Source organism: Sphaeramia orbicularis, chromosome 19 (assembly GCF_902148855.1).
Source record: "Sphaeramia orbicularis chromosome 19, fSphaOr1.1, whole genome shotgun sequence".
NCBI classification, from domain to species: Eukaryota; Metazoa; Chordata; class Actinopteri; order Kurtiformes; family Apogonidae; genus Sphaeramia; species Sphaeramia orbicularis.
In genome coordinates this window covers 2,866,344-2,938,432 of record NC_043975.1, presented here as the reverse complement: position 1 = coordinate 2,938,432, position 72,089 = coordinate 2,866,344, and the positions used below count along the sequence as shown (strand labels likewise).

General features: G+C 38.5%; 1 long non-coding RNA gene and 1 pseudogene across 1 annotated transcript; both read left to right on the top strand.

Moving 5' to 3' along the window:
- Positions 1–6,795: 6,795 nt before the first annotated feature.
- Positions 6,796–22,806, top strand: LOC115439294 (uncharacterized). The gene is made up of 3 exons (XR_003938241.1): positions 6,796–6,807; positions 7,743–7,747; positions 22,701–22,806. It is a non-coding gene; the product is annotated as an uncharacterized LOC115439294 (long non-coding RNA).
- A 7,665-nt stretch (positions 22,807–30,471) lies between these two features.
- LOC115439267 (rho GTPase-activating protein 23-like) lies at positions 30,472–70,686 on the top strand (annotated as a pseudogene).
- The last annotated feature ends 1,403 nt before the right edge of the window (positions 70,687–72,089 follow it).

Here is a 72,089-nt window from a genome sequence, read left to right as displayed (position 1 = left end):
GCAAATCTAAAATAAATAAACAGAGAGTTCAGTCAATATTAAAGAATTATTTATAAATAGCCAGAGTGTTAGAGCTTTTTTTATTATAGATAAATTCTAAAGATTTAATATATTGTTCAAATTCCAATAGGAAGATTTTAAAATTGGGGTGTGTTTTGGTGAATTTATTTGTATGAATATGAAAACTAACACATTTAGTGTCCGAAACCAGTCGACGCTCGTGACGCTTTTATTTTTGTCGGCCCATTTCCGCTTCCGGTCGCTCGTTGCTAACTCCGCTAGCTTTAGCCGGGCTCGGGTCCGCCTCCCGCCGCCTGTAACGGGACTGTTTACGCCGTGTATCCCGGAGGCGGACCGTCCAGCCTCAGATGAAACCCTCCGTCGTCCGGACCTCCACACCGGAGCCCCACCATGCGGACCGCGGACCGGCTCTGAAGCGTTTCTCGTTCGGGTTGGTGGCCCCAGACTCAGAAGCCAATGAATGGAGTTACTTTTTACCTTGTTGGAATTCCACCTCATTCAGACACTGAAGTAAGTCCGAGCCGACGCACTGAAGCAATGTTTATGTAGTTTTTATTGGATTTAAACTTCAGACAGTGTCTCCTGCAGCTTCTGGAATCATATGTAACTGTAATTAATGCGTCACATGTTGAACAAAAGGTGTAAAAAGACCCTGGTCTGTCCACATGTACAGTCCTGGTAGTGGCTTTTGTTGTGTGAGTTCTGCATGTTTGGGCTTTTTGTTTTCATCTGACATGTTTTCTGTGCTTTACATCTTCATACTAACTGTAACAGAGCAGTGGTGTCAAACATAAGGCCCCTGGACCAAAACTGGACATCAAACTGTCCAATCTGAGTTCATGAAAAGCAAAAATTACACAAAAGATTTTAACAATAAATGGTGTTAAAATCATTTTAGTTCAGCTCCACATTCAAACAAATATGATCTGAAGTGGGTCAGACCAGCAAAATATTATCATAATAACCTAGAAATAATGAAAACTCTCAAATTTTCTCTGTGTTTTAATGAAAAAAAAAGGAAAATGACACGAAAATGTTGACATTTGCAAACTATACTTTAACAAAAAATGTGAATCAGGTCCATTTACAGTAAATTTACAGTAGAAATACTTTGGATTTTCTTGTTCCTCTTGAGTTCAAAGAAAAAAGGAAAAAGAAGTCTCACACTTTATTTGTTAAAAAGAAACAGTTAAAATGCACATAAATAAAGGTAAAACGATAATAAATATACACACACAGGGGCCATCAGCCAAATATTATCATAATAACCTTGAAATAATGACAAATACCAAATTTCTCTTTGTTTTAATGTAAAAAAATAAATAAATAAAAAGGAAAATGTTCACCATTACAAACTATACTTTCACAAAAATTGTGAATCAGGTCCATTTACAGTAAATTTGCAGTAGAAGTTCATTGGATTTTTTTGTTCCTCTTGAGTTCAAAGAAAAAAAGAAAAAGAAGTCTCACACTTTACTGTTAAAAAGAAACAGTTAAAATGCACATAAATGAAGGTAAAAAGATAATAAATACACACACACAGGGGCCATAAAGAAATTTAAATTATGTTAAAGTCACAAAGTACAGAAATACCTCCCTTAAAATAAATAAATGAATAAATAAAACAAGTTGAACTAATATGAACAATCATATTTCCCCATAAATAATGTCAACTCCAACATTTTCTCTTTGTTTTAGTGTAAAACAAGTAAAATCATATGAAAATGTTCACGTTTATACATTACTCTTTCACAAAAATGTGAATATGAACAAATATGAACAACCTGAAATATCTTAAGAAAAATAAGTGTAATTTTAACAATATTCAGCCTGTTATTAAATATTTTGTACATTTGTTGATCTATGTGTAAATGAACTGAGGTATAGTCTTTTGTTTATTTAACCACATTCTAGATTAGTTTCACTGTATTTTATGCAGGTTTTTACCAACTTTTAATCTCTTTTAACCATCTTTTAGGAAACTCTGAAATTATTACTCTGATTCTTAAAAAAAAAAAATTGCAGTTTGAACAATATTCTGCCTGTTTTTAACTGTTTTGTGCATTTGTAGATCCACTGTGATCTGTAACTTATAATGCACATGTGTAAATGATAAACTGAGGCAGACTGTTGTTAAAATTGCACTTAATTTTCTTAAGACATTTCAGGTTGTTGATGTTATTTTAAAGAATAGTGTGTAGATGTAACATTTTCACCATATAATTTGACTTTTTTTCATTCTAAAACACAGAAAAGTTTGGATTGGACATTATTTGTGGGTTATTATTTTATTATTTTACTGGACCCATTTGAGATTATATTGGACTAAAATAAATTTAAAAATTAAAAATAATAAAAAATAAATAAATGAATGAAATGAATGTTTAAAGTATGTAAGAAAGTAAAACACATTATGCTAATATGATAGATGAGTTCATTTGTTTGATGAAAGCAGTGTTTTCTGTAACCGCTTTCTCCACATCGATGTGAAATGTTAAAGTGTATGTTTTAGGGATGTAACTAGGGATGGGAATCAAGAACCGGTTCTTTTTTGAGAACCGGTTCCCAGTAGCTCGATTCCTTGGAATCTTTTGCCTGCCTGCTTAACGATTCTGCTTATCGATTCCGCCTTTGTTGTGCATGTGCGATGACGTCACACGTACGCTGCATTGTTTTGGTCAGAACGTGGTCAACATGGTGTCAAGGCAGAAACGGTCCAAACAAACCACACCAGGTCCAAACAGACCACACCAGGACCAAACAGACCACACCAGGTCCAAACAGACCACACCAGGACCAAACAGACCACACCAGGACCAAACAGACCACACCAGGTCCAAACAGACCACACCAGGTCCAAACAGACCACACCAGGACCAAACAGACCACACCAGGTCCAAACAGACCACACCAGGACCAAACAGACCACACCAGGTCCAAACAGACCACACCAGGTCTAAACAGACCACACCAGGTCCAAACAGACCACACCAGGTCCAAACAGACCACACCAGGTCCACAGGAACACTGTTAAAGTTTCCATGTCTTCAAAAGGGTGGAATCCCTCCAATCTGCTCAAACATTTGTTCACAGCATGTGATTCATTTACAGGAATGTCATGTATTTGATTCACTACTTAGCGACACTTGTGAATGTAGCAGCAGAGTGAACGCCGGGTCGGTTCTGGTTCTGGTGTGGGCAACAAACGTCATAACTCCTCAAATACAAGTTTCCAAAGGTAAGAAGGGAAAGGAAATGAGGTGCACAACAACGGGAGACGAGACGAGTCGAACCGGTTCCACGTAGTGGAAATGCGGCAATAGAGGAATTAGTAAAGAGTCTGTAGTTTCACTTTCACTGCACGACCGCCCCCCCCCCCCCCCCCCCCCCGACTGGCCCGGCGTCATCTGTTATTATTATTTGTCCATACTGTATATGTTCTATTTTCTGTGCAGAGATGGAAATATAAAAGACAGTTAATGCAAACACACCCATTTGTACTCTTTTATTCCCTCACCCAATGAGAATCGATAAGGAATCAGATCAATAAGCAATATCGATAATGGAATCGGAATCGTTAAATTCTTAATGATTCCCATCCCTAGATGTAACGATCTGAAAATTTCATATCACGGTTATTGTGACCAAAATTATCATGGTTGTCATTATTATCGCGATATTGTTGAAATTGTGCTCAAAATGTTCAAGAAGTACTTATACACACACTGAAACAATTTAACCAAGTTGTATTTTGAAAATATTTTTATTTTATTTTATAATAGCCACAATGTACCTTCTGTTGGCAGAAACATTAAAATATTAACATGTAAACATTCAAATATACAAATGTGCATTAAAGACAGCACCTTATGGCCACTGTTTGACCATTTTCCAGATCAAGTTTGAGTTGTTTGAGTTTCTGTTTCATAGATAGATGGAGCCTGGAGTGCTGCTGCTTCTCCAGGAAATGAGCAGTACCATTAGTTTTCAAAGTGCGGTAATCAAACACAGTTATCATGATAATTAGAATTTAAACGATAATACTAACTGTTGGGAATTTTACCACAGTTTATCGTTTTACTGGTAATTGTTACATCCCTCGTGTATTTTATAAGTATTTTTTCCAGTTTTGTGCTTTTTTAGTTTGTTTTAATGTAGTGGTTTGGAGACGAGTTGCACAAGGAGGGGCTGTATTTGGCTTTATGAACCTTCAAAGAGTTAAACAGCCTCTGGTGACCAAAAACATCTACTGATCTGAAGTGTTTAATAAGTGCTGAACCACTAATCTTATCAAAACACTGAAATAATTCTGGTAATAATAAAAAAGAAAAGAGTTTAAAGTTCTTTCCACTCTGTCAGACTCCTCCTGGTAGAATAATGCGATCGTACTGTCCGTCTTAACGCCTGAATAAATATGACATCTCCGACTGAAAACTGCGCTGGTCCAATGTGTCCGACACTTCGCAGACGTCCCAGCCCACAGATGCATTTTTCTTCCTCACATTCTGCGAATAAGTGAATACATTTGTGTGTGATTTCATTGAATGTGTGGCATATTTGTGCTGTGACAGTTCCACTCCCTCCCTCCCTCCCTCCCTCCCTCCCTCCCTCCCCTCCAACCCCCCCCCCCCCCTCCTCATGGCAGAGATGAGGTACGGCTGGGTGGGCACGGAGACAATAAGAAATTGGGCTGGAATGCATGTATTTCCATACGGCGGCCCACGTCTGCAGCCGCTGACAGAACACACATTGTTGCCTTCTCCTCCGGGAGGGAAATCTAAAATTAAAACGGCAGATATTTCCAGATCTGAGGTGAATGTGAACGAAGCCCCGACGGGACGGCTTTGATGGCCCCGGTCCCGTTACGTTATTGTTCTCCTGAGTTATTTTCTCCGTTGTCGGTGCGTGTCGTCCACATTATCCACAGCAGCGTTACTGTGGGATCATGTCACGGCCCAGTTAGCATCAGGGTCAGAGGTCATACGCCACCGATAACGGCCGGCGTAAGTGGATTCACATCAGAACGTAGAAAACGGACATAAATGACGCCGTTTATGCCCGGATTCACCTCAGATCTGTGGTTTATGAAACTGGGCTTCAGCCAGAGACCTGAGACGGGCTCTGGTCGGTTGGGTCATTAGTTAGTCCATTTTGTTGGTTATGTTTGTTAATATTTTGGATTATTTGGTTCAGTTTTTTATTATTTTGTTCATTTTCTTGATTATTTTCATTCATTTTTTAAATTATTTTGTTGATTATTTTGTCCATTTTGTTGGTTAGTTTTGTTAATATTTTGGGTTATTTGTTTCAGTTTTTTATTATTTTGTTCATTTTCTTGATTATTTTCATTCATTTTTTGTTTATTTTGTTGATTATTTTGTCCTTTTTGTTGGTTATTTTGTTAATTTTCTTGATATTTCATTCCTTTCTTTGATTGTTTTGTTGATTTTGTTGATTATTTCTTTTTTTTTTTTTAATATTTTTGTTCATTATTTTGTCCCTTTTGTTGGTTATTTTTTAATTTTTGTGATGTTTCATTCTTTTCTTTGATTGTTTTGTTTTTGTTGATTATTTTATTTTTGAATGATTTTCTTACTGTTTTTTGATTGTTTTGCTGATTATTTTATTTCTTTTCTTTGATTGTTTTGCTCATTTTGTTGATTATTTCTTTTTATGTATATGTATTTTTTATTTTGTTCATTATTTTGTCCTTTTTGTTGGTTATTTTGTTAATTTTCTTGATAATTTTGTTTCTTTTCTTTGTTCTGTTCATTTTTTAAAAGTATTATTGTTCGTTTTCTTGATTATTTTGTCATTTTTGTCGACTATTCCGTTATTTTTTTTGTAATTGAGAATTCAAAAAAAAGTCCAGATTCTGTAATTACAGCCTCAAAAATGGGAATATTTTCTACTTTTCCTCCTCTGTGACAATAAACTGAATAATGTTTTGCAAGACATTTGACGTCATCTGGGCTTTGAGGAAAAACTTCAGCATTTTCTGACATTTAATTGAGAAAATAATCAGCACCGTCTGCAGTATATGTAGGCTAGTGTATGAATGTATATGTAGTAGAAATATGGATGTGTATCGTAGTATTGACAGTTTTAGATGCAGTTTGATCCATTTATTGATGAATTGCTTATTGATCGTCAACTCCTCAGATGATCTTATGCAGTTGAAGCCAGTTTGTGTTGGACCAGGCTCTGCTTTTCTGTGTTTTCTAGACCCAGTTGTTCTTATAAGAGTCCTGTTCTTCAGTCATCTGGTCCTGGTGGTCCTGGTTGCCCCTCCCCCCCTCTGTTAGATTCTGTGTGTTCACTGGACCAGGATCCTGTTTCCTTATAAGTCCAGAACCAGGACGCCGGCGCTGAAGCCTCATCGCACCGGGTCGTGGTCTTCAGAGCGTAGACCGGCGTTAAACTACAGACTCTGTAGATGCAGGATGATCCTCGTTGGTGGGTGCTCCTGGGTGTTGCTCATGGGCACTTCAGCAGGTTTAATCCAGGTCTTTCTAACCTCTAGTATCTGAACCAGGTGCTTTTTTTTTGTAGCTCATCTACTGATAGACCCAGAGCTGCTGTGAAGGCTTCCTCGGGATAACGTCTACAAAGTTTGTTCGCTGTTTAGAGAAATTTTATTTATTTATTTATTTATTATTTATTTCGAACATGCATTTTACTTCTAATCATCCATATTTTGGTGGTTTATAACATGTAGATGGTTGCAGATATCAGTATAGTTTCTATTGATCACTGATAGGAAGTCATATATGGACTTTCATTTGGGTTCATGACCTTTGACCTTGAGTGACCTTGAAGGGTTAAACTCAAGGTCACCAATGTCTAGATTTCAACAATTTTCTTCTCCAAAACCACTGGTCGAATTCATTTAAAATTTTATATGGAGCTTTTTTGGGACAGTAGTCGCTTTTCCATTGGACATCTGCACAAAACTTTACCGATATTTACTAAATGTTGAAAAAACAGAAGTGCGTAATGTCGGTTTTTCCATTAAATCACAAATGCCATGATTTGTTTATTTAGTATCATGAGATGACATGAGAAGTCATTCCGTACACATGGCAACGAATGTAAATATGATGTTGATTTACAGATAGATTCATTATTATTATATATTACCCCTCTATCTCGTACTAAATTAAAAAATGTTTGGGTTTCCTGGTGTGTCCACACATACTACACCATGTTTCTTCTTCTTCAGAGAAAATGCCTATGTAAAGATATGCTTTTATGTCAAATATTTGAGTATAGTTTTAATTTATTACAATTTAGATTTTCTATACCTAATATTTGGAACCAATATTCACTTTTAAAGTGTTTGAAAAGGTTCGTTAAGCATCTTTGTGTTATTTATGCAATAAATTATTTACATTTTTCAAATCGGATTTTATATTTTTTGTGTTTTTTGTCCTTTTGTGTTGATATAGTAGGTTAAAGTGAAAAAATAATAGGCAGATGAGATAGATGAAGTTGTGCTGAAGAAAAGAGATACCAAACATGGGTATAGTAAACATTTGTTCATATAGTATATAAAGGCAAAATCAAAAGTACTCAAAAACGGCCAAAATAGGCTCAGACCCCTTTTAAAGGGGCATTAAAAAGCATCAAATTAGATTGGCTGATGCCTCCAGAAACCCTGATACAGGAATATTGTTGTTATTTATTTATTACCTCCGCCAAGGAGGTTATGTTTTTGCCAGGGTTTGTTTGTCTGTTTGTCTGTCCGTTAGTGTGCAACATAACTCAAAAAGTTATGGACAGATTTGGATGAAATTTTCAGGGCTTGTTGGAAATGGGATAAGGAAGAAATGATTAACTTTTGGGGGTGATCGGGGGTGGGGGGGCCCACGGGGGGGCCCACTGATCAGCCTTGGCGGAGGTCTGCGCTCTCCGAGTGCTTCTAGTTTTACTTTTTTTAGGAAGCAAAATGTATATATTGTTCATATCTTCCTGTCACTAATTTCATTTCACATGGGTTTGGGTTTAAGTCTGTAAGGAAACCGTGTTTATAGTAAAAAATTCTTCTCAAAAGCTTAAAATCAGAACATATTCAGGTGCATTGGAACAAACTATATCCATTAGATCTGTTAAAAAAGTCGTGTGTGTTAGTTTTAATACTCCGTGCGTTGATTTGAGTTGACTTTGTGTTGTCGTGTGCTGCATAAACGTTGCAGAAAGCGCTCCGGTCGTCTCTTGCACTGACAGTTTGGTCTTCGGCTGCTGCCGTTTTCTCCATTGAATGCGACTCCGTTTGTCGTAAATCAGTTCAGTTCCGTCGGATGAAGCCGCTGGATGTGAAAATCCAATTCCACTAAGAGCATCATTACTGTGATGAAGTGTCCGGTAACTTTTACATCAGTGTGTGTGGGGGGGGGAGGGGCTGATGGGACTGGTAGTGTTGTGTTTATTTGAAGTTTTAATGGAGGCTGGGCTCTACTGTACAGTGTATAGGGGGGGTGGGGGGGGTGGGTATGTATGTGGGATATGACGGCCCACTGTGACAATGGAGCTCTGTTAGTGGGTTTGTGTGAGAGTGGAATGATGTGGGTCGAGGCCGTGCGGGTCAAGGTTGAGAGGTCGGACTCGAGGCCCATTGAGTGACAGCGGCGGTTCCCACCTAAAGGGGCGGGGCCGTCCGCACACTGGGCCATTCTTCTGCAAACAGGTGGGACGCTCTGGAATGTGTCAATGAAAGGCTGAGGGTGATGATTATAGACGACAGGAACAGGGACGTGGACGGCTTTGGACAGGCCACGTAACCGGGGGCAACCACTGCAGCTGCTGTTTACGTCCATGTGGTTTATTTATCCCACATTTACAGTTGAATTTATGAACCCTTTGATGCACCTTCAAAAGAGAGAGAGAGAGAGAGAGAGAGACAAAATAAAAACTAGGAATGTAAGCAAGAAGGAACAAAATTTGCAAAAAGAAGGTAACAAAATGGACAAAAATGCACAAACAAATGAATAAAATGAATAAAAACCTGAAGGAAATGAACACTAATAAGTACCACAATGAACAAAAAAGTCAAAATAATAGACATTTATTTTTATAAGTAGCTGGGATAGGCTCAAAGCGACCGCCCTAACCCTAGTGTGGATAACGCGGGTTCAGATAATGAATGAATATATTTATTTTAACAGTTAACTTTATTTTTTGTTAATTTTTGTTCAATATAGTTGATTGTTTTCATCATTTCTGCATATCATGATAATTTTGCTCATTTTTTGTTTATGCTGTTGATTATTTCCCTAATTTTTTCTTAATTTTTGGTCATTTGTGTTTCATTTGATAATTTTTTTTATTCATTTTATTGTCTCTTTGTTGTCATTTCTCATTCAGTTTTAGATAGATAGATATTTACCAACAAAATGAATAAAAAATTAGGAATATAAGCAACAAAATGAGCAAAAAAGGAAGAAAATTGACAAAAAAAATGCAAAAAGGTCAAAATAATAAGGATTTATTTTTATATTTTTATATTTATTATCACAATTAACTCATGATGACTTAATTCACTTATGATAGTTGTGATAATAGTTTTGCTCATTTTTTTGTTGATGCTGTTGATTATGTCCCTAATTTTTTCAGAATTTTTGGTCATTTGTGTTTTATTTGTTCATTTGTTTTGTTCATTTATTGTTTATTTGTTGTTATTTCTTGTTCAGATAGATAGACAGATCAGCAAACACACTATACATGACTGTGCAGCTGTACTGTAAATATGTCAATAATATTTAAACATATATGAGCAGAAGTTTTTTTTTTTTCTATATTTCATATCTCACTCATATTTGACTGTTTCTACCTGTCTTTTCTGTACTTTGTTTTTTGTATTTTTTATGGTGTGGGGGGTGGGGTGTCATAAATGTGCTGCCAAACAGAAATAGATCAGTAGACGAACATCAGAACAAGTGACAGCAGAACTAGTACGACTCTGGAGACGTCAGCTTCAGTCAGGAGCTGCAGTTGTTTGTTGGTGGTTCACCCCCCCCCCCTTTTACCCACCAATCCAGATTGCTCCAGCTGGATCTGTGAAGGGAGGTTGGGGGGTCGGGGGGGGGTCCCATCTGGGCACCCAGCTGCTGCTCTGTTCTTCTGGGATCAGAAACCAAAGTTACCAAAAAAAAAGTAAAGAAATGCACATATTCATGTTGAAACGCCAGCTCTGCATCTGTAAGTACAGGACGTCCTGCTGTAGACAGGCTTCACAGGTGCCAAAGCGTCCAATCAAACCAACGTATGAGGGATGGGGTGGGGGTGTTCCTAAAAGCGTGGTGGTTGCATGTCCATCCAGCTGCCGTTCACCTGCAGAGCCTCAGCTGCCGTCACCGCTCTAATTGGCTTCACTGTGGTGGAACTGGGCCAAAGGTGCGGAACTGGCACCAGACGGACCAGTGTTTGGCACCGTCACCAACACGCCAAACCTCCGACATCACAAAGGAAACGTCAACTCCACAGCCAAGCCAGTCCCAACATCTGTTACACCGTTAATCATGTGTCACGTCGTGCAGCGAAATAATCGACCGTGTTTAACCCGTAAACTCCCAAAAGTCCATCAGAGACCGAAGTCATTCAGTGATCTAAACTGTTTAATATCTGTTAATCCACTAATTGTATCAGTACGTGCAAATAACTGGTGTAAAATACAGTTATTCGTCTTTTCATGGTCATCAGATATGACCCATTTGGATGTTCAGAGGCTCTGTAGTTACCATGGAAACACCGTCATCCTCTACAACACTGATTCACCAGGAAAACCCATGGAGTTGGATCAGTGACAGTGGATGAAATGGACAAAAATAATGAAAAAAAACCCCTACAAAATAATAAATAATGTAAAAGAAAAAAAAAAAGTACCTAAAGTAAAAGAAAGAATAAAGTAAGAAACAAAATGAACAAAAAGAGGCAAAGTACTGAATAAAAAAGAAAAAAAAGACTACAAAGTAATAAATGATGTAAAAAAAAAAAAAAAAAAACAGGGCCGAGTACAGAATAAAATGAACAAAAATTAATTAGAAAAATCTAAAAAATAATAAATAATGTAAAAAAAAAAATGTACTTAAAGTAAAAGAAAGAATAAAATAAGAAACAAAATGAACAAAAAGAGGCAAAGTACTGAATAAAATGAACAAAAATTTAAAAAATGGGGGGAAAAAACTACAAAGTAATAAATAATGTAAAAAAGAAACGAATAAAAAATGTACTTCAAGTAAAACAAAAAACAAAAAGAATAAAATAAGAACCAAAATGGACAAAAAGAGGCAAAGTAAGGAATAAAATAAACAAAAATGTATTTTAAAAAAATCTACAGAATAATAAATGTAAAAAAGTAAGCAAGAAATGTACTAAAAGTGAAAAAAAAACCCAATAAAATAAGAAATAAAATGAACAAAAAGAGGCAAAGTAATGGATAAAATGAACCAAAATGAAAAGGAAATCAACAAAATAATAAGTAACATAAACAAATTAGACACTAACTGAACAAAATCGAAGCTAGAAGTTAGAAATTAGTTCATTAAATATGGAGAAGTACCCGATTTTCACTTAAAAATGAAAAATACTGAGCATCATATTAGAGGAAATGGTGATAAATCAGTGAAAGGTTAAAAATAGAGAAAAAAATCATTTGGGAACTGACACAAAACCAAAACTGGGTCGTTATGGGTTAATTAGTAAATGGATTGATTTCTTAATGACTACTATTCTTCAGTTTGGCTGTTTGGAGTGGGAAGTGACCGTATTTGGACAAAAGGGGCGGAGCTGCAGAAAACGAGGGGTTAAGAGCCATATTCATGTTCATGCGTCTTCATTAACCTATAGAAGTCTGTAATATAAATATGTGTTGTTGCCAAACCTGTTAATAATCACCTTTGTAGACGTTTCTTATAACTTGACTGAATGCGACTCAATCCTGTTAAAATGGGACTTTCACAAACACACACTGCTTCTTAATTAATCTATAAATTGACGCGGCTCACAGTTGTGTTAAATGTGTCTCCGTTCACAGTTGTGTTAAATGTGTCTCCGTTCACAGTTGTGTTAAATGTGTCTCCGTTCACAGTTGTGTTAAATGTGTCTCCGTTCACAGTTGTGTTAAATGTGTCTCCGTTCACAGTTGTGTTAAATGTGTCTCCGTTCACAGTTGTGTTAAATGTATCTCCGTTCACAGTTGTGTTAAATGTATCTCCGTTCACAGTTGTGTTAAATGTATCTCCGTTCACAGTTGTGGTAAATGTATCTCCGTTCACAGTTGTGTTAAATGTGTCTCCGTTCACAGTTGTGTTAAATGTGTCTCCGTTCACAGTTGTGTTAAATGTGTCTCCGTTCACAGTTGTGTTAAATGTATCTCCGTTCACAGCGTCTTCCTTCCAGTGCAGCTGTGTTTTAGTCGCAGAACCTTAAAAAGCATCAGCTCACAGCGCTTGTGTTTGTCAGACAGGCGGCATCAAAGATAAACTCTGCCTCTTATCCACAGATTTCATCATTTCTACATGTTTCTAAGTAAAAGCGCCTTCCTAAAATAGACTGAACGCTGTCAGACTTGCCAGGTCAGTGGAGGCGAAGCGATTAAAGCGGCTAACCAGATTCACAACACAGGAAGCGAAGCCTTCGTCGTCCTGTCAGGGACGATTTGGTCACAAGATGCTCACTTTTAGGACTTTATTTTTCTACACATTCACACACTTATATTCAGTAATAGTTCAAGTGATGACTAACAGTTTAACAGGATATTTAGGGCCTTTTTCAACATGTACTCAAACCTAAGACCCTAAGAGAATTGTAGTACATTTCAAAGTGACAGAAAAATAATTTACCGGTTTAAGATGTGATAGTGCTATGGAAAAGATTAAGATTCAGAAAACATCATGGTTTGGGCTAAAACAAAACCTTATAGTTGTGAGGCCTTGAGTTTGCATTTGCGTTCTTGACTTTTTGGACCTGGAGGTGACCATATAAATGAAGGGAAGAGTGAGGGGGTTTTGCCAAGCTAACATTACCGCTAACTTATTATACACAATGAAAGGGCTGCTAACTGGGAAATGTTACATTAATCATGAAACAATAAGTTAATCACAGCATAACACCTGAATTTACTGCTAAATGTTAGTTATGATGCTGCAGTCTGATGATAGTAATGTCCTTTCACTGAATTCACAGTTTAGTTCTGGCAGAACAGCTAAGTGCTAACATTGGCTAATGTAGCTGTGCTAACAGGAGTCAACTTCTTAAACACAACTAGCTGAAGTGTCTGGAAAAAAGTTTGCATTTTGACTTTTTGGACCAGGAAGTGACTGTGTAAATTAGGGAAGAGTGAGGGGTTCTGGGTAAAACCTTGCCAAGCTAACATTACTGCTAACTCACAGTATACATCGACTTTGCTGCAAAGTTAGGAATGTTGTGTTAATCGTAGCACAGATTCTGTTGGGTTTCTGTAAATTGGCTTAGAGTCTGGTTTTGACCAACTCTATATATAAAGTGTCATGAGATAACTTTTTTGTTGTGATCTGGCGCTATATAAATAAAATTTGATTGATTGAGTGATTTGATTGGTTTTCCCCTGTAAGTCACTTTGGAAAAAAGCGTCTGCCAAATGCATAAACATAAACATAAACAGTATATGAAGCTAATTACTAAATGTGTGTTTTATCTGATATAATTTATGTATCTTTACATAATTATATGTAGCTTTAGCTTAGCTTTACTTACCTGACAACATTTAGAATAGTAGCAGTGCTAACATGAGCTAATATAGCTATGCAAACAGGAGTCAACTTAAACACAACTAGCTGAAGTGCCTGGATGTAAGTTTGCATTTTGACTTTTTGGATCTGGAAGTGACCATATAAATTTAGGGAAGAGTGGGGGGTTCTGGGTAAAACCTGGCCAAGCTAATATTACTGCTAACTTAGGAATGTTGCATTAATCATAGCACAGTACAAGAAGCTAATTGCTAAATGTGTGTTTTATCTGATATAATAAATGTATCTTTAAAATTATTATGTTTAGCCTTAGCTTAGCTTAGCTCAGCTGACAGAACATTTAGAAGAGTAGCAGTGTTAACATGAGCTAATGTAGCTATGCGAACAGGACTCAACTTCTTAAACACAGCTAGCTGAACTGTCTGGAAAAAATGTTTTATTCAATAAACATACAGTTGTGGATAAAATTATTAGACCATCAGAACTCATCAAAAACAATGGTTATACAATCCATTCCTAACTCCTGTGTGTATCATGTGACTAAAACAGACACAAAAGAAAACATGGAATGTCTAAAAGCACTGTTTTTGTCAGTACAATGCCATAGATATCGATGTAAGAACTGAAGTGATTTTGGTTTTTATCAAGAAAACGTGTTAAATGGATAGATATCAGCTCTGAAATTAAACTACTATGAGCTGGTTTTGTTGTTCTCATTATATTTGTTCAAACAAATGTAGCTTTAGTTGGACCAGGCATTAAAATGAACAAGAAACTGAAGAAAACAAAGGGTGGTCTAAGAATTTTTTCTGTGACTGTAAGCTCTTTTTGTCAATTAACACCCACATGATAGATCCAAACGCCTTAAAATCTGGTTATTAGAGCAATAATTGACAAAAGTACCAGGACAAAACACATGTTATGGAGTCCAAATAAACCAGATGAGAACAGAAGGACTCCTGGGAGATAACCACTACTAACATAACACACCCGATAGTGAATTGTGGGTAATGAAGTGACAGTGGAAACACATTTCCAGTGCAGTTCCAGGAGTCTCAGGTCATATAAGATGAATTGAGGCTGAATATCTGTTGAATGTGGAGTTCTGTAGTGGCACCAGTTCTATGTGGAGTTGGTCTGTCAGCGTCGTATCTGCTGTTGTTTCCTTCCTTCATTCTTTGAAACAAACACAAACCCAAACTGTTTAGTCCCGTTGCCTTCTGAAGCACACAGAGCCTCTGTCTAATGCAGAACAAAGGTCTCATACATCCACCCGGGCTGATCCAGGATCAGTTCTGCTCCTGGTCTGAAGAGCGTTTGCTGAAGGTTGGCTGATCCCAGAACAGCTGTGGAGTCTGGGAGGAAAAAACAAAGACTGAGTGGAGATAGACGTGTGTTTACTGAGCGTCCCAGTGTCGCTGCCCGACGTCCACACTGTCCTCTGCTCATGACAGGGACTCATTCAGCATCTTCTGCTGCAGCCTTTTCTGACCACCTCTGCTCCGGTTGTGGAATGTGACGCCAAGACCAATCTGGACGTGGTCGGACGGTGGCATTTGAGGATTTGAGGAATTCACTGATGGTTTTCATTATGGAAGTGGAACGACACCAGTAGTTATGTGCACTACAAGAACTTAACAGCTCATAGTTTCCACCTGGAGGACAGAACAAAGCTTTCACCCACTGGTTTACTGAGCTTAAATACTGAAGAGTTGTTGAATCGGCTGCAGTAACTGAAGAGTAGATGAATGTCCATAAAATTTTTCCTGCTCTGACTGTAAATAATTTTCTTCCACAACTAACCATCTACTTTCTTCAAACAACTTCAAAAAATCTACCATTAAACTTTAAGGAAATATTGATGTTTCTAAACTATGTGGACATAAGTATTGGGACACATCATGGCTCCAGCTGTCAGATGTCCTGTTCAGGAGGATCTGACATAAAAACCATCAATATTTCCTTAAAGTTTAATGGTAGATTTTTCTTCCTCAGACAGATGTGATGAAAGTAGATGGTTAGATGTGGTAGAAAATTAGCATTTACAGTCAGAGCAGGAAAAATACTTTAGAAATTTAGAGGGAGAACATTTAAAATCATAGTCATTAATAAAAAAAAAAAAAAAAAAAGAAAGAAAAAAAACAAGTCCAAACCATCAAGACCAAAATTATTTCCATTGCAGTTTTATGTGATATAAAAAAAAAAATAAATAAAAAATAAAAAAAAAAACACTTCTTGCCAGCGCAAAAACTTTTCATTGAAAAATGAGAGGTTTGGCAAAATTGACATTTTTCCATTAGGTAAATTTTTATGCACAAGTTATATTCACGCAATTTGAGGGTTAATAGAAAAGCAACTATGGTGACGAAAATTAATATTTTAAATGTTCTGCTTCTAAATTTCTAAAATATTTTTCCTACTCTGACTTGAAATAATAATTTTCTACCACAACTAACCATCTACTTTCATCACATCTGACTGAAGAAGAAAAATCCACTATTAAACTATAAGGAAATATTGTTTCTAAACTCTATGGACATAAATATTGGGACACATCATGTCTCCAGCTGACAGATGTCCTGTTCATGAGGATTGGAGATAAAAACATCAGTATTTGCAGAGTCATGGATGAAAATAAAGAAAAAATCAGTGTTGAGAGAAATCATCTCTGAGGCATTTTGGAAACAAAGATAATTTAACCCAAACTAACCAATGCAATGATATGTATCCCATAATATAAAACTACATTCTGACATTAGTCATTATTGTTTTGTATCCCAGACCCCTGTTAGAAAAGAAGCCTGAATTCAATGTGTCCACATACTTTTGTCCATATATTGTAGGAAACGTACCCTATCTTCGTTTCAGTTCTTTGGAGGGGTGATGTCAGTATTGGTTACAGGAGTGTCCACTTCTGTCCGTCACGTGGTATCAACCCCTGTGGGGCTCTGTTTGGTCATGTGACTGAAAATGAGTCATGGTTTGGCCACTTTAGCCCAGAGCTGGAAAATGCCACTTTGGGTTATTTAATCTAGAAAGTCACTCAGTCGATAAAAACGTATTAAAGATGCAAAATCATCTCTCATCTCACACACAGTCTGACATTTACAGACTCTAACCCAATTCACAGAAGGGTTTGCATTAACAGTTTCCTGCCACAAACACACAAATAGTTTAGTAACTGAGTGCAATTAGCTGTTTTCATTCTGATTAACATGATAATATTATGTCTTAATTTATCATAACGTACAGATCACAGTGGATCTACAAAGACACAAAACAGTTAATAAAAGGCAAAATGTTGGTACAATTACACTGGTTTTTCTTTCAGGTTCATATTTGTTCAGGTTATTTGCAAATTTTTGGGAAAGAACAGTTTGTAAATGTAAATATTTTCCTGTAATTCTGCCTTTTAAAGTATAACAAAGAGAAACATTTGGAGTTATCATTATTAACCCTTAGTGGTCTGAGCCTATTTTGGCCGTTTTTCAGTACTTTTGATTTTACCTTTATATACTATATAAACAAATGTTTACCATACCCATGTTTAGTATCTTTTTTTTTTTTTTTTTTTTCAGCACAACTTCCTTTTATTTTTTCACTTTAACCTACTATATCGGACATATATATATATATATATATAGGACAACAAACACACAAATATATAAAATCTGATTTGAAAAATTTATATAATTTATAGGGTGACACGGTGGTGCAGTGGTTAGCACTCGTGCCTCACAGCAAGAGGGTCCTGGGTTCGATTCCACAGGGGGTGGGACCTTTCTGTGTGGAGTTTGCATGTTCTCTCCGTGTCTGCGTGGGTTCTCTCCGGGTACTCCGGCTTCCTCCCACCATCCAAACACATGCACTAATAGGTTAATTGGTTAATCTAAATTGCCCATAGGTGTGAATGTGAGTGTGATTATTTGTCTCTATATGTTCAGCCCTGAGATGAACTGGAGACTTGTCCAGGGTGAACCCCGCCTTCGCCCCTGTGTAGCTGGGATAGGCTCCAAGCGACCCCCGTGACCCTAGTGAGGATAAAGCGGGTTCAGAAAATGAATGAATATATAATTTATTGCATAAATAAAACAAAGATGCTTAACGAACCTTTTCAAAGACTTTATAAGTGAATATTGGTTTCAGATATTAGGTATAGAAATTGAAATTGTAATAAATTAAAACTATACTCAAATATTTGACATAAAAGCAGATCTTTACATAGACGTTTTCTCCAGTGTTCTCACCCCCCACCCCACTCGCAGTTCTCCTGGTTTCCTCATCCGGTTCAGGTGGGGGTCATCCTCACCCTTACCTGTAATGCTAATACAGTCTTTGGATTAGAATACACAGATTCTGCCAGTTTTTTCTATTTTGAAAAAGGACAAAAAATTACGTAGATATGGTCAGAAATCTAATGAAATCTTTTGCACTTGTCTGCTCTGTGAATTCTAACATAATTTGTCATAAACCAACGAATCCGACCCATCAGAGTCTCCTCAGATACGACGATCGCCTGCATCATATGAAACCGTTCAGTTCGTGTTAATTTGTGGATATTTTTAGCTCCGAATCATCTTCAGTTGACTAAAAATAGGTCATGCTGCGAGTGATTACGAGTCGGTTTACGTTCATTCATGTCTCCGGTGCGACCCCCGCCCTCCTCAGATGAGATTCACCGATGTGGAGGAGGACGAGGCTCAGATTAAACCCTGCAGACGATGCATAGAAGAACAAAAAAAAAACAAAACCCTTATATCACACATTAAAATGTAGAAAACAAACGAACATGAGGGTGAACGTTGGGTTTAAGTGACAGGTCTGAGCAGTGACAGTAGAAGCAGCTGTTTGACTGATCCAGAGTCAGCCCGTGCAGATCATTATTTCCCATAAGCCCTCTGTGATGCACTGCTGCCCACTGGTGGACGGAAACTGGAATTAGTCACATCCATTCAGGAGTTTAGTCTAATCCATGTGTGTTTTAAATCCCAGCTGGTAAATGGTCATTTTCACAGCAGAAAATCTGAATTTCTAAAGGAATATGTTGAAATTACACATTAAAACAGTTCTTATTTATACTGCGTGACCTTTAAGGAGGATCAGATTTGTCTTGAAGTGGATGTAAGTGGACGTAAATAAATAAAAATGTTAACTTTAACAGATGAAACTATGTAAAACTGAAGAAAAGGCAGAAAGTGTGGTTTTTTTTCAAACCACACAAGAAAAATCTACCATTAAACTTTAAGGAAATATTGATGTTTCTAAACTAAATGGACAAAAGTATTTGGACACATCATGTCATCAGCTGACTGATGTCCTGTTCATGATGATCAGATATAGAAACATCAGTGTTTTTATCGTTTCTATCCTCGCGTGTTTTTATTGTGTGTTTTTGTCGTTTGTTTCCTCATGTGTTTTTGTCATTACTTTCCTTACGTGTTTTTGTCATTTCTGCCCTCATGGGTTTTGCCATTTCTTTCCTCATGTGTTTTTGATGTTTCTATCCATGTGTGTTTTTGTCATGTCTTTCCATGTGTTTTTTCGTTTCTTTCCTCGTTTCTATACTCATGTGTTTTTGTCGTTTCTTTCCTCGTTTCTATCCTTGTGTTTTTTTTTTGTTTCTATACGTGTGTGTTTTTGTTGTTTCTTTCCTTGTGTGTTTTTTCGTTTCTTTCCTCGTTTCTTTCCTGGTGTGTTTTTTCGTTTCTTTCCTCATTTCTATCCTCTTGTGTTTTTGTCATTTTTATCCTTGTGTGTATTTGTGTGTGTTGGTCTCTTGCGTGTCGCCGTGGCGTGTCCGTGCTCCGTCCTCGTGGCGTGTCCGCGCTCCGTCCTCGTGCGGTCATCGTGGTGTCCGTTCAGCCGTGCTTGAGCGTTTAGTTCAGCCGTCGCCTGCAGCCTCCTCTTTATCCCGTTCAGCCTGTCTCTCTTCGTGCTCGTCTCTGTCGCTTCTCTCTCGTCCTGTTGTTTATTTCCACTCTGACTCAGTCGCTCTCAGTTCTCTCTTGTAACAAACAAACTGAAGGGATTCGTTAAAATCATTTGTCTTGTCTCAATCTGAAATAGAATTATTCATTTTTTGAGCTAATGCATGTATCCCTGTGTTCTGCTTGTTTTGCTGTAATATTTGATGCCAGTGTATTGGATTGTACAGATATGAAAGGAGTTTATTTACAGTGAGTGTTTGGTGGATTTATGTGACCACTAGAGGGAGTAGTGAGTCACTCACTTTTCCATTGGACATCTGTTCCAGCGGCTTTTCCATTGGACATCTGTGCAAAACTTTACCAATAGTTACTAAATGTCGAAAAAACAGAAGTGCGTAATGTCAGTTTTTCCATTAAATCACAAATGCGATGATTTGTTTATTTATTATTGCGAAATGACATGAGAAGTCATTCCATAAACATGGCGACAAACGTAAATATGGTGTTGATTTGCAGATATTATTATATATTAGTCCTCTATGTCATACTAAATTAAAAATGATTTGGTTTCCTGGTGTGTCCACACATATCACACCATGTTTCTTTTAAAACTCTTCTTCTTCTCTTGTTGTAACGTCCGTCTACATCCGTTTTTTTTTTTATTCACCTGACTCTAGTTGCGGAAAAAGGTCTTTCCATTGCAGTTTTGCGTGATATACCAATTGTGCTATGCCTGAAAAGCTACCTCTTGCCAGCGCAAAAACTTTTCGGCAAAAAACGAGAGTTTTGGTGAAATGGTAGTTTTCTGTTAGGTATATTTTTGGGCAATTTGAGGGTCAATGGAAAAGCGACTATGCTGATGAAAATTAAATTTTAAATGTTCTGCCTTGACATTTCTAAAACATTTTTCCTGCTCTGACTGTAAATAATAATTTTCTACCACAACTAACCATCTACTGTCATTACATCTGACTGAAGAAGAAAAATCTACCATTAAACTTTAAGGAAATATTGATGTTTCTAAACTATATGGACATAAATATTGGGACACATCTTGTCTCCAGCTGTCAGATGTCCTGTTCATGAGGATCTGACATAAAAACATCAATATTTCCTTAAAGTTTAATGGTAGATTTTTCTTCCTCAGTGAGATGTGATGAAAGTAGATGGTTAGTTGTGTAAAAAAAATTATTATTTACAGTCAGAGCACAAAAAATATTTTAGAAACTTAGAAGAAAAACATTTAAAATTACAGTCATGGATTTAGAAAAAAATCAATACTGAGAGAAATGAAGTCCAAATCATCTCTGAGGCATTTTGGAAACAAAGATAACAATTTAAACCAATGATATTTATCCCATAATATAAAATTATATTGTGTCATTATTAGTCGTTATTGTTTTGTATCCCAGACCCCGGTTAGAAAAGAAGCACCTGAACTCAGCGTGTCCACATACTTTTGTCCACATCGTGTATATTAATAGGGTGTAACGGTTGGCTGGTTGGTGCAGGTCATTCTTTCCTCTGAGTAGTATTTTCCTGTTTTCACACTTGTTCCCGTCAGTCGGTGGGTCGTCGGTTGCTTGGCGGTTGGTCCTCGGGGCTTTTATCTGGTCTCTCGTTCCTCCAGTTCCTGTGTCTGCTCTGACTTTTCCGTCTCGCTGTGTCTCTCTTGCCTCTCGGACTCAGATTCTGGGTGACAGCTCTTTATTTACCTCGTTCTCTGCTGCTTTGTTCCTCTTCTTCCCACTCGCTCACAACTTAAGGACTCTTCTTCTGAACCCGACTGCGGGTCATTTATAAGTTTAGACGTTATGTAACTGAAGTGGGTGAGGAGTTTCGTTTGGGAGAGGATGGAAAAGCAGCCAAATGCACAGGAGCTTCGTAGGTTTAAAGACTGAAACTGAGGACGGAGACGATGATCTGGACCGTAATCCATCTGAGATACGAACACAGCAACTGATTATGTGAAGCATTTTCAAATAACTGACAATATAATGGAATTAAGTATCATATAAATATTTGTTATGGGTGGGACAATACTCAGACTTTTTGATTATTGTGGTTTTATGTACATTATTCCATTAAGTGTCACTTTTATGCCAGTTGGCCAAAGTCAGGGGTGTCAAACGTACGGCCCATGGACCAGAACTGACCACCAAAGGGTCCAGTCTGGCTGTGGGATGAATTTGAGAAACACCAAAGATATTAACAATGATTTTAGTTCAGATTCCACATTCAGACCAATATGATCTAAAGTAGTAACTGATCTGGATTTTTTTTGCCTCTGATCCGTTTTTTTTTTAGGATTAGTTTTGATATGATTTGATACCAATCCGATTCCGATTTTTAAAATTAAAATTCCATGTAGTTTTCTTCCAAAATTTCAGGTTGCTCATGCTATTCATTATTTTTTGTAAAACGAATGTTTGTAAATATAGACATTTTTACATTTTCTTAATATAATTTTACTTTTTTGCATTAAAACAAAGAGGAAAATTTGGAATTCTCATTATTTACGGGTTATTTTTCTATTACTTTACTGTTCTGACTCACTTGAGGTCATATTGGACTGAACTAAATTAAGGTGTTTTTTACCTTGAAATTAGTGATGTCCCGATCAGGATTTTTTTTTGCTTCCAATCCGATCTGATTTTTTTTTTAGGAGTAGTTTTGCCGATACTGTTCCGATACTGAATTTTACAATGAAATTTTGATTTAAATTTGGAGTCATTATTTAAAGGTTATTATGCTATTATTTTACTGTAGATCACAATTGGGCTGAATGTGGAACCTGAACTAACACACGTTTGACACCTTTGACTCTAAATAACTTTAGCTTAATTTTTGCACTTTCCAAATTCATACTGTGGGACAAATTAGAACTTTTGGTGTGCCTCAGAATGAGTACACACAAAGTGAAAGTGAAACTTAGAGACACTTTAGTAATTCCTCTAAGCCTCCTGCTGATGTGCAGCTAAATTTCCTTTTCCCTGCCTTTGGGAACTTTAACTTGAGGGAGCAGGAGGACGTTTGTTTACCCCCTCCACAACTGGGCCCAGATCAGCCCGATCTCATGACTAAATCCGATCCGATCCTCCAAAAAAATGCCAGATCAGCAGCCAGTATTGATCTGTAGATTGGATCGGGACATCCCTAATCTAATGTGGGTCAGACAAGTAAAATACTCTCATAATAATAATCTATAAATAATAACAACTCCAAATATTTGACTTTGTTTTAGTGTAAAAAAGTAAAATTACTCGAAAATGTTTCTATTTCCAGAGTATCCATTTACCTTCACATCAACAGGATTTAATGTGATCAAACAGCATCTGGTCCCTTTCGATCAGGGGTGTCAAACATACGGCCTGTGGACCAAAACCGGCCGCCAAAGGGTCCAATCCAGGCCATCAGATGAATTTGACTTTAACAGTCTAGGATGTTAAAATCATTTTAATTCAGGTTCGACATACAGACCAACATGATCTAAGTAAGATGTATGTATGATCTAAGTAACATAATAACCTATAAATAATGAGAACTCCAAATCTTCCTCTTTGATTTAGTGTAAAAAAGTGAAATTACATAAAAAACTTTTTACATTTACAAACTAGCCTTTCACCAAAAAATATGAATAACCTGAACAAATGTGAACAACATGAAATGTCTTAAAGGAAATGTAATTGGACCAATATTCTGTCTGTTACTAAATGTTTTGTGTATTTGTAGATCCACTGGGATCTGTAAGTTATAATGCAAGCTTATAAATGATAAAAGAAGGCAGAAGATTGTTAAAACATGACTTATTTTTCTCAAGAAATTTCTGGTTTTTTGTATTATTCACTTTCTTTTAAAGGATAGTCTATAGATAAATGTAGACAAACTACAATGAGTTTAACAGTCTTTTTTTTTTTACCCTAAAATTGGACAGTTTTCCTCAGATTGTATACTTTTGTTGTGACATGTTAAAATCATTTTAGTTCAGGTTCCACATTCAGACCAAGTCTATCTCAAGTGGGTCAAACCAGTTAAATAATAACATAATCACCTGTAAATAATGACAACACCAGCATTTTCTCTTGGTTTTAGCATGAATAAAGTCAATGAAAATGTTTACGTCTACAAACTGTCCTTTGAAAATTGTGCAAAACATGAACAACCTGAAATATCTAAAGAGAAATAAGCATAATTGTATCAATTTTCTGCCTGTTTTTAAATGTTTTGTGTATTTGTAGATCCAGTGTGATCTGTACATTATAACACACATGTATAAATGATAAAACTGAGGCAGAATATTATTAAGATTGCACCTGTTTTTCTTCAGAAATTTCTCATTTGTTCATTTTATACACAATTTTTAAAGGATAGTTTGTATAATTTTACTATTTTAACTGTAAAACAGATATATTGTCGGAGTTGACATTATTTATAGGTTATTATGTTAATAGTTTTCTAGTTCAGGCCACTTCAGATCATATTCAGTAAGTTGCACTATAAGTTTCTCTTCTTCCCACCCCTTTTCAGGCATGTAAATTGAATTATACTGCTATTCTTAAAATGAACATGTTTAAATGATAAACTGAGGCAGAATTTTGTTAAAATTCCACTTATTTTTCTTCAGAAATTTCATCTATTTTCTTTTCATGCAAAATTTTTAAAGGATAGTTTGTATAATTTTACTATTTTAGCTGTAAAACATAGATAAATTGTTGGAGTTGACATTATTTATGGGTTATTATGTTATGTTTTTTCTAGTTCAGGCCACTTCAGATCATATTAACTAAGTTGCACTATAAATTTCACTTCTTCCCACCCCTTTTTTGGGCATGTAAATGAAACTATTATGCTGTTCCTTTGTCTAAGATTGTTATCATTGTTGATATTTGTATTATTATTTATGTTTTGCTTGTTCGCATATATGTTTAAATTTCATCGCATGTTTGAAATAAATCACTAAAATCAAATCAAAATCAAAGTATTGGTCTGAATGTGGAACCTGAGCTCACATGAGTTTGCCTGTAAACCATATGAGGACTTAAATCAGTGGTTCCCAACCTTTTTTGGCTTGTGAACCCCATTTTAATATCACAAATTTCTGGCGACCGCAGACATTCAAAACTGAGACTTTTCTTGTTTGTTTTTTAAACTTGTTTTTGATCATGTAATAGTTTGTTATACTATGTTGCAAATAAACATTAGTTTTAGAGGACATTTAGTCTGTATAATGTATATTATTGTGGACAGAGGCAGTAAATCCAGGTGTAGATTACTGCACAAAGGGAGAATTTTATTTTCCTTGGTCAGGATATGTACAGTCAGTCCAGCTGTGATTTACAAGGCTGACAATTAATACTGAACAAACAAGAACTGAAACTATGAATTATGAAAGAGCTGCAGCATCTGAAACTGACCACAGTGAACATTTGACAGATAAACAGAACCACAGTGCTGCAGTTTCACACTCACACTTTGTCTGCTATGGATTGTGATTGTCTCTCTCAACTCACCATATATATTTTTATTAGTAAGTTTTTATTTTATCAATTACTTGAAATTTCAGGCGACCCCATTTGAATTCCAGGCGACCCCACATGGGGTCCCAACCCCAAGGTTGAAAACCACTGAACTCAATATATTAACAGTAGGTGTTTGGTTTCCATCCACTCGTGCCTCCTCGTTGGAACCTCGTAGAACCGAGACTCAGAGAATCAGGGCAGAACAGATGCATATTCTGCTCTGAGTCACACATCACATAATGTTATTTTTGCTCCAGCTCGACTCCACCACGATTATGAGTCGTCGCCGTCAGGAAAACAGAACTATATAAGAGCCCAGATTGGTCACAGCGCTTCCCATAAACCACCACAGCTCACAATGCGCCTCCTAAATCACCAGGGCTTAAACGGATAGGCATGTACAGCAGATTAATGCTCTGTTTGGACGTGTCAGACACTTTAACATCGGTCATGTAGCGGCGAAGAATAGCAAAAAGCAGAGTGTAATAAAAGATGTATAAGAAGAAGACGAGGAGTAAGAGGCAAACAGCAGGAACAGGGGATGAAAGATGCAGGGGATTCTGGGAGATGTTTGCGCGAACGTCAGCCTCTTTTATCGTCTTCACATCTCACTTCTCCCTCTTTATCTTTGCTCGCCCGGTCTCTCGCCGCCTGTCACCGTGGCTACGCTCAGGTGTCGATGAAGCAGCGGCCGAGAGGTTGACAGTTACCGCGGACACGTGGACGAACCGCAATGTGTTTTTTACGGAATAAAGTCAGCGAGATTAGAGTCGACAAAAACAGAAAATGAAAGTCAAATCTGCTTTCACTTAAACCCTCTGGATTCATTCAGGTCAAAAGATGTTAAAAAAACACTTTAAATACGGCACAGATTAATATTTTAGTAGCTCTTTTCGGCATAAATCTCGGGAAACAACTTCAGCCCTGCTTAAAACTACCAAACATTCAGTCATTTTAAGGATTTTAACCCTTTAAATGCCACTTTGATGACTTGAAGTTACTGTTGTTACTCATAAAAAATAAACAAAAATGAATTATTTTCCTTGTAACAAATGTTTGGTGGCTGGGTTATTTTATTTATGTCTTTATTTTTTAGAACAAAATGGAAATCACAGCTGTACAGCCACACTAAAAATACACATAAATGCAATAAAAGTCAGTACTAAAAACAAACCTGATAAGAACATATATATAAAACGTCACCATTATTTTTAAAACTATGCCGTATGTTTTTGTATATGTCAAAGATTAGTTAAAATATTAGCTGTGGTGCATTATTAGTTTTTGTACAGCATCACATTTAACATTTACCACCATACACCTTACATTTACTACTTATTTTTAGCCGTTTTTTGGAGTGTACAATTACGTTCTGATGATCAGTTAGAAAAATTCTAATTAAACTAGCTAATGCTAGTCAGTCATTTTTGTTGTTGGTTTTACTTACAGCAGGGAAGTCAAACATACGGCCCGTGGGCCAAAACTGCAGAATTTTAACGACATTCTGCCTGTTAGTAAATGTTTTGTCTAGTTGTTGATCCACTGTCTTGTGTCAGTTGTAATGAACTTATAAAATGGTAATTTGAGGCATAGTATTGTTAAAATTCCATGTAATTTTCTTACAGAATTTCAGGTTGCTCATGCTATTCATTATTTTTTGTAAAAGGAATGTTTATAAATGTAGACAATTTTTACATTTCCTTAATATAATTTCACTTTTTTGCACTAAAACAAAGAGGAAAATTTGGAATTCTCAGTATTTACGGGTTATTTTTCAATTACTTTACCATTCTGACCCAGTTGAGGTCATATTAGGCCGAACTAAACTGAGTTTGTTTTTTGTTTTTTTTAATTTTTAAATTAGTGATGTCCTGATCTGGATTTTTTTTGCTTCCAATCCGATCTGATTTTTTTTTTTAGGATTAGTTTTGCCAATACCGATCCGATACTGACTTTTTACAATGAAATTTGGATTTAAATTTGGCGTCATTATTTATAGGTTATTATACTATTATTTTACCGTAGATCACAATTGGGCTGAATGTGGAACCTGAACTAAAACAACTATGACACCTTTGACTCTTAATAACTTTAGTTTAATTTTTGCACTTTCCAAATTCATACTGTGGGACAAATTAGAACCTTTGGTGGGTCGGTTTTGGCCCACGGGCCGTATGTTTACCACTGCTGTAGTGCGTCTATGGACAGGTCTGTCCAGGTATTATACGGGGTTTGCCTCGCGGGTAGAAAAAAACCTGACTCGTACACTGTTTACTAATTCCTCTAAGCCACAGGTGTCAAACATGCGGCCCAGGGACAAATCTGGCCCGCCAAAGGTTCCATTCCAGCCCACAGGGATGAAAGTGCAGAAATGAACCTGAACAGTCAAGGTTGTCCAAATCATTTTGGTTCAGGTTCCACAATCGGACCAATGTGATCTGCAGTAAAAATAACACAATAACCCATAAATAATGATGACAAATTTTCTTTGTTAAAAATTATGTGGACAAAATTTAAGTGAAAAAATAACATTACACTGTGAAAATATTTACATTTATAAAACTATTCTTTCACAATAAAACACAAATAAATACAAAGATGAACAACCTGAAATGTGCAATTTTAACAATATTCTGCCTGTTACTAAATGTTTGGTGCATTTATGGATCCACTGTGATCTGTAGTTGTGTTAATAAGAGATATAATATTGTAGAAATTGTTCAAATTTTAGTTGCAACCTCCAAAATTTTAACAATATTCTGCCTGTTATCAAATATTCATGTAACACTGTGTGTAATGTACATGTATAAATAATAAGTTGAGGATATAATATTGCTAAAATTGCACTAATTTTTCAAATGAAATTTCCTTTTTTTTCAGCTTATTCACATCTTTTTTGTAAAACGTAAATATTTTCATAATTTAATTGGATTTTTTTTGTACTAAAACAAAATGAAAAACTGGGATTTGTCATTATTTATAGGTTATTAAGTCATTATTTTACTGGTCTGGCCCGCTTGAGATCAAATCGGGCTAAATATGGCCCCCGAACCTAAATGAGTTTGACACCCCTGCTCTAAGCCTACCTTCGGAAACTTTAATTCGAGGGGGCAGGATGTTTGTTTAACACCCCCACCCCCCCAGAACTGGTCTTAATCTCATGACTAAATCGTATCCAATCCGATCTTCTAAAAAACGCCAGATCGCCGATACCAATCTTTAGATCAGATCGGGACATCCCTACTTGAAATTAGATGATTTTCCTCAAATGATCCCGAAAGGACAATTTAAATATGACCAAATGTATACTTTTGTAGTGGTGCTGTAAATGTTAGAACACTGAGGCTGTTCTGGGTCACATGGTGGTTTTCAGGAACCTTGAATTAGTATTTTAATAAACCGTTTACCAAAAACAACACGTCTAATTTTCTTCAGACACCTGAAACCAGTTGATTTCTCTGCCAATAATGTTCAAACCCAGTGGAACTCAGTTTCCAGCTCTAATAAGTCTGACTTTTAGAGTTTTGTGAGCGTTCTAAAGGGTCTTTAGAATAATACCACAGCACAAAAACCTTAAAAACACAAACGAAGCAAACGTTCTGTTGCTTCACGCTCAAAGTCCGTCCACCGTCGGATGGATTAAAGCAGGAGCCGTTGGGCCGTGAGTGTAAAAGGAGGCGACAGTTGGACCCAGCAGAGACCGGCGGAGCTCCACCAGGAGGCCGGACCGTGGAGTTAAAGGATGAGAGGAATGTGACGGAGAGAAAAAGAGCGGGCGAGCGAGCGAGCACCGGGATGTCAGCAAATACACCCAAGGGAGAGAGAGAGGGAGAGAGAGAGAGAGAGACTGAGAGGGAGAGAGAGGGAGAGAGAGGCAGAGGAGGCAGGACTATACTTAGACAGCAATAAAGATAGTCAGACACAACCAGCGCCGGCGTGGAGGGGGACGCAACGGATCGGCGAGCAGCAACAGCGGCGGCGGGTGGCGGCATGGGGTCCACATCCTCAACAACAAACCCCCAACTCATGCCTGAACTCAGCTGTAACATCAACTCTACTGCCAGCGTCAACGTTCCACTGGTGGAGTCTACGGAGGGTAAATGCTATCAGCTAACGGCTCCAGCGTCATAACAACACCAACAGGATCATCTAAGCACCAGACACTCTTCTTCTACAACCGAACATAAGCAGAAACCAGGAAAACCACGCCGAGGTCCGACTATGAGGACTACGAGTTTGAGACGAGTTGGGAAATTCGATGGAAGTCTGTTTGGAATCGGATGGAGTGTCATCATGGCTTGAGGAACTACCGTCAGGATCTTCAAAATACTTGTTTATCAGAAAAAAAACACACATGCAATGAGTTGACCGGAGGAATCTACGACCGAACAACGAAATAAAGTCAACATGGATTGAAATTCACATCGATTTGACTGAGAAATTAGTGTCAGATTGCATTTCCTGATCAACAAATTAGTCGTCTGATGGTCTTGTTGGTGTAACTTGTCGATAAACTGATCAAGACACTTGTATCAGAAAAACGCAAATGCAATGAGTCGACCAGAGGAAGCTACGACTGAACAAGGAAATATACTCAATTTGGATTAAAGTTCACATTGATTTGACTGTTACATTATCATCAGGTTACGTTTTCCGGTCGTCTTTTAAAATGAGTTACATTATCAACTTGAATATACTCCATAATCTGTTTTAAACGAGTGGACGGAACACTGTAACCCTCTAGTATCACATGTTCTGTAATCAAACACATAGCCTAAATGAAACAAATTAGTCATCTGATGGTCTTGTTAGCTTGTTGACCAGAGATAAACCAATTAATCAACACTAATAAGAAAAAAAATGCAAGTGCAATGAGTCGACCAGAGGAATCTACAACCTGAAAGCAAAAAAAGTCAACTTGGATTAAACTTCACTTCTATTTGACTGTGACATTAGCGTCAGATTTCATTTCCCGGTCAACAAGTTAGCCGTCTGATGGTCTTGTTGGTGTAACTTCTTGATAAACCAACCAATCAGCACTAATAAGAAACTTATATCAGAAAAAAGCGAATGCGATGAGTCGACCAGAAGAATCTACGATAAAAACAACATGGATTGAACTTGGCTTTTATTTAACTTCAGCGTCATTGGCGTCCATTTCCCCGTCGTCTTCTTGTGATGCTCGGGCTTCAGGTTGGGCGTAGGTGTGGGTGGATGTGACTGGCGGGTATCGGACCCTCGTAGCGCCGGCGTTCACGCGTGTTCGGATGTGGACGTGCTATGCTGAGGGTGTCGGGTGTCGCTCCAGCTCCGTCGGGCCACGAGTGGCGCTTCCAGTGCTCCGTCGGCGTGGACTGTAGCGACGCCGAGCCTCGCTGCATCTGGCTGGCGGTTTTAAGGGGCGTTTCGCCTCGATCCTCGCCGCGACCGACCCCTATCGCATCGCCACGGAGACGGGGCTCCCAGAGGGTCATACAGCGCCATCGCTTGACCTGGGTAAGACAGGAAGAGGGGGTACACCTGAAGTCTAATGTTTAACGAAACCTGAAAAGTATGAGGTTTATAACTATGTATAAGAAAAAATGCATTTATTAGACCGAGAGCAGGGAAATACTACAACCTAAAAGAATAGAATAGAATAGAATAGAATAGAATAGAATAGAATAGAATAGAACTTTAGTGTCACTGTTACAGGAACAATGAAAGTCAGTTCAGCAGCAAATATTTAAATTGTACCAAAAAATATTGATTATATACAAAACTACAAAGAAATATTAAAATATACAAAGAGCCAACTCTATAATATAGATGGAAGAAATATGTACAACATATAATGGCTATATACAGATAATATAGGCTATATAATGGATATATACAGTTAAAACGGGATATAAGATATTTACAGTTAATATAGAATATTTAATGGGCATGTACAGTTAATATAGGATATATAATGGCTATATACAGATATTATATGGTATATAATGGCTATATACAGATAATATAGAATATATAATGGATATATACAGATAATATAGGATGTATAATGGATATATACAGTTAATATAGGATATATATTAGATATTTACAGGTAATATAGAATATTTAATGGACATGTACAGTTAATATAGGATATATAATGGATATAAACAGATATTATGTGATATATAATGGCTATATACAGATAATATAGGATATATAATGATATATACAGATAATTTAGGATGTATAATGAATATATACAGATAATTTAGGATATATAATAGATATATACAGATATTATAGGATTTGTAATGGATATATACAGATAGTATAGGATATATAATGGATATATACAGATAATGTAGGATGTATAATGGATATATACAGATATTATAGGATTTGTCATGGATATATACAAATAGTATAGGATATATAATGGATATATACAGATAATGTAGGATGTATAATGGATATATACAGATATAGGATATATAGTGGATATATACAGATATTATAGGATATATAATGGATATATACAGATAATTTAGGATATATAATAGATATATACAGATATAGGATATATAGTGGATATATACAGATATTATAGGATATATAATGGATATATACAGATAATTTAGGATATATAATGGATATATGCAGATAATATAGGAATATATAATGGATATATACAGATAATATAGGATATATAATGGATATATACAGATAATTTAAGATATATAATGGTTATATACAGATAATATAGGAATATATAATGGTTATATGCAGATAATATCGGAATATATAATGGTTATATGCAGATAATATAGGATATATAATGGTTATATGCAGATAATATCGGAATATATAATGGTTATATGCAGATAATATAGGATATATATAATGGTTATATGCAGATAAGATAAGATATATAATGGATATATGCAGGTAAAATAGTGATAAGAATAAGAATCCCAACAGATGTGGAATCAGTGCTTACTGAAGTTTAAAGTCAGATTTTTGGTTCTTACATAAAGTTGGAGAAACCAAGAGGTTATTTATGGCTTTAAATTATTCATAAATGACTCAACTATGCAGACAGAAACACAACCGTAGTCTGTGATTTCCCCATTTAGAAGATTTTTTTTTTTTTTTTGAGTATGTGCTGATATTCACAGCATTAAATCAAAATATAGAAAATGAGTTCAGTCTGTGTTTATTAAACAAGATGAACATGACAGAAAAGAGGATGATTAGTTCTATTTTTTTTTTCATATATTAATGCCTGCTGTGTTCACCTTTTTTTTCCTATTTTTAATTTTCTTTTCGGACTAAACACAGTCTGGTTAGTTGGTGTTATTTTGAGTATAAAAACCTTTTAGTTCATAATGTGTGGACATTGTTGGACTCAGCTGGTGACAGAGGTTCATTCACTGTTTTATACTTTTTTTCTGAAGTTGTGAGTGTTTGTTGAATGTGTCGTAGTAGCTCGTATTAAAATAAATAAGACAAAGTACAGATATGAGCATGAAAATGTTCTTACAAAGCCTAATGTTCATAATATAATACACTGTAGATCATGTACAGTGTTTTATCATTCACTCAAAGGTGTCTCTGTCAAACCACAGATGTTCATCTAAGTGTTTTACTTCCACACCCAAGAATTCATGAATGGAAAATAAATATTCAGTACTTAGATTTGTGAAAGCAGAATATAATACAAACATTTGACCAGTGAGATCAATCGATGTGAATGTTCCTAGTTACTGTAAACCAGTCGTCCTATAACAGTGTCTGTCCTCTAGAGTCTGAGGTAAAACCACAAAGAGCAGAATCAGAAACACTTTATTAATCTCAGAAGGGAAATTTGTGCGTTACAGTTGTTCAAACACCAGTCGCTTTTCCATTGACCCTCAAATTGCGTAAATATAACTTGAGCATAAAAATTTACCAAACGGAAAAAGGACAATTTCGCCAAAACTCTTGTTTTTAGGTGAAAGGTTTTTGCACTGGCAAGAGGTGGTTTTTAGGGTGTAGAGCAATTTTTGACAAGTTTTTGAAATTTTACAAGTGTGCCTTTCCTTTTAATGTTCCATGTTCTGATGGTTTATTACATGTAAATGGTCACAGATATCAATATAGTTCCTGTTGATCACTGATAGGAAGTCATATATGGACTTTCATTTGGGTTCATGACCTTTGACCTTGAATGACAAGGTCTACATTTGAACGATCTTCTCTGAAACTACAGGCTGGATTCATTTAACGTTTTAGATGTATCTTCCTTGGGACAATGTTTACAAAGTTTCACAGTTTTGAGAAGTTTCGATTTTTACATTTTTGACAATTTTTTCAGTTATTTCAAACGTGCCTTTACTTGTAATGGTCTATATTTTGACAGACTGACTGACTTTAATGATTCCAAACTGGGGTATTGTAGAGCAGCAGCATGACACACAGCAAAAACACAATATCAGATCAACATAGAATAGAGCCACAAACACACTATACAGAATGAGGTGGAAGGATAAAAAACAAAAATGGTACAAAAACAGTAAGATGTAATAATACACCATAATGTGCAACGTAAACTGGAAATTGTTCAGTACAATGGACAGTAAAGTGTCAAAGTGGAAATATGTGAATGACTGGATTTGAACATTAGGCAGTGGTGGGTTGGTAGGTGGTACATGGCGCGAGTTTTGTAGGGGGGTCCGGGGGCATCCTCCCCCCGAAAATTTTGAAATTTAGAACTCTCTGAAATTTCTGGCATTTTGAGGAATGAAGCACACACTACACGCACACACAGGCTAAATTTTAGGTCTAATTTTCCGTTTAAATAAGATAAATGGATTGAAGTCTCATTGTCAGCCAATGAGGGTAAGGCAAGTGATGTTGCCAGGCGGGTGTCAGACAATACCAAGGCACACAAAGGGGTGTTGATTATGTTGTTCTTATTTCCTGTCTGCAGCACTTTGCGCCAACACAAAGGAATGTATTTTTTCAAATTCAAATCTCGTTATCATTACGCTGGACGATCACACACACAAAAAAAACACCATCACGCTGGTTGAAAGACAGCATCGCAGGTCAGATCTCAGCGTTGGGGCCCCCCAGGGACAGTGTCAGGGGCGCCGATGTTCAATGACGCTAGCAAGAAACCTGAAATTCATTTTAGTTCAGGGGCCACATGTACCCCAACATTATCTCAAGTGGGCCGGACCAGTGAAATAATAACAGTAAAAAAAGTAAAATCACATTATGATAATTTTTACATCTACGTTTCCTTCAAAATCTGAGTAACATGAATAACTTGAAATGTCTTAAGAAAAGCAAATGTAATTTTAGCAGTATTCTGCCTCAAGTTACCAGTTTATCAGTTACACATGCATTCCAACTGACATTATTATCACAAATACACAAAACATCTGGTAACAGGCAGAATATTTGTAAAGTCGCATTTACTTCTCTTAAGACATTTCAGGATGTTCATATTTTTTTCAGGTTAGTCACATTTTTAGTCAAAGGATAGTTTGTTAATGTAAACATTTCATATAATTTTACTTTTTTACATTAAAACAAAGATCAAATCTGCCGTTGTCATTATTTATAGGTTATTATGAGACTATTTTACTGATCTGACCCAACTGAGATCTGTATGTGAAAACTGAATTAAAATGATTTGACACCATAGATTGTTAATATCTTCTGTGTAATTTTTGCATTTCACAAATTCATCCCAGGGGCCGGGTTGGACCCTTTGGTGGGCCGGATTTGGCCCCCGGGCCGCATGTTTGACACCTGTGGTTTAGAACATGTAAATGGTTCCAGATATCAGTCTAGTTCCTATTGATTACTGATAGAAGTCATATATGGACTGTGATTGGATGAGTTGAGTTCTCCTCCAGTCAAAGTCCCGCCCACTTCTATAGTTAGATTGATGTGCATCCAGACCACAGAACCTGAACAACCTCACACATTCACCTTTTTGATTCTTAATAGAACATGACGCTGAAGTACGGGGACACTGGTCTTATTTTTCCTACTTTTCTGGACCGCGGCTCTAAACTCCGCCCCTTGCGTCTCGGTTCTGGAGGATCCTCATCCCATCTGATCTGATGACTCCAGACAGGTGGATTTCCTCTGGGATGCTCCTCCCGCCATCTTGCTTTTAACCTTTCCTGTCGGTTCCCATCAGCGCTCGGGAAGGACGCCGTTACCCGCCGTCCCTTCGCTTTCCCGCGGTAGATACCCCGTCGCCGCTCGCCACCACCACTGCCGCCGCTGTCGTGTGCGGTTCGAGTCTCGCCACGTGGTTTTTGATTCATGCGTCTCCTTTAGGTGTTACGTAATGTGCCACCGAGGGGCCTGTTGACGAGCAGAGGGGAAGGGAGTCGAGGATGATGCCCTCGCCACGCACACATGGAGCATCGTGTTGCTTTATTTAAAGTCTGGTGTGTGTTTGCGTACGGGTGTGTGTATGTGTGTGTGTGCGTTTGGCCTTCGTCTGTTCAAGTATGCATCGACGATCATACCGTCTCCATCACATGCCTGAGTGTGAAGGAGCGTCTCTATAATCCAGCTTTTAGTCGATATGCTGACAGAGTGTGTGCGGTTACACAAAGTATCTGTCAGTTTGCATTATTTGATGTGTGTATTCAGGGTGGATGTGTGTCTTTCTGCATTGTGTCACTCTTTGTTCTGCTCTCCACTCGTTTCGCTGTGGTTTGATGTGTTTTCTGCCGTTTACAGACTAAATCTGAGGAAGAATGAACATTTACCGCAACAGAAGAAAAAGTATGATTCAGCTCTTATTGTTTATAGCAGTTATTTCCATGTATTATACTGAGTTTGTCTATTGCACAGGTGTCAAACATGCGGCCCGAGGGCCAAATCCGACCCGCCAAAGGGTCCAGTCCGGCCCCTGGGATGAATTTATGAAATGCAAAAATTACACTGAAGATGTTAACAATCAAGTCTGTTAAAATAATTTCAGGTAATTTCAGTCTGAAGTGGATCAGAACCAGTAAAATACTGTCATAATAACCTATAAATAATGAAAACTTTAAATTTGTCCCTTTGTTTTAGTGTAAAAAAAAAAAGTAAAATTACACAAAAGCATTGACATTTACAGACTAGCCTTTTACAAAAAATGTGAATAACCTGAAATGTCTTTAGAGAAGTATGTGGAATTTTCATAATATTCTCCGTTATTTAATGTTTTGTGTATTTGTAGATCCACTGTGATCTCTAAGTTGTGATTCACATGTAGAAACGATAAACTAAGACGTAACATTGTTAACATTGCACTTATTTTACTAAAGAATTTTCAGGTTCATATTTGTTTATGCTATGTTCAAGTACAATTCATAGACGTTAACATTTTTGTACCTGCATGTATCTGGGCTCCTACAGCTTCCAGTACTGTCCCATTTCACGAATCTCCACCTCGTCTGAAAGAACTGGAACTGGGCTGAACTAGGCCATATCAGCAGACAGGACGTTGTTCTAAATGTCTTACTTTAAACTAATACAGAATTTACTGGTGTAAGAATGAAAAACAGAGTCTGAGGTCGAAAGTAAGGCTTGGAAATATATTAATTCAACAGTTTTTGCTTTCTGAAAACTATGAAAAATGCTGTTTTCTTAGTGGATTAAGAAAGTCTTAGAAACAGTTATTTATTTGTTGATGATGCCATCTGTATGATTTTTTTATTTTTTTTTTATTTTTTTATTTATTTTTTTTTTTTTAGATTTTATGAACATGAACAGAAAAAAATGCAATTTTAACACAATAAGCACTGGTAGAAAACGACTTGTCTATCAGTTCAGAATTATCAACACAGTGAAAGCTTAACTAATTACAAAAGGTTAAAGGTTAACTCGCTTTATTGATCCTGTAACAAAATTTGATCTCTGCATTTTACGCATCCTAATACATACACACAGTACCTAGCATTAGCATTAGCATATTGGGAGCAGTGGGATTCCATTGAAGGCAATCAGCAACCAGTGCATTATGGGAAGTGTTTCATATATTACAGAATGATGTGGTTTAAGGTGTGACGTGAGTCCTGTTGAAAAAAAAAGTTTTACACCCAAAAGAAAGATTTCCTTCAAACTACATGAATGATTTAGTTGTAATGACTAGGGCTGTGTATTGGCAAGAATTAGGCGATACGATACAAATCACAATACTAGGATCACGATACAATATATCATGATAGATCATGACACTGTTAAAAAGACAATTTTTTGTTTGTTTCTTTTTTTAAAATGATTATTTCCTTGAAGAATTGAAGTACACACAAAATCTGCACAAATACTAAACACATTTTTATTTGATCACAACATGATCTAATGCTATATCAAAAAATGTTCCTGTGTTCAAACTTAAATTCTGTTTTACAGACATTACAGTTTCAGATCCTGTTCAACTGTTCATATTCTATTAGTTCAGAACTAACATCAGAACAGTATTTTTGTGCAATCCCAGCAATGGAACAAACATTATTTAATTAAAGAGTGTTAAATAAGAATAAATAAAATATAAACAAAAAAGAAAAACTAAAAACATAAAATGAACCTCCACAATATCTGCATTGGAATAAACACCTAAAAATATTGATACAGTACTTTTGAATATCGATACAGTATTGTGAAATGAAATATGGTGACATATTGCAGAACCCATATTTTCTTACACTCCTAGTAATGACACCGCTGCAAATCCCGAGTCCTCTATTCAACTGAGGTCGTACAGTTGGGCCTTTAGCGGCGTTGGATCGGTCAGATTTTGGCGTTTCACACTGGTGTCCACCGTCCTGTCCACCACCTCACCTCAGTGTAAACAGCCTCGTCACATGACCAGCAATCCAACACAACAATGGGCGCTGCACACATCCTCCACACACTGGCACAGATATGATGACACCGAGCTTTGGGGCTTCGCACAACAACACTCAGCAACACACCCACAGACCGACACACAGAAATGTCAGTGGGCAGGGATCCTCGGAGGGCTATTTTCACTCTGTTTGTGCAGTGACGGTGGAATAATATATGTTACATAACGCCATAGGAGTCATAAAAAAAGCTGCGAATCCACCACAGATCATGATCCGATAACACACTCGCTAACAAGCTATTATTTGTTTCAACATCAGATGGAAAAGTCAACCTCTGCTGGCATCCAGGGATCTAATCTGATTGGCTCCTCTCTCTGGAAAGTGGAAAGTCTCCGCCCTGGCGTTTCTTGGAACTATTCTTAGAGGCGGAGGTTTCCCCAAATCACATCTATGAATGGGCTCGGCCGTCCACTTCCTGTCTTAAGAAACAGACTTCCTGTTGTTTGTGTGACTGGCTGATGCAGAGGTTCGTGTGTCGATGATAACCCACTCCTATCACCTCTGGGTCGGGTTGAACAGGTTCTGTATGATGAATAAAAGGGGTTTTCCTGATTTTTTGGTTTAGAATTCCAATCCATGATCACGTCTTATTAAATATAGGCGAGTTACAACCAAACTACGACCACTTTTCCTTTAGTTTCTCTGCTTTCTGGAGGATTATTAACTCACTGGCCATCAGCTACTATGAAGATGTTGTGGTTGTTGTCATCCTCGTCTTCTTCAGCATCTTATTTGTCATCTTCTTCTTCTTTGTCGTGTTCTTCGTCATCTTCTTTGTCATCTTCTTCGTCATCTTTGTTGTGTTCTTCGTCGTCTTCTTTGTCATCATCTTCTTCATCTTTGTCGTCTTCTTCTTCGTCTTCTTTGTCGTCTTCTTCACAGTGTTCTTTGTTGTGTTCTTCGTCGTCTTCTTTGTCGTCGTCATCTTCGTCATCGTCTTTGTCGTCATCTTTGTCATTGTTTTTGTCGTCGTCTTTTTCGTCGTCTTTGTCTTCGTCGTCTTTGTCGTCGTCTTTGTCGTCGTCTTTGTCGTCGTCTTTGTCGTCGTCTTCGTCGTCTTTGTCGTCTTCGTCGTCTTCGTCGTCTTCGTTGTCTTCGTTAGCCATTTCTTCAGACATCTTCTCTGACAAAACTATTGGTCGGATCCATTTCAAATTTTTTATATATCATGCTTGGGACGATGTCTTCAAAGTTTGATTACAGCGTTTTGAATTTTTGAAAAATTTTTGAAATATAACATTTTTTTACATTTCCTTCTATAATGGTACATATGTTAATGGTTTATATCATGTAAATGGTTACAGATATCAATCTAGTTACTATTGATCACTGACAGGAAGTCATATATAGACTTTCATTTGGGTCCATGACCTTTGACCTACCTTGAAGGGTCAAACACAAGGTCACCAATGTCTACATTTCAACGCTCTTCTTCTCTGAAACTACTGGTCGGATTCATTTACAATTTTATATGTAGCTTTGTTGGGTCAATGTCTGCAAAGTACAGAAGAAGATTAGGGCCATTGGAAAAAATAATTTACAATTAAGGTCCAATATATATTTTTTATTATAATTTCGAGAAAAAAGTCCAAATTCTGAGAAAAAAGTTAGAATTCAGACTTTTTTTCTTAGAATTCTGATTTTAATCTCAGAGCAATAATTAAAAATAAATAAATAAACAGTCACACTTCTGAGAAAAAAGTCAGAATTCTGAGATTAAAGTTAGAATTTTTCTCAGAATTCTGACTTTTTTTCTCAGAATAATAATAAAAAAAATATATTGGACCTTAATTTTTTTTTTCCCAGTGACCCAAATCTTCTTCCGTAACAAAGTCTATTCACAGTTTGTTTGTTTGGTTTGTTTTTTTGACAAATTTGAAATATTTATAATTTTTACCTTTCCTTCTAATGGTCCATATTTTAATGATTTATAACTTGTAAATGGTTCCAAATATCAGTCTAGTTCCTATTGATCACTGATAGCGCAAAAACTTTTAATCGAAAAATTAGACTTTTGGTGAAATTGTTGTTTTTCCTTTAGGTAAATTCTTATGCAGAAGTTATATTTGCACGGTTTGAGGGTCAATGGAAAAGCGACTAATGTCTACAGAGTTTGGTCACAGTTTTCAGAAATTTTGATGACTGAATTTTTACTGAATTTTTGAAATATTCAGATTGTGCCTTTCCTTCTAATGGTCCATATTTTGATGGTTTAGAACATGTAAATGGTTCCAGATATCAGTCTAGTTCCTATTGATCACTGATAGAAGTCATATATGGACTGTGATTGGATGAGTCGAGTTCTCCTCCAGTGAAAGTCCCGCCCACTTCTGTTGTTAGATTGATTTGCATCCAGACCACAGGACTGAAGCATAGAACAGAACCTGAACAACCTCACACATTCACCTGGTATTACAGAACATGACGCTGACATGCAGGGACACTGGAACTATTTTTTGGCTCTACTCTGCTTTTATTTGTGGTTGAACTGGTTTAGCCTGGTTTAGCCTTGGTGTTTTGATGTGAAACTCTGGCTGGATTCCACCTCCTGTACCCACAGATCTGTCCGTGGATGTTTGTAGTCCCACTCTTGTCTTTGTCTATTGTTCATATGATTTTCCAGGTTAGTGTTTATGAGGCCTAATAAGTTCCTGTTGTTCCGTGACTGTTATTAATAGACAGCGTTTATTTTTAACTCCACCATTGTTGGCCAGAGGTAATAAATGTGATTATAGGTGAGGCCGTTGAGGGGAAAATGGCGTTTCCTCCTTAGAGAGAGGAAGTCTGTGAGAAATCCCTGGCATTGGTGGAATTCCGCCCTGGTTGTGCTCAGTGACTAAAGCCACGCCCACAGCGTCCTCCCACGCTTCCCCTCGGACGAATCCACCTATAGATGGACCCGCGCTTTCACAACATTCGCTCCCTGGACATGAAACTGCGAGCGTACTCCAGGATTTACATGGTGAAGTTTTACATGGTCAACTCTCCTCAACAGGCTAAAGGGCGGAGAGATGGCATGGTGTCGTCCAATGAGAACAGACGGCGGCCTCTGTCGTCGGGCGAGGTGGAGGGCGTGTCGTGGCAGGGCCCGCGGACCATCTTCCTCCAGAAGAACTTGCAGGGGTTCGGCTTCACCCTCCGCCACTTCATCGTGTACCCGCCGGAGTCGTCGCTGCACAGCCTCAAGGTAAAGTCGAAACGTTCCTTAATGAGCCGAATATTGGCACTAATGTCACAGCGGTTCGTTCATCTGTCAGGTTCGACTGAGTCTGCTGCCTGTTCTTCATAAGGTCACGTACAAGGTTCTAATAGTTTTGGATTTTTCATTATAGTTTAGTTTTATTTAGAACAACGGCGACTAAAAACTTGACAAAATAATAAATAAGGTGGAAATGAAGTTAAAAAAAAAAAAAAAACTAAAATGAGCAACAAAATGAACAAAAAAAGTCAAAGTGATCAATAAAATGAACAAAATGAATAACAAATCAACAAATTAATAAGTAACATGAACAATATAAGCCACAAACTGGACAAAATTGAAGAAAAAGTCATTAAATAGTCAACAAAATGAGCAAAAAAGAAATAAGATAATAAATAGTATGAATAAAATGAGCGAAATGAATTAAAAATGAACAAAATAAGGATGGAGACACTGGGTTTATATATACATATATATATATATATATATATATATATATATATATATATATATATATATATATATATATATATATATATAAAATGAACGACTAAAATTTTCCGTCATTGACAGATTTTTTTTTTTTTTAAATGATGGAAAATTCTGAAGGCCGTCTGTCATTTTGACAGATTAAAATACTGAAGGTAATCTACCAAAGACAGTTTTCACACAACACTGTGAACAGAACCTGCTGCAGGATGGCTGGTCTGTCTGTGAGCAAGGCATCAAACATTCTATAACAGCATCCACCTGTAAAGAACCAACAGCACCACTGTTCACAACTACACTGAATACAACAGCAGTACTGCAGTCACATGACTCACTGTTAGTCCACCTGTAGTAGACCCCCTGTCCAGTTAGTCCACCTGTAGTAGACCCCCTGTCCAGTTAGTCCACCTGTAGTAGACCCCCTGTCCAGTTAGTCCACCTGTAGTAGACCCCCTGTCCAGTTAGTCCACCTGTAGTAGACCCCCTGTCCAGTAAGTCCACCTGTAGTAGACCCCCTGTCCAGTTAGTCCACCTGTACTAGACCCCCTGTCCAGTTAGTCCACCTGTAGTAGACCCCTGTCCAGTAAGTCCACCTGTAGTAGACCCCCTGTCCAGTTAGTCCACCTGTAGTAGACCCCCTGTCCAGTAAGTCCACCTGTAGTAGACCCCCTGTCCAGTAAGTCCACCTGTAGTAGACCCCCTGTCCAGTTAGTCCACCTGTAGTAGACCCCCTGTCCAGTTAGTCCACCTGTAGTAGACCCCCTGTAGTAGACCCCCTGTCCAGTTAGTCCACCTGTAGTAGACCCCCCTGTCCAGTTAGTCCACCTGTAGTAGACCCCCTGTCCAGTTAGTCCACCTGTAGTAGACCCCCTGTCCAGTTGGTGTCAGTGTGCATATTAATCAGTCAGTGTCCAGTCTTGTGTCGTAGTCTAGCTGACCCTAACCCTAACCCTAACCCTAGCCAAAATCAGATGCTACTTTGCTAGTGCAAACTGTGCAGACATCTGAGTCTCCTTAGTTCTTTTAAAGCCCAGTAAATGTGATGACATTGATAAAGGCAGTGAAAAAAGAGGGACTGATATGGTAAAGGATGAAGGACAAGCAAGGAATACTGCAGTTCTTCTTTCATTTGGTGTGTTATGTGAACACATTTTCTACCTTTCATGTTATTTGATGGCATGTAAATTTGTTTCCAAATCTGTGCTTCACAGAACCTGAACCCTAACCCTCAGTTCATGGGATTGGACACCTCATGAACAAACACAAGGAAAGCTTAGAATGTCTACAGATAACACATTAATTAAAATTTGAGTATATAATTATGTGAGTCGTGATATCACGTTGGTTTATCAGCCAGCAGCAACTACAGCTGCTGCATCAGTGAGATGTTTTTGAACATTAAATACTACTAAATATATCTCATTATCAGTAAAAAATAAAAATTTGAAATGACGGATAATAATATGTTATGACGGAATTTTTACAACCCTGTCCGTCAAAATGACAGACAATAAAAATGTCTAGCACAACCTCTGCTCTACACATAAAAACCTGACATAAACTCATCATATATCAATATATTTTCTGTATAAATGTCTTAAATCACTTCTTTAGCGCTGTAGTCCATGGCACTGACAGGAGAATGAACCCATATGTACCTGAATTTACACAATGATTGTCTAAATAACGTATTCACAGATGTACACTGTTGTATTTGCTGTTAAATCACTAAAAAGGACCGTGTGGAACCTGTTAAACTTTTTCCTCCTCTGACTTTTCACCCACGCAGACTTGACTTTACATGAATGATTCTGTCCTGGTGTTTTTGATCCGTACTCTCTTAGTATTTCTGTAACTTACCCATTTTCCATCCGCCTTCTGAGACTCATTTTTAGTCGACGTGCACCACAGGAAATAAGCTGAATAAATGTACAAAGGAAACAAAAAGTGTTGCATAACCAGGAAATCACAGTGGTGTCGATTCACAGCGGACTAATATTATAACAGGACGTCTGTGGACGCTGAAATACACCAACGAACAGTGGAATTTATACTGTACAAGTTATATACCTGACAGATTAGCACGGAATTAACACAAATGAACCAACAACAATAATAAAAAATTACAAACCCAGAGTTAATGCTAGTTCTATGTGAACACGACTGACTGGTTAGAAAAGACATGAGCTAACCGTCACTTTTAGACACTGAGGCTGAATTCACACCTGAAAAGTACTTTGGTCCACTTATCTGATTCGGATCGAATGCGGACTTTATTTTTTCGTTTAGGTCGGATCGCATTCTCATTACACGTTTTTGCTAGTGGACCAAAATGTGTGAACAGAAGCACACATGTGACGAACTGCGCTGGCATTGGACAGAAAAGTTGGGGGCGGGGTTAATCAGAGACAGCCGGTGTTGATGAAAACAAACATGGAGGTCGTACATGCAGTTATCGTTTTTGAATCTGTGTTCTGTTTTTACAGACGCACATTTACAAAAATAATGTTCACTGTCCAGAACAGCTGATTCAGAGCCAGTTTCATAATATGGACACCTGACCTGACCAAATGTCAGTGAGACATTCCGTGTCCTCATTGGTCCACATCTGTCCTCGGCTCATGGCTGCTGCTGTTAGCTCTGACTACCCATGAGGCTCGGCTGCTTCCAGCTTCTACGGTGGTTCATCGAACACAAAAAGGTGCATGGTTCCTTGGTTTGTTTGGGCTGGAGGCTGATTATACTCACACCAGAAGTGAACCGGCCCAGAGTCTGTTTGGAACCGGACCCAGACCACCTGTTTTAGATGGTCCTGGTCTGCTTGTTTGATTCGAATCAGAGTTCACATGTTTGTATTCACACTGAAAAAAAAAAAGTCTGGACTTTCCTGGGAAATGAACTGAGGTCCATTTTAAACGGACCAAATGAAGTAGGTGTGAATCAAGGTTATAATAGTTTAGGATTTTTCATTCTAGTTTAGTTTTATTTCGTTTTGACTTTTTTCTGTAATTCAGTTAGTTTTAATTAGTTTTTAGAGCAGGTTTTCTAGTTTGTATTAGTTTTCTTTTTTTTCTAAATGCATAGTTTTAGTTTAGTTTTATTTTTTTTTATATCTTTTCTCTTCTTCTCCGTCGTATTCAAATAAATCCCAGACAGGACTCTGCTGCTTTCTCCCAACTTTAGTCTCCATGTTTCCAGGTAGAGTAGACTCTAAACCACAAGTGAACACAAGTGATGAACCATGAACTGTCGTATGGTGCCTCCAGCTAAAACTGCTAGAGTGAAATAAATCAATTTCATATTTTTTATTTATTTTTATATTTTAGTTTTGTAAGCACACAATACAGTTTCAGTTGGTTATCGTTCTTTCTTTTAATTACAGTTTTTATTTATTTCAGTTAATGAAAATGTTTTTTCTATTCTAGTTTTCATAATTTCGTTAGTTTTCATCAATGATAATAACCTTGGTGTGAATACGCCCAAATTTAACAGGAAATTTTACATTGTTATTACTGTTTTTTTTTTACATTTCACTTCAGGGACACCCACTGCTGTTGTGAAGCTCATTTACCTTTTCCCTACCTCCTGAAACTTTCACAAACTTTGTTTTGAGGGGGCAGAACATTTGTTTAATAGGGCATTGATACATCGGGACTGTAGCTTGTAAATGTGGCTTTCCTGTTTTTAACTTCATTTCCCATCATGCAGCGTGCTACTGCGCTTCTGTAATTGTATGAAGGCAGTTGTATTCCAAAAAGACTAATATCTCTGAAAATATTGGTCCTATGAACTTGCAGAGTTCTTTACTGTGGAGATGGGACTGTTCCTCTACTGTAGGTTCCAAACTGACCACGTAAAAACATCTACATTTGTCAGAATTGTGCAGATACACACACACACACACACACACACACACACACACAGACGGTCCGAGCCCTTCCAGTATTATTATATAGATTGTAGTGCTCTGACCCACTTTAGATCATATTGGTCTGAATGTGGACTAATTTATTAACATTTTAGAGTTTACAACAGGAAAAAATTTTAACCCCAAAAATATTCTGATAATAAACATGTATTATGCTTTAAATACCACACTATGCATATTTATTTCTTTATTCAGCAACAGTGCATGTACATGTAAATGGACCGCTTTTGTCAGATTTTGGTTGAATTGTCCACAAAAATTACAAAACAACACAAGCAACATGCATGGTACGACAACACGACAGAATATAGAAGGTGAATCCTAAAGTCTGTCTTTAAAGCTACAGTTCAGTGCTTTAACTGTGGGGTTTTTTTTTTTTTTTTTTTTTGGTCAAATGAGTGAATAACAGAAGAACAGATTATTCCAGAGGAGTAAACAGACTAATCAGATCCACTGCTGGTAATAATGGACAATAATGAGTCTATGAAAGCAGGCGAACTAATACTAGAGTAACACAGATTTAATGGGGTTTATAATGAGGAACATATGAGCATGTATATGAATAAAGCACAGACAATACGTACAAATAATCAGATAAATTAAGGTTAAAAAAGAATCAGATAGACCTAAAACCAACCAACAAGAACAGGTTTGGTAAATATTTGTTGGATTTAATCACTGATTTGAGCAAATAACTTTTTTTTAATTTTGCATCATTTTCATTTTGTTACTTTTTTGTCTTGTTTTTCGCATTTTTTTCATCTTGTGTTTTTCTTCACTGTTTTCCTCCTGTTGCATTCTTTTGTTGTTTTCCTTTTTCCATATGTATCCTTTAACCTGCATAAGTGTTCAGGAGGCGATAGTGGCTCTGCTGCCCCACGGCCTCATGGGTAACGTAGTTGTTGTGCAGGACACAGGCTGGTGGCTTTTATACGAGTCAGGAATGAGTGGAGTCAGCAAAGCAGCAGATGGATAGAAGCTGGTGGGACAGACAGACAGACAGAAGGACAGACAGGGAAATGTACTGAGGTGGAAAGAGACGGTTTATGAAATGTTCAGTTTGACAGTGAACTGAGTCGTCATAGTAACATCAGCCCAGTCCCTCAGACCTGGTCCTGGACTGGACTCAGACCCAGGCCTGGACTGTAGTGGTGGGTTAAATATGGGCGGAGCAGCGCCCCCCTGTGGTCTTCATCATGTGTGCTTTGTGTTTCTCCACAGGATGAAGAGAATGGAAACGCAACTGGAAAAGGTGAGTTTGTGTCTGTTTATGTTGTTTATCTGTTTATGTTGTGTATCTGTTTATTTTATGTATCTGTTTATGTTGTGTATTTTTATGTTGTTTATGTCGTTTATCTGTTTATGTTGTTTATCTGTTTATGTTGTTGTTGGACGTTGCTGAACGGTCCATTTAACCCTTGGTGTTCCTGTATCTGCAGGTTGTCCACGGTCCCGTCTGGAGCCGATGGACACCATCTTTGTAAAGAGCGTAAAAGAAAACGGTCCGGCCCAGATGGCAGGACTGTGTACAGGTACCAGAACCACAACCAGAACCAGGACTGAACCAATGATCCATCATATTACAGCATCATTTATATACATATATAGTTTAAAACTATAAATAAACATCTAGTTTCTTCACTTCCCGTTTTCACCCTTTAACTTTATGTTGTATTTTTTAATTTTATTTTATTTTTTTTACATTTATTGCGATAATTCCAGATATTGACGCTGAACCCTGTTCTTCTTTGTTCTTCTGTGAATGTTGGTTCTCCAGGGGACAGACTGGTGAAGGTGAATGGGGAGAGCATTCTGGGAAAAACCTACTCTCAGGTCATCGCACTCATACAAAACAGGTACAAGACCACTGGACACAGACATGAAACAGATATGGGGATGATACGGATATAGATATGGATATGGATCTATATGTATATATAGACATGTATTAAGTATCGTCTTCTACATCGTCTTGTCTCTGCAGTGAAAACATCCTGGAACTGTCCATCATGCCAAAAGATGAGGATGTGTTGCAGTTGGTAAGTGTGAGTATTGTCTTTCTTCTTTTTTCTCCTCTTTCCTTCTTTTCTCCTCGTTCCCTGTGAATCTACCTTTAGCCAGGCTGAGACAGGACACTTTACACCTGTTCATGTGTTTAACTTCATAAATGCATGTGTGTTTATTACTGCACGGAAGCGGCCGACACATGTCTAGAATAAACACCAGCTACTTGTCAGTTTTCTGCTGAGATTTAATGAGAGGAAAAAACAGTCAAAGAACAATATTTACCGGCTGTGTTGTTCATTTCAGGCTCAGTGTGTTTGTCGTTGCGCTTACTGTCAACAACAGAACAAACCCAACATTATTCCTCTGAGCCACAGAGCTCTATTGTCTCTGAAAACGATTAAAAACACATCAGCGGGCCACACGGTAACGCTGGGTGACATGTTCCGTCGTACACATTGTGTTGTGTTTGGCCTCCTGCTGCCACAAAAACACATCCGACGTGGATTAATGCACCCGCGTTACTAACAAATGTGTTACTTCCTCCTTTTAGAGGCTTGGACTTGAAACCGAGCCACAAAAAGGCCGGAAACACCAGAACTTTTCAGCACAGGCCTGTTTAATATGACTTATTGTAGAGTTTATTCTGTTTATAGGTCATACACTGGTGGAGATAAAGTTCAGCTTTTACCCAGAAAGACCTAAACAGCCACTGGTGACCAAACACATCTAGGTTTAATACCTGTTGATCCACTAATCCTATTAATCCATGTCAATAATTGGTGTAAAATACAGTTCTTCATTTTTTCATTGTCATCAGATATGACCCATTTGGATGTTCAGAGGCTCTGTAGTTACCATGGAAACACCGTCATCTTCTGCAACATTGATTCACCAGTAAAACCCATGGAGTTGGATCAATTATTTTTATGTTCAGTTATTGATATCTTTCCAAAAAAAAGTCAATTTTTCTTGAGTTTTCTCTATTTCTGTTATAATATTCATCAACTTTAATCTGAGCTTTTATAAACATCTACATGATCAGTGAATTAAATACAGGAAAATACATGATTTTCACTGAAAAACCACAAAATGCAAAAGATAATATTAGAATGAACGGTGATTAATCACTTAAAAGTTAAACATACAGCTGCGGAAAAAAATATTAGACCATCAAAAGTCATCAAAAACTAGAGTTATGCACTCAAGTACGAACTCCTGTGTGTATCATGTGACTAAAACAAACTTTTTGGATCTGGACGGGATCATGTAAATTTAGGGAAGAGTGGGGGGTTCTGGGTAAAACCTTGCCAAGCTAACGTTACCGCTAACTCACAGTAGACATCAACTTTGCAGCTAACTCAGGAATGTTGTGTCAATTGTAGCACAGTACATGAAGCTAATTGCTAAATTTGTGTTTTATCTGATATAATGAATGTATGTTTACATAATTATATTTAGCCTTAGCGTAGCTGACAGAACATTTAGAACAGTAGCAGTGCTAACATGAGCTAATGTAGCTATGCAAACAAGAGTCAGCTTAAACACAACTAGTTGAACTGTCTGGAAAAAGTGTTTTGTTTAAGAAAACATACAGTCGTGGAAAAAAATATTAGACCACCAGAACTCATCAAAAACAATGGTTATGTAATCCAGTCCTAACTCCTGTGTGTCATGTGACTAAAACAGACAGAAAAGAAAACATAGAATGCCTAAAAGCACTGTTTTTGTCAGTACAGTGCCATAGATATTGATGGAAGAACTGAAGTGATTTTGTTTTTTATCAAGAAAACATGTTAAATGGATAGATATCAGCTCTGAAATTAAACTACTATGAGCTATTTTTGTTGTTATCATTATATTTGTCCAAACAAATGGACCTTTAGTTGGACCAAGCATTAAAATGAACAAGAAACTGAAGAAAACAAGGGGTGGTCTAAGAATTTTTTCCGTGGCTGTAGAGAAAAAACTATTTTGGATCTGCCAGAAAAGAAACACTGGGTCTTTATGGGTTAAAGCAGCGTTAAATAAATGTTTGAGGTTCATGTAAAATTAAAAAAAACCTCTTCAATTTCTCCGTTTACATTGTTTGTAGGTCTACATTTTGTTAACAGTTACATGGAACCACAGCTGCTGTTTTAGCTCAAGGTCAAGTTTATTTCTATCGCGCATTTAAAACAACACACATGCTGCACAAACGTTGAGGTAAAAAATACAAGATATGATAAAACTAGTAAAAATAAAAAAATGAAGACTTGGGATGAAGATCTTACATTCTGGTTGATAACCAGCTGCATGCGTCGTCCTCCTCCCTCTGTCCTTCATCTGTTCCTGCTGGTTGTTGTTGTTGTTGTTGGTCTTGTCTTACTTGGCGTCTTGGCGTGTCCGTCCTCAGGCGTACTCCCAGGACGCCTACCTGAAAGGCAATAAGCCGTACACCGGTGAGGCTCAGAGCCTCCCGGAGCCCCCACCCCTCTGTTACTCCACCGCCAAGTCCAGCCCCGCCCCCCAGCCCGGCCACGCCCTCCACAGCCCCCTGGACAACTGGCAGTGCCGCCCCGCCCCCGCCACCTCGCCCCTGGACAACCGCCCCCCTGCCGCTTCGACCCCGACCTCCGGCTGGTCCGGGGGTCCCGAGGACTCCGGCGCTCACTTCGGTCCACAGGGGCGTCACCGAGGTCGCTCCTCGTCGGCCATCAGCGCGTTGGACTTTCATTTCGCTAACCACAACGCCGCCATCGCCTCGGCCACGCTGCCCCCACCGCGGAAGAGCAGCCTCCCGGCCTCGGCCCGAGCACACGCCGACGCCCTGTGCCACCAGGCGCTGTCGGACTGGTACTACAGCCAGGCGGAGGCGGCGGAGCGCATGTCCCCTCGCCACCGCAGCATATCTCAGGATCGCTTGGCAGAGCTGGGGCTGGGGTTGGCACTGGGACCCGCGCCTGGACCTGCCGCCGCCGCCGCCGCCGCCGAGCAACGCAGACGAGAAACCCTCATGTACCACCACCAGGCGGCCGCTGCATCCCACGACTCCTATTGGCTCGGGGGTTGGGGCGGAGTCTCCGGACCAGGAAGCAAGTCGTGCTCTGAGAGTTTACTCGCCGCCTACGCCGAGTACGAGCACAACTACGGCCGCTCGGTGGAAACACTGGCACAAGCGTCCGCACTCGTCAAACCACACTACGAACACACTCCACATCCTCAAACCGCCAAATTCAGCGAGCAGAAGGATCATCAGCACCAGCCCGCCATGACATGTCCGGTCACGTCATCCTCCACGGCGCCTCCCAGTGGCCGGCAGTCGGGTCAGCAGGTGGCCGAACCTCAGACCAGGCGGGTCAAAGAGGAGGAGCTGGTGGGCTACAGGAGCTACAGCCCCTCATTCTCCCGTAAAGCCGGGCACCTCCTCCAACAGGCCCACTCCTTCAGGGACCCCACCCACAGCTGGAGCCCCGGCAGCAGGAGCAGCCCCTCGGACGGTGAGGGGGGGCCCTCCCCGAGGCCCCAGTCCACCCCCGCCATGCCGGCCCCAGAGGACGACAGGTCCAGGCTCGGGGAGGACAGGGATGTCCTGTCCCCGGTGTCCCTGAACCAGGAGGTGGTGCTGAGGCAGAAACCTCCCCCAGGACGTCGGACGCCCAATCAGGTGCTTCGACATCCCAACTATGCAACCCCCGTCGAGTCTCCTGAGCCCCCGGGGTTGACCCCCTCACCGGGTTGGACCCCCTCCCCTGTTTCTGGAGGACCCGGTCCAACCCGGAGGGCCAACGGGAGCCTGGCCCAGCACGCATACGACTCCCTGTCCTCCATTCCATTCATAGGTGAGTGGGTTCCTCTGGGGACCATGAACACACCAATAACACAACAGAATATGGAAGACATGTTTTTAAACGACTCATGCAGTGATTCTTTCAGTTGTTCAGACAGTATTTCTCTGTTCATGTCATTCCCATATGCAGATGTAATATTTGTACATATATGAACTTTTTGTACAGAAAGTATGACATAATAACAGATGAGTGAAAATATATGTCGCATACACACAAACATCACATATACATGTACATGTGACAGATATATGTGACACTCTGGTGTGTTCACTGTCTTCTGTTGCATTCACTGTCTCCTGTTGCGTTCACTGTCTCCTGTTGCGTTCACTGTCTCCTGTTGCGTTCACTGTCTACTCTTGCATTTCATAGTCTTCTGTTGCATTGACTGTCTACCGTTGCATTCACAGTCTCCTGTTGCATTCACAGTCTCCTGTTGCGTTCACTTTCTCCTGTTGCGTTCACTGTCTACCATTGTGTTCACCATCTCTTGTTGCGTTCACTTACTCCTGTTGTGTTCACCTTCTACCGATATATTCACTGTCCACTGTTGCGTTCAACGTCTCCTATTGTGGTCACTGTCTACCACTGCATTCACTGTCTACCCTTCTGTTCACCGTGTACTGTTGCGTTTATCATCTACTGTTGCATTTACCGTCTTCGGTTGCGTTTACTGTCTCCTGTTGCATTCACTATCTAGTGTTGCGTTCACCTTGTGCTGTTGCGTTCACTGTCTCCTGTTGTGTACACTGTCTACTTTCGGATTCACCATCTCCTGTTGCGTTCACTGTCTCCTGTTTTTCTCTATGTAACTAACTTCACTGATTGACTTTTATGTCATATATTACGTTTCCATATGGGATGATCAAATCCCACACACTCCCATAACCTCTTCTATGGTCAGTTCATGTAGTTTTTGTGTGTTTTATACTACATTTATAGTGTGTTTTTTATTTGTTTCTGAACCTTTACTGGTGTCTGTTCTGTACAGATAATGTTTTGTGCAAATCAATGTTAGATTGAGTTTAAGTTCTGACGTTTCATTGAATTAGAGCTGCTCTGGAAATAGAACACACATTAGAATGTAATAGGATACTGGAAGCTTCGTCCACGATTTATCACTCTGATTTCTCATTATTTATTTATAATGAAGTGCATTTTAGATTTCATACACTGTGTCACTGAATATCACTGTAATGTAGTATAAAACTGATAAGATAAAATAAGAAACTTTATTATTTATTAAATTTGGTTGCACCTCCAGAAAAGTTACTCAACATTTAACGCACAAGACAATTAATTTAGAAGTCAATTAGTTAAAAATCTAAAAAGAAACCTGCATATTTAAATTAATAAGTTGAAATAAATGAATAATATTGCATATTGTCATAATTTTACTTTCAAGTTGCAAAAGTTATAAAAGTTGCCTCAATAATCATCTTCCTACAATACAACGGAAAACATACTTTATTCCGATATAAGAAGCCGATTTTTAGTTCCCAGTTCGTTCGCACTTGCACATTTACAGTCAATATTTTAACAAATCCATGTGTCAAATTTTAGAGCAATCGCCTAAATGAAACAGCAAAAGCGTCTTCAAGCTAACATTGAAGTAATTAGTCCTAGTAAGTAAATAACCAAGGCATTTATTTTATTGAATATTGGCTAAAAACTGAACATTTCTGCTTCCAGAGCAGCTCGACCTCAGAGAAACGTTTCAGTAACTAAAACACCTCATGGTCTGAATTCACACGGCAGACATTTTGTTGTAACATCAGGCTAAGGGTTAAAATTAAAAACACTATTAGCAAAATATTAGCAAAATGTAAATGTTGTTCTGCTGTGGTCACATCTGACAAAACCATTAACTACAACAGCTCATGTTCAATTATGTTACTATGATACAACAGGAGAGATGTGAATTAATTTTTGCTGTATTTTTATTCAAAAACACTAAAAAAAATGTTCTGGTTAAGTCAGTAATATTTAGTAGCGTGATGCTAACCCTTACAGCAGTCTGAAACGGTTATGTTAGCTAGGAAATATTAAAGTTTAATGGTTAAGGTTAACTCTTTTTTTGTTGACAATGAAGGAAAAGTCAATTTCTGCATTTTACCAATCCTAATAGCATTAGCATGTAGCATTTAATCGCTATTGAAGCACTTGTACTTGGAAACTAACTCCAGATCTTCAGCAGCCCATCATGGTCAGGTCATTAGCATTAGCTCTAACAATTAGCATTAGCACTTAGCATACAATTGGAGCAATGACCTGCATTGAAGGCCTTTGGAGACTAGCTCCAGATCTCTGTCAGCAGTGTGGTCAAGTCATTAGCACTACCAATTAGCATTAGCACTTCGTATACAGTAGGAGTAATGAGCTGCCGTTGAAGGCTCTTGGAGACTAGCTCCTGATCTCTGTCAGCATTACGGTTAGGTCATTAGCATTAGCATTGGAGATTAGCATTAGCGCTCAGAGATGTTGCGTGTTAAATATAGTCTTTTATTTTGAAATACAGACCGGTGGAGGATATGAAATAATAACATTTGAACACAGCAGGATGAACATTATCCTTTGCGCGCCAAACCCTCTTAAAAAAAACAAAATGTCCGCCTGTGAGTGCGTCCATTCAGAGGACACTTTGAGCCTGTGTTGTCTTGTCTTGTTGTTTAATCGGTCGTCTCTCACCCCCCCACCCCCACCCCCCTCGGTTGCTGGCCTGGTTGCAGATGACCCCTCCAGTCCTAGCACTGACCTCCAGGCCTGCTATGTCCCAGCCTGCTCTGTGGTGTCCAGTCACCGGGCCTCCACTATGGCCTCCCTCACCTCCACCTTTGTCTCCCCCACCCCCTCCTCCATCTCCCCCTTTGTCCAACTGCGTTCCCAGGACTGCAGTGAGTCCCACTCACCCACTAAATGACAACATAATGATCCTGGATTTGGATTACATTTCAGATTAAAGGTTCAATGTGCAAGATTTGAAGGTTCTGAAGTTTACGCTAATTGTGTTTATGCTGATTTTGTTCTGAACACTAAACCTCTTTTACCAGGAGAGAACTGAATTACCAGCATTTTAAAGCAAGTTTTGATAAGTGATCAGAAGACCAAGAAAACATCAGAATCAGAAGATTATTGTTAGCTTTTATAAATTCTCATCATTTCATTTAGAGATTATTATTTTAAAAACAAAAAACGTGACTCTATCCTTTTTTATTCCTGCATTTTCATGTTTAAAACCAAACTTTTTACGACCCACTTGGAATAAATCTGCGAACCACATTTGGGCCACGAACCACAAGTTGAGAAAGCTAGCACTAGAGCCTTAGCATGTGATTATTTTGTAATGTTATCTAAGTAATTATATCATTTCATTACAGATGTAGGCAATAAAGAATGTTGATAGGTTAAAAATGGAGTTAGCTAACATTCAAGTTAGCTAACGACTAAACACAGTAGCCGTATAGGGTTTGTATTGAACCTTTAAAGTTGACATATTGAACATTTTACCTCCTGAAACCAAACTGTGTTTTGGGAACAAGTGTTAAGAATTCCACAACTTTATTTAAAAAAAAAAAAAAGAAAAGAAAGAAAGTAAGAAGAAGCAGATGTTCACTGTAAAAGGACATTTATGAAAAAAATTCTGAATCTGGAAAAAAATTTTGCATTATGTTATTTTCACTCAGGACAATATTATCATGCAGAAAAGCAGAACTTTTAAATTCTACATATTGAATCTTTAAGGTTTACATATTGAATCTTTAAATTCTACATATTGAACCTTTAAAGTTTGTTCATTTAACCCTTTAAAGTGTTTTCAGTGGTAGAACTAAAACTAATTTTCTAACAAAGCATTTACTAATAATCTGAAAGACGCTAAAATCATTAACTTCAGCTCTCATCAAACAGAGCCTCTTTTTGGGGGCGGTGCAGAATTAGGGCTGTTATCTCCTATAACTTATTAATGAATTCAGTAACATATGAATGGACTAGAACCTAAAGTTTAACCCTTTACTTCACCAGGATCATGTCCTAATAATCACTCAGTCACAGGAACCATTCACTCACATTCATGTTTTCATCCACTTCTGATCATGTCTCATATCATTCATTTCATATTTAAAGTTTTTTTTTCTTTGTACTAACGTTGTTCTTCTGAACCAGGCAGTATTAAAAGTCGTCGTTCATCGTACCTGTTGGCCATCACCACCGAGAGGTCCAAGTCCTGCGACGAGGGTCTGAACACCTTCAGGGAAGAGGGACGGGTCTTCTCGTAAGTCTGGACCTCCGATGTGGATTTAACGTGGACCGTAGTCCAGACAGTAGGCGTCCACCGTACCACTCGCTCTTTTAACTCCTGTTCCTCTTCTCCACAGTAAACTACCAAAAAGGGTCAAGAGCTTTTTCATCGATGGGGTGAGTACCGACATAGATCTGTAAGAACTAGACTGGACCACGTCGTATCCTGTCATGTACTGGACCTGTTCTGTGTGTTTTAGTCTCTGGAAAGCCTGCGAGCCCAGGAGGAGGCCCGGTCCAAACGCCACTCCACCTCCGAACTGGGAACCATCACCTTCAGCGACGTTCGCAAGGAAGGATGGTTACACTACAAACAGATTCTAACTGAGAAGGGAAAGGTGGGTTTTAGAAGTCACACCAAACACTGTACTTAGAAGTTTAAGTTCTATTTTTTGTGGGATAATTTAAGCATAAAATAATAATAATAATAATACATTTATTCTGAAAGGCGCCTATAAATAAAATGGCTCTGTAGCATCTCTCTATGGCTCCTCTGGTCAAAAAACATAAGGAAGATTTTGAAATGAACTGAATGAGTCATTACTTTTTAACATCGTTATAGGCCTAAATGTATTCTAACTTTGTCCATCTGTAAAAATGCGCAGGCTTTACACAGAGTAAAATATTTTTTTGACAGCATAAAAACCAAAATGGATTATTTTCTTGGCAAATTCAATACAAGATGCTCAATTTGCATTTGTTCGTAGTTTTGTAAGTAAGCCACTGTACATGAAAGTTGCACTTTTCTCCATTACACAACGAAAGTAGGTTTTGGAAATAGTGTCCATCATTAAAAAAATTGTACAAATCTTGAATGTTTTCTTTCTTGTAGTTGTATAATTTCATAAATGCACCAGACATTGCATTATTATAATGCAAATACAAAGTTAAAAAACTAATCACAAACAGGCTGCAGCAGAGCAGCCACCTCAGGATAAACTTTAGATGGATGTAAATAATTTTTTCATGACTCCAGTCAGATGTCTTTATTTTTTTCCAGACAAAACGGCTCTTTAGGTTGGAAAGGTGGCTAACCCATGGGTTAGGTTGCTGCTGCAGCAAAGGGCCAGTCAAATATTTGAGTATAGTTTTAATTTATTAAAATTTAGATTTTCTATACCTAATATTTGGAACCAATATTCACTTTTAAAGTCTTTGAAAAGATTCATTAACCATCTTTGTGTTATTTATGCAATAAATTATATACATTTTTCAAATCAGATTGTACATTTTTTGTGTGTTTTTTTGTCCTTTTATGTTGATATAGTAGGTTAAAGTGAAAAAATAATAGATAGATGAAGTTGTGCTGAAAAAAAAAGATACCAAACATGAGTATAGTAAACATTTGTTTATATAGTAAATAAAGACACCTCCATGGGACCTCCATGGATCAGACCTCCAGAGATGCTCAGTTAGTTCAGATCTGCTCTGTTTTTGTAGATAATTGACAAAAAAAGCTAAAGTGAACCGTGTCACAGCTCGGCTCAGAAGACAATATGGGGGCTCATCCGGGATACTTTCCACGTTGACTCCCTGTTCCTGTCGTTTCTTTCTGTAGAAAGTCGGAGGTGGCATGCGACCGTGGAAACGCGTCTTCTCCGTCCTCCGCTCCCATTCGCTCTTCCTCTACAAGGACAAGCGAGAGGCGGTGCTTCACGGGGCGGGGGCGGGGCCCGGCCAGGACGAGCACCCGCCCATCAGCATCCGCGGCTGCCTCATCGACATCGCCTACAGCGAAACCAAACGCAAGCACACGCTGAGGCTGACCACGCAGGACTTCTGCGAATACCTGCTGCAGGCGGAGGACCGCGACGACATGTTGGCATGGATACGAGTGATCCGCGAGAACAGCAAGACGGACAACGAGGTCAGGCCACGCCCACTCTCACACTGGGTGGATTATGGTTTCCTTTTTTGGTTCATTTTGGTTTTACTTTTCTTCTTTTTAAATTTTTTTTTTATCCTTTTGCTCAATGTTGATTTACTTTTTTGTTCAATTTGGTGTTAATTTTCTTTATTTTGTTTGTCATTTTGTTCATTATTTTTACTTTTTTTGTACATTTTGTTAATTTTCTTTTTTTTAATGTTTGATTTCTTTGTTGATTGCTTATTTTGTTTTTTATTATGTTTTTTTTCTCATTTTTTCATTTTTTATCATTTTGTTGTTTATTTTTTTACTTTTTTGTTCAGTTTGTCATTCATTTTCTTAAGTTTTGATAATTTTGTTGATTATTCGTTACCTTCTTTGTTCACTTCATTGTTAATTTTCTTCTTTTTGTTTTTTTCTTGTTTTGTTGATTATTCTCTTCTGTTTTTGCTTATTTCTTTGATTGCTTTTATCTGTTTTTGTTGATTTTTGTTGCTCATTTTGTAATGTCTTTCATTTTTTTTATTTTTGTTATATTTTTTCCCTTGTTTTCTTTAGTTTTTTTAGCAGGAGAAGAAAATAAACAGGTCATATGAAGTCGATGCGATGAGACTAAATGTATTTCAATGTCACTATTAACATCCTTGAGTCTTGTTAAACATAATGTATTTGTAATATATAATATTTTCTGTTTTCTTTCTTCTGTGACTGAATATCTTTGAGTTCTTGATGTCATCTTCCATCATTATCTGACTTTTTTCCAAACTAAAACCCCATCAGTTCTAATGGACGTTCAGTGTAAAAGTCCGTTCCAGTTTCTGTATTTGTTCAAATCGACCTCATTCGTCTTTTCTTTTTCGCTGCAGGAGATCGGTTTTTCCAGACAAGCTCTCATCAACAAGAAGCTGAACGACTACAGAAAACACAGGTCAGCGTCAGGTTACGTCTGGTTTTTTTTTTTGGTTTCTATTTTATATTTAGACAAACGTTTGTGCTGGAACTGTCTCTTGGCCTTTGTGTAATTACTGGTCAGCGCAGCTTCAGGCCTCGTCCGTCACAATCGATGACTTAAACAAACAACGTGAATAACAACATAGTCATCTGTTTTATAAGACGACGGCGCCGAGGACTGGAGGCAAAGACGTTTTCAGGATGAGTGTGTGTTTGTCCCTTCAGTTCTCCTGTTTTCAGAAGTAGCTCGACTCTTTTTCTTCTGATGCGCCACAAAAAATTAAAAAAAAAAAAAAAAAGTTTGGATTTAGATCAAGTTCAATCATCAAATTTAAGGTGGATTTTTGGTCCTGAGATAAAACAGATGATTAGTTGTGGTTTTATTTATTTATTTATTTATTTATTTAGACTTTATTTTTATTTACAATTTACAACCAAGATCAATATAAAATGAAAGGAGAACATTATGTTAGATAGAAAAAAGCCCAAAAACAAGGTAAAAGATGCAAAAATGATCAGAATCAGAATAGACTTTATTATCATTGGGTGCAATTGAATTATTGGTGCTGCTCCAGTCAGTGAAACAATATGAATGAAAAACTCATATATAAGAAAATAAAATAGAGCATATATAAAATTATAAAAGTAAAATAAGAAAATAGAATATAAAGGTTTACAGAAAGTAAAAATAAAACAAAAAGTAGAATAAAATAAAAATAGTCATATCATCTGAGTAGACATTTTATTAACAGTATATATATGTATGAACAAGTCTATAAAAATAGTGCATTTATGTTTGATGAATAAATATTGCCAGTCAAAAATGATGGTAAACAATAGAAAATTATGCAAAAACACAGTTCCATACAAGACGCAAAAGAGCCAAAAACTAAAACACTATGTAGAACTTGCAAAAACAAACACAAAAGACAAAAAACATTTTAAAAAATTATGTAAATAAATAAATTTAAAAAAATGTTAAAATGTGAAATGATGCCAAAACATGAGGTTTATGTAAAAGGTAAATATTGAAAGAGAAAAAAACACAAAAATCACAAGAAATGAAAATACACTAGTTGTATTATTTTGTGATTTGATTTTTATTTTTGATGTTTTCACAACATTAAACCAAAATAATGAATAGAATAGAATAGAATAGAATAGAATAGAATAGAATAGAATAGAATAGAATAGAATAGAATAGAATGGCAGTGCAAAGGAAAATCTAATCTTTGTTCTTATTCAACAGCAGGAAAATACTAATACATTTTCTGTTTAATTTGACGACATGAATAAATAAACCTGTTTATATTATATTTCCACAGTCATGTGTTGGTTTTGGATGTAAATAATGTGTTTTGTTTTCTCTTGGTGTCTCAGTTTGACAGGAAACAAACCGGACACGTCTCCCAGAAGCCACCGCATGATGCCGCCCTTCCTCCTCGCCAAAACCGACAACACATCAGTGAACCGCGGCTCCAGGACAGGTCAGTACGGACGCACGCTGTAAACGCCATAAAAACAAATAAATAAATAAAAATAAATGAACCCAGAGTCACATGACCCGTGTCTGTTCAGACGACAACAAGGCGCTGTGGGGCATCAACATCATGAAGAAGACCAAGAAGAGCGGCGCCCCCAAGGCCTTCGGCGTCCGCCTGGAGGACTGTCAGCCCGCCCTCAACCACAAAGTAACAGCAGGACCACACGTCAACACGTCACATGACCACAATGTCACATGACCACAATGTCACATGACACATGTAGAAAAAGGAGTGAAACTGTTTTTTATTTTCAAGTCTTCTGTTTTTAGTTTTAACGTCTCAGTACTGATGTTTAATGTAGAATAACTTTAATCTTAAAGGATTAAGAGAAAGTTTAATGTTTTTGACTGAAATAAGTAAAATAAACACCAGATGAACCAGGTTTTTGTACAGATTAAAGATGAAGATGTAAATAAGACAACATCTGAAAACACTCACATCAAACACAGACTTTAAACATCCACATGAATTTACAAACACATACAAAACTAGAAGCACTCGGAGCTCGCAGACCTCCGCCAAGGCTGATCAGTGGCCCCCCCCCGTGGGCCCCCCCACCCCCGATCACCCCCAAAAGTTAATCATTTCTTCCTTATCCCATTTCCAACAAACCCTGAAAATTTCATCCAAATCTGTCCATAACTTTTTGAGTTATGTTGCACACTAACGGACAGACAAACAAACAGACAAACAGACAAACAAACAAACAGACAAACAAACCCTGGCAAAAACATAACCTTCTTGGCGGAGGTAATAAAAACAGGCTCAATTTGTTCCTAAAATTATTCAACACTCCTTCTCCTTCCTCTCCTCCTCCTCTTTCTCCTCCTCCTCCTCCTCCTTCCTCTCCTCCTCCTCCTCCTCCTCCTTCCTCTTTTCCTTCCTCTCCTCCTCCTCTTTCTCCTCCTCCTCTTCCTCCTCCTCTTTCTTCTTCTCCTCCTCTTTCTCCTCCTCCTCCTTCTCCTTCCTCTCCTCCTCCTCTTTCTCCTCCTCCTCCTCCTTCCTCTTTTCCTTCCTCTCCTCCTCCTCTTTCTCCTCCTCCTCTTTCTCCTCCTCCTCCTCCTCCTTCCTCTCCTCCTCCTCCTCCTCCTCCTTCCTCTTTTCCTTCCTCTCCTCCTCCTCTTTCTCCTCCTCCTCCTCCTCCTCCTCTCTTCTCTCCAGTTCGTTCCTCTGATAGTAGAAATGTGTTGCGGTGTGGTGGAGGCGTCAGGTCTTGAATACACCGGCATCTATCGAGTCCCAGGAAACAACGCCATGGTGTCCAACCTTCAGGAACATCTGAACAAAGGCCTGGACATCAACACGGCCGAGGAGGTGCGATAAAAACAAACAGTCGCCGTCGTGGTCGTCTTATTCTGATGATCCTACAGTCAGTGTGTGTTCTGTGTCCACAGCGATGGCAGGACCTGAACGTCATCAGCAGCCTCCTCAAGTCATTCTTCAGGAAACTCCCAGAGCCGCTGTTTACAGACGGTGAGGAGTTACCGTCCAAGGACCAGGACACGTTACGCTGTTTTATGTTCACGTCACTGGTGTAAAATACAAAAAACACTCCTCACATAACCACAAATACTCAGGTTCTTCCCTCTTATCGTCCTTTTTCTTCTGTCCTAACGTCCTGTGGCTGGTCTGAAAATCTAAACCATCCAGCAAATTATGTCAAAAATTTATGGAAATACTGATGGTTATAAACTATATGGACAAAAGTATTGGGACACATCATGTCTACAGCTGTCAGATGTCCTGTTCATGAGGATCTGACATAGAAACTGCAATATTTCCTTAAAGTTTAATGGGAGATTTTTTTTTTTTATTATTGAAAAATTGACCTTGTACAGATTGAATGAATGTTGAATTTATCTGTAGAGACCAAAAGTGTAAAAGCTTTTAATTCTCTGTAAATCTGGTCATTTTAACATGGGGGTCTATGGGTATTGGTTTGTTTCTGGTGCCTCAAGTGGCCATACGAGGAACTGCAGGTTTTGACACTTCCACATCAGCTCCATTGTTTATCCTCAGAGGTGATTGTGACCTTATATCTACTATATTTATAAACTATATGGACAAAAGTTTTGGGACACATGTCTGCAGCTGTCAGATATCCTGTTTGTGAGGATTTGAGATAAAAACATCAATATTTCCTTAAAGTTTAATGGTAGATGTGATGACAGTAGATGGTTAGTTGTGGTAGAAAATTATTATTTACAGTCAGAGCAGGAAAAATGTTATAGAAATTTAGAGGAAGAACATTTAAAATCATAGTCATGAATAAAAAATAAAAAAAAACTAAACTAAATCAATGTTGAGAGAAATTAAGTAAAGCCTCATTTTACTCTGTTGTGGTCAGATGTTAACACACAGCTTGACTAAATGTACACAACTTTTCACCATTTAACTGAAATATACACTATATGGATAAAAGTATGTGGGCAGGTTGAATTCATGAAGTGTCTTTCTTTTTTTGAATAAAATTTTGTGTTCTCCTTTAATGTCGAAACTTTTTGCTAATATGAAACATAATTTTAGATGTTTATAGCATAAGACAATGTGCATCATTGTGATAAAAAAAAAGTAAAAAAAAAAAAATCCTGAGTGTATGTATTCCTGTAGAAATTGATTTTAACCCAGAGATAAAGGGCTGTGCTGGAAAAATTTGAAAATGACCCTTAAAAGTGCTTGAATTTGACCTTGAAAAATGTGAACGAACCCTGTAGAAAAGAAACGCCTGAATTCAACGTGTCCACATACTTTTGTCCATATAGTGAATCTCCAGTACAAACAGATGAGACCTTTAAAAACTCTCATAGTTCCACTCTAGTCTGGACCAAACACACAGATGCTGTAATATTTCTACTGTTTGTCTTTAAACACTTTCTCTGTTTTTAGACAAATATAACGACTTCATCGATGCCAATCGAATAGAAGACGCCGAGGACCGACTGAAGACCATGAAGAAACTGGTGGGTTTTCAGACGGCAGCAGAAAACTGACGCATAATACGACTCAGATCAGTAGTTGGTTTTCCACTGACCCTCAAACTGCGTGACTAGAACTTGTGCATAAAAATTTGCGTAATGGAAAAACGACAATTTTGCAATGAAAAGTTTTTGTGCTGGTAAGAGGTGGTTTTTCAGGCGTAGTTAAATTGGTATATCAGGCAAAACTGTAATGGAAAGACCTTTTTACGCAACTAGAGTCACTTGAATAAAAAAAAAAAACAGATGTTGACGCACGTTACAACAAAAAAAAGAAGAAGAGTTTTAAAAGTATGTGTCAGTATGTGTGGACACACCAGGAAACTGAATCATTTTTAATTTAGTATGAGATAGAGGGGTAACAAGTATTCTAGATTCAAAACAACACATTTATGTTCATTAACATGTTTATGGAATGACTTCTCATGTCATCTTGTGATAATAAACAAATCATCGCATTTGTGATTTAATGGAAAAACTGACATTACGTACTTCTGTTTTTTTACAATCAGAATCAGCTTTATTGGCCAAATATGTGAACACACACAAGGAATTTGGCTTCATTTTTTTTAGCTCATGTCGTACAATTTCAGCATAAACACGAATCACTTAAACTTTGATCTGATAAAAAACAAACATTCAACTAGAGACAAGGACAAGTATAAAATAAATAAAAATAAATGAGTAGTGAATATTGGTTGCACATGTGTCTAATGCAGTGGTTTTCAACCTTGGGGTCAGAACCCACATGGAGTCGCCTGAAATTCAAATGGGGTCGCCTGAAATTTCTAGTAATAGATAAAAATAAAAAAAAAAACTTATTAATTAAAAAAATATATGTTGAGTTGACGGAGACAGTCCCAATCCATAACAGACAAACTGTGGTTCTGTTTATCTGTCAAATGTTCATTGTGGTCAGTTTCAGATGCTGCAGCTCTTTCATAATTCATAGTTTCAGTTCTTGTTTGTTCAGTATTAATTGTCCTCCTTGTAAATCACAGCTGGACTGACTGGACAGATCCTGACCAAGGAAAATCCAGTTCTGCCTTTGTGCAGTAATCTACACCGGGATTTACTGCCTCTTTCCACAATAATATACATTATATAGACTAAATGTCCTCTAAAATTAACCTTTATTTGCAACATAGTATAGCAAACTATTACATGATCAAAAACAAATTAATTTTAGCAAAAAAAGTAAATGTCTGGGGTCGCCGGAAATCTGTGATGTGAAAATGGGGTCACGAACAAAAACGGTTGGAAACCACTGGTGTAATGGAAAAGCCACTCCTAACAGGTTCCATATTCCCGCTCTGGTTCCAGATCCACGACCTGCCGGATCACTACTACCACACCCTGAAGTTCCTAGTGGGTCACCTGAAGAAGGTCGCAGACAACTCCGAGAAGAACAAAGTACGGACGTGAATCAGAGAACCTTCGACTACAGCTGGTTTGGTTTCAGTCTAAACGCTCCCGCTCCTGTTTTCCAGATGGAGCCCAGGAACCTGGCCCTGGTCTTCGGTCCGACCCTGGTGAGGACGTCTGAGGACAACATGACCGACATGGTGACGCACATGCCCGACCGCTACAAGATCATAGAGACGCTGATCCTGCACGTAAGAAACCCAAACCACGCCCACAGTCCAATCTGAACACTGACGGTACGAGTCTGACGCCACGCCTCCTGTTCCTTTCACAGTTCGACTGGTTCTTCAGCAACGGAGAACTGGACAAAGAGGAAAAGGTGAGTCCAACTAGTCCAGACCCGGTTCCCAGGAGCCCCGGTCTTTGGAATTATTGGTCCGTTTGATGTATTTTGTTCAATCACGGACATCAAACTCATTTTAGTTCAGGTTTTCAAATTCAGTCCAGTATGATCTGAAGTGGGTTAAACCAGTAAAATACAAGTGTTCAGAGAACGCAAACCTCCGCCAAGCACCCCGAACAGCGTGCATGTGTGGATCGACTATTTCTGTTTCAAACTATGGATGTGCAAAACAAATGTCAGAATGATATTTCATGAATTTTTTTGAAAATGGTGCATAAAAAATAACAAAAGTCAACAGAGCGTAACAGAAGAGAAACGGAGCGGAACCATATTTTGTACAAAGTTGAAGCTTGGTACCAGTCATATGTCTGTCAAATTATATTCAATTCCAATCAATATTTGTTGAGTTATGATGAAAAATGTGTCGTAAATGTCCACAGAGTCCACATTCCACAGTGGATGTGGACAATTTAGTTCCAGATACAAGAGATTGTTCTAAGCTACAGGTGGATCCAACTGGAGGCTAATCGGAGTTTGAATTTTTGATGAATTTTCAAAAATTGCTCAGTGATGACAGATAGGTAATTGTAGATGTTGTGACCTTTCTGTGACCTTGAACTTTGGCCTACTGGGACCAAAATTTCATGGGTTGGTCCCAGGGCCTAGGCCTATCTGTGGGGAAGATTTGGAAAAGATGGGAGGAAGAGTTTTCCCCTAAAGTTGCAAACAAACAAACAAACACACAAAGCAAAGTGATCACAGTACCTCCTGGTGAAGGTAACAAATATAAAAACCCTTAAATCAGGGGTTTCAAACTCATTCTAGTTCAGTTCCACATTCAGTCCAGTCTGATCTGCAGTGGGCCGGACCAGTAAAATAATACCAGTGAAAAAAGTCACATTCTATTATGATCAGGTTTGCATCTACAAAGTTTCCTTAAAAATCTGAATAACATGAACAACTTGAATTCTCTTAAGAAAAACAAGTGCAATTTTAACAATATTATACCTCCGTTTATCAGTTTATCATTTACATGTGCGTTACAGTCGCACAAAACATTTAGTAACAGGCAGAATATTGGAAAAATTGCATTTACTTTTCTTAAGACATTTCCGTTTGTTCATATTTGTTCAGGTTATTCACATTTTTTGTAAACGTATAGTTTGGTAATGTAAACATTTTCATGTAATTGTACTTTTTTTTCCACCAAAAAAACCAAGAGAAAATTTGGGGTTGTCATTATTTATAGGTTATTACGATAGTATTTTACTGTTCTGACCCACTGAAAATCTAATTGGACTGAATGTGTCTGTATGTGGAACCTGAATTAAAATGACGTGGACACCATTGACTGTTAATATCTTCAGTGTAATTTTTTGCAATTTTTCACAAATTCATCCCGCAGGCCGGATTGGACCCTTTGGCGGGCCGGATTTGGCCCCCGGGCCGCATGTTTGACACCTGTGTTCTAATCCAATGAGAATCGATAACAGTTTAGTGTTTGTTGGTCGTCACTCGTCCTTTTCTTCTTCTGTGGTTTTTTGGGTTCAGGCTCCTGAGGACAAACGGGACATGCAGCCCGTCCCCAACATCGACCACCTCCTGTCCAACATCGGTCGGCCGGGGATGCCCGGAGAGGCGTCAGGTGAGGGCGGAGTCACCATGTGACCTGTAACAGTGTCCAGACCCAGGACCCAGGGATGGTCTTAGCGGGTCTGGTCTTAGCGGGTCTGGTCTTAGCGGGGCTGGTCTTAGTGGGTCTGGTCTTAGCGGGGCTGGTCTTAGCGGGTCTGGTCTTAGCGGGTCTGGTCTTAGCGGGTCTGGTCTTAGCGGGGCTGGTCTTAGTGGGTCTGGTCTTAGCGGGTCTGGTCTTAGCGGGGCTGGTCTTAGTGGGTCTGGTCTTCTCGGGTCTGCGGCTGTTACAGATCATTCTGTTCAAATCTGTTTGTGATTCTGTCGACGTTCAGTCACTCGTCTTCCAGGTGGACGTCGGTCTGAACGTCCAGCTGTTGTTTCCCGCTCTTTTCTTACTCTCTCTCTTTTCTTACTCTCTCTCTTTCCTCTACTTTTCGGACTCTCCTTTAGCTGAGACGGTGGATCAGCCTCTTCGGTAGGACCTGGTCTACCTCCTTTGTTTGTTGGTGTTCTTTCCGTTGCCTTTGGGTTTTCCTTCCACTCATGAACTCATTCACTTATTCCGTTCTTACTCCACCGGTTGTTGTGTTCCACCATTGGTTTTTGGTTTTTGGTTTTGTTTTTTTTTTTTGTTTTTTTTGTCCTGCTGTGGTCGAAGGTGAACTCTTGCCATTTTTAACCCTTTATCGAGTAAGTGACTATTTTTGGTAAGGGTTAGCGGAGGCAGTGAAGATTATGGTCACAGCATCTGAAACACCTTCGTTGCCTCTTGCTCCTGCTCGTAGCTCCTCTTCCTACAATGCACGTCGCGACAAATTTCCGAAAATGCCCGACTGACTTCCCGGCTCTGTTTGTAAACAAGTGGACTGTTTAAGGTGGAGTACACTTTGAAATTGTTTACCGTGAGGGAAGAGATTCAGGTGTGTAACCACAGAAAAACTTACGGACTTGTGATACTTACGCCGCGTTTCCACTACGTGATATCGGCTCGACTCGACCTTTTTACGTTTCCATTACGAGAAAGGACCTGGAATCTGGTACCTGGTACTAGTTTTTTGGTATCACCTCCGCCGATGTTCCAGGACTGGGGACCAGATACTAAAAGGTGATGTGTAAACACTGCAGACCACTGATTGGTCAGAGTCGTCTCTGTGACCCGCCCTTTTACAAAACTTAGATGCAGAAGTTGACAGTAAATCTGTCGGTAGGTGAATCCACATGAGGACAGTCTGTAAAACTACACCATGGTCGGTCCAGGAGGTTCGGTCTTTGGTGGCCGACGTAAAAATTCAACGTGAGCTTGACGAGACAACACGCAACGAGCGAGTTTATCAACAACTCTCTGAGCAGATGACACGGAAGTAACGCGCCGCATCGCTATGACGACCAGGTACTGTAGAGTCAGTAGTATTCTGTAATGGAAACTAGGGCTGGGTATCATGGCCAATTACCTTAATCAATTCAATTTCGATTCAAAAGGTTCTGAATCGATTAATTGCGATTCAATTCAATTCAGTATTAATTGATTCAGATTCATTTAGTGATGCCAAAGTACAATTTTGAGTTGGAACTTCATTATTTGACTACTGCAGCCATGCAACACAGAATGAATACTGACATTAGAAAGGAAATAAATCTGACATTTCATCAGTAAACAGATGAATCTGCTCTGAAATAATGAACAGACACAAACATGTCCATGTTTCTCCAGTGGATCAGAACAGACTTGTGTCTCGTCTTTATTCTGTTTTCTACCTGCTGCTTCCAGACTTACGGTTCATTACTGCCACCCTGGGGCACTGACACCAGTGTGGCCCCCCTGAAACAGACTGGTGGTACAAGAAAGTCACTGGAGGGGGAGGGTGGGCGGAGCTTCGTGATTTCCACTTTACTATTCTGCCCTACTACTCCGCCCTCAGCCACAGGTGATTGAAGTTAATATTTTTAGAACGAGTGACTTCCGCAACCCGCCTCCTCCAGCCAGTTCCTTCACACTGCCGGTTCCAGTTTGAGGCCTGGAGGACCTCCCACTGATGGGTTTTCCCCACCCTTCCTCCCACTGATGGGTTTTCCCCACCCTTCCTCCCACTGATGGGTTTTCCCCACCCTTCCTCCGCGTTCCTCCTGCGCCAGTACTGTCGCGAGCACGACCAAGACGACCGTCTCCACGGGGGGCTCGGAAGACAGAGCCGTCCGCACTTCCCTGTCGGTGGTTTACGTGTCATTTACTCGCAGTCCTGCTCTGAAAAATCGATCTCATCTGTCGTTAATCAATTATGCAAAATTTAAAAGAAATTGATCCAAAATGGATCAAATCTATTTTTTACCCAGCCCTAATGGAAACGGTCTACAGGAATAGGACCTGGTACCTGAGTCGAGTCGAGTCGGTTCCACGTAGTGGAAACGTGGCATTAGACTATGACGGGGGTTTTACAGATTTGATGAAAATTGGTGATGAAAGTCTCCCGCAGCTTTAATGTATTTTTACAAAAAGATTTCAAGTACCCCCTGGGCTTCTTCAGAGTACCCCACTTTGCTGGTATAAAGGGTTAATCACAGGTTTTTTTGTGTTGTTTGTTTTTTTTGCATGATGTTCAAAACCCGTTCTCCGATAATGGCCAGAGTTCTCCTTAGCGGTTGCAGTTCCAGTAGTATGTGCTGTTGTTAGCCACGTTTCACCTTCATGTTCTGCTCCTAACACTACTACCAGGACTTCACACATTCGCCGACGACACAACGCTAACCTTCTTCTTCTTCTCTTGTTCTTTCCAAAAGATTCCACCACCAGCGATTCGCTTAAGTCGAAGGTAAGCGAGAACCAGAACCCTGCTGTTTGTGTTTTCGTAACTTAAGTGTGGAATGACTGATTCTAACTTCGGATGTTTCAGCTTTCCTTGGGCTCCAAGAAAGACCTGAACGCCAAGGACTTCCTACCAGGTCCTTCATCTCAGCCGTGACCCGCAAACGCAAAAAATCCCCGAGTACCAACCGTCAGGGAAGCAGCGCCGACGAGGATTCCGAACACGAACCCGTCAAATCCAGCAACTACAGAGGAGGAGATGGAGGAGATGAAGAAGAGGAGGAGGAGGAAGAGGAGGGAGACGAAGGTGTGGACCAGAATAAAGTCCAGGAGGAACGGGATGAAAAGGACGATGGGGTCCATCCTCAGGAGACCACGATGGGAAAAGAGCGTCTGGTGGAAGAAACAGGAGCCGAAAGAGACGTAGGAACCAGAACTGGTGCTGAAGTAAAAACAGAAAGACGGCAGAAGAAACCACCTTACCTGGACCTGGACCTGGACCTGGACCTGGACCACAGCCTCGTCCCAACAGTTTCCTGTACTCGCATCACCAGGTCCATTCAATGCATCCGAGACCCCCGACGTGGCCCATCCGTCCCCCATCTGCAGCCTCACAACCTGACCCGAGGACGCCCTATAGTCCCCCTGTGGATCTGCCCCACCAGAGTTCCCGGTCTTTACAGGGACCCAGCTTTCACCCCCAGCTGGACTGGAACCCACCGGTCCGCTACAGGAAGACCAGAGGGGGGCGGGACCAGGGCCATGTCCATGAATCTGGACCTGGAACTGGGCAGGAGCGACGACAGGGTCCGGGGCTGGAGGGCAGGACCGGGTGGAGGTTGATCCGAGTCAACGAGCGGGCGCCGGGCCAGCTCGGCGTCCCTCAGGGCTCGCTTCTGGGTCCTCATCGATTCAACAAATAGATTCTCGTGGGGTCCAGGAGGCCCCGCCCCTGTCCTCATCGTCCTCCAGATGGACAGATCAAACCTCCCCGGGGTCGTCGGGGTCGTCCTGAGGAGGTCGGGCCTGGTCCCGCGAGACAAGATGAGAGCCTGGCGTCGACACACGGTGGTGGTTTAACCCATTAACGCAATACGCACTTACCCTTTACTTACGAACCCGATCAGCTGATCACTGATGGAACCGCCGCATCTCAACACTCGTTACATTTGGCTTTAATTAGTTCTGGAGTCGAGGAAGGTGATGTGTTTACATACAGTTGCAAAGTTTTAATCCAAACATGCGATAAAAATATAATGGCTAACCTGCAGCTAATTAGCCCAACCTGCGATTACATTTATCACTATGAGTAACAGTTTTCAGAACGTTCTGAAATCTGATTTCAAGAAATCTAACCAAGATCATTTTCACTTGTTCCATTGGCAGATTTTTTTTTTGCTTAGTTCAAGATTTTTATTTATTTATTATTTTGTTTAATTCAAGATTTTTGTTGTTTAACTCAAGATTTTTTTTGTTTAACTCAGTATTTTTTATTTTATATTATTTTATTTTATTATTTATTTTGCTTACTTCGAGATTACTTTGCTTAATTCCGGGGGGGGGGGGTTGTTGTGCTTAATTCAAGATGTTTTTTGTTTGTTTTGTTTTTTTTTTTTGCTTAACTCAAGATTTTTTTTTTTTTTGCTCAATTCAAGATTTTTTTTTAACTCAAGATTTTTTTGCTTAATTCGAGATTTTTTTTTTTGTTCAACTCATAGTTTTGATTCTATTTTTATTTATTTTTTTGCTTAATTCAAGATTTTTTTTTTTTTTCTTAACTCAAGATTTTTTTTGTTTTTTTTTGCTTAATTCAAGATTGTTTTTTTTTTTGTTTTTTTTTTTTAAATTCAAGCAAAAATCTGCCAGTGAAACAAGTGAAAACTATCTTGGTCAGATTTCTTAAATCAGGTTTTCCAGCTCCATCGTCTCTAAATCCGTTCTTCTGTCTGACTGAACAGTTCCTCTGTAGGCGATTCTGTCTGATTTTCAGTGTGATCAAATATTTGGAACAGAAAATGAGACAAATACACTTGGTCAGATTTAGATTTTTTACAGTGTGAACACAATGTAAATGATAAACTGAGGCAGAATATTGTTAAAATTGAAAAACGTTCAGATTGTTCACGGTTACTCACATTTTTAATCCATCTGAGGGGTAATCTGTCTACATTTACCTTTTATTATCGGGTCTAAAAAGCTTTGAAAAGTGTCAGATACTAAAATAAACCCACTTTCATTTGTAGAATGTCAGTGTTTTGAAATAAAACCTTCAACTGTGAACGATAAATATGGAGTAAAAGTGTAAAAAAAATCTAGAGCTGCAACCGATTAATCGACTCAAGTGATCCAAAAACTAGGTTCAACCTCGGTTCTCCTGAATCAAGCTTGTTTCCTTCATTTCTCTGCTGTTAAACATTGGTTCCACTGTTGTGTTTCACCCGGACACTTATTGTGACGCACAAAGAAGATTCAATTCAGGAAAACTGCGATACAATATTTCCCTTCAATCAAATCGTGAGTTTTTGCATTTGCTTCAAACACCTAATCGATTAATGGGTTGCAGCTCTAAAAAACATCCATGAAAGAGTCGACTCCTGAACTGAAGTGCATCCGTTTAAGCCGACGTCACCAGCACAGACTGGAATCAGACCAGGAGCAGCGGCGCCTCCTTCCACCGGTTTCCACGGACACTCATCCACTAACGCTTCCGTTTTCACCAGCTCTTCCA